Raw genomic sequence first — 71,109 nt, 5'->3', positions numbered from 1 at the left:
AAAGGAGAACCCTACCTTCTAAGACTCGGGTATAGATTGCTCTCTGCCAGTGCTGGACATAGAGACCGGCGAAGGAATATTCGGTTTTACCTGTGTAAAGTTTACATTGATAATAGAGAGCGAAGATAATCACTCTCAAGGCACGTTGTTTGCCAGCCTTGCTAAGAAACCTAGACTCACAGCTTAAACATCAAGAGACAGGTGGAAGTAAACTGTCATGCAATGCTGATGCAGGAGCTTGAGATTCAGATGACGTTGAGCACCTCTGCCATTTCAGGAAGTGAAATTTACTCAGGTAACCTGTGTGTGTTTTGAGGTTCGAGACAGCACCTGTTGTGGAGAAGAGTATGTGTGTTGCTGAGATGCTCAGTGCATTTATTAGTCCAAAAAGACCAATAGTGCTATTCAAATCAGTATTTATTATTTTTTTACCAACTTAAAAAAAATCTAGTACTATCATTTGCTGAGGATTGAGTATGAGCATCAGAAAGGGTGATTTATTTCTTTCTATCTTTAGTTCTGTTCTATTTACTTTTATTTAGAAGGCTGGAGCTGGGTTGGTTCAAAGCCAGGAGCCAGGAGTTTCTTCTAGGTCTCCCTTGTGAACACAGGGGCCCAAGACCTGGACCATTCTCCACTGCTTTCCCAGCACATTAGCAGGGAGCTGGATCCAAAAAAGCATGCAGCAGCCAAGTCTCAAACTTGTGCTCTTATGGGATGCTGGCACCATAGGCAGAGGCTTAACTTGCTATGCCACAGCTCTGGCCTCAATTCTGTACTTTTAAAAAAGATTCATTTACTTGAAGGTAAGCATTATAGAGACAGAAGGAAAAAGAAAGACACACACACACACACACACACACACACACATATATATATATATATAGAGAGAGAGACAGAGAGAGAGATCCAGTCCCCAGATGGCAGTAAAGGCTGGGGCTGGGCCAACCGTAGCCTGGAGCCAGGAGCTTCATCTGGGTCTTCTACATCAGTGCAGGGTTGAATCTTGGGCCAATTTTTGCTGCTTTCCCCGGGCCTTTAGCAAGCAGCAGCATCAGGAGTGGAGGATCCAAGACATGAACAGGTGTCCATATTGGATGCTAGTGTTGCAGAGGTTTTACCTACTAAGCTTCAACCCTGACCCCTAATTCTGTACATTTTTGCTTCCTATATATAAAAATGTATATTAGATACAAAAGTTGCTCATTATTTTATCTCTTCCTGGTAAATAGACTCCTTTATCATTATGACTATTTTCCACCGTTCTCATTGTGAAATGCTACTTTTTTGTCACTGGTGATGCTCTTTAAGATGTATTTTATCTGAATTCGTAGAACTGGTCTGTTGCATGCATGGTTTATCATCCCTGTCCAGTCACCTTCAACTTTGGCAGCCACTCTGAATCAGCACATCTGAATTCCTGTTTATGAAACAGACTTCTGGGAGTTGCATTAGTTTCAGTAAGATCTTGAGAGCCATCTCTGGATGACTCACTGAGAGAACCCTGAATCTAAAAAGTCAAGATCAGGTGCAGCTGGCCCAGCTAATGGAAGTGAGCAGCATCCTTGGCCCACATTTCAATTTCACCGTTTGAGCGCTCCATTTTGCTCCTCTCACCTCATTCAGACCTTCTGACTCTCCTTACACTTTCAATTATCATCTTCTTCTCTTCCTCCCCAGAAACCGAATGCTCATCCATAACCTTGTCACCTCTGCCTACCATCCTTAAGGTTTTCTTCAACTAGACACCTCTGCCTCCCAGCTCTCCAGCCAAAAGGCACAAGCAGAAAATCTCATTGAGTTCTTTCTTTTGCCGCTTTCCACTCAATACTCCTTTTGTTTCCTTTTTAACCCCTTGGCTTGGTAACCTTTCTTGTACGCCTCTTGAAACAGTTCACATTTTTCATGTTCCTCTTTTCTTCTTCAAATCCTTCCATAAAACTCCCTCCTTTCTTTAGGTCTCCCACTGTTTTTCCTCCTTTGCAGTCACATCAACTCAACTAGATGTCTCACTGTTTATTCAGGGTTTTGTTTATGTCTAAATCAGACAGTCAACGCCTCGAGGCTAGGGTTTCATTCTCAGAGTTCCATGCTTTGCAAAATGCCATGTGCACTTACCACATTCTATAAATAATAAATAATCAGACCAAAGAATCAGTAAACTGGGACCAGATCACTCATTAGAAAAAGCACTCAACACATTGAAAGAGTTGCTGCTGCTGTTCCTGCTGACACAAAACCTTTTTCTCCAGGAAAAACAGAGTCATGAAGAGCAACCTTGGAAAAGACACTTGGTCACAATTCCATTTGGATACAAGAGAACACACTGACTATGAAGGCGAAGGCTCCCTGGGCACTGCCTCTACTTCCTGACTTGGAGAGCTGTCTCTGGGTCCTGGAAGAGCGCCACAAATGAAACAGGCATATAATAGATGTATTTCTTGGACCAGTCCCCTGAACATAAAGAATTAGGGGAACATTTAGTCTATGCCAGTGTCTAGCTTTGGATTTATTCTTTGAGACAGATCTTTACTGTTGGCTAACTTAAAAACACATCCAATCACCAGAGGAACTGAATTACTACATTAAATCATATTTGATGGTCAAAAGCCATAATTCAACATTCAAAACAATAGTGAATTTTATGCAACAGGTTCTGGAAAAAAAGGCACACACATATACACGTATGTGTATACATAGATACATATACAGTGTTCAGTAAATCACATTTGATATGTAACACTTTGATATAAAATAGCTTTTGTGTAAGATGATTTTGCTCAACACTAGACAAATGTAACTCTTATGAGCATGTTAAAGATCAGTGGGTCAGGTGGATTAAACATACATTTGATTTAATAGTGTTTTTAAAATTATGATAGGTTTTTGGGAACCAAAGCCCATTGTAACTAAAGGAGTATCTGGATATGAAAAAAATAATAATCTAAAAACAGCTCAAATGAAAGTATTTAATGACTTAGCTACATAGAAAAATCACATTATGGAGATCTTTTCCTGAAGGCTCCAGCAGTAGAATTGAGTTTTCTGGTTTTGTGTGTGTGTGATATGGAGTTGAGATTCTCCTAGTGTATAACGTATCGTTCATATGCTCTGGGAACTGGTCTCAACACTCACATCTAACAACATTGAGAATGAACATTCATCCACATATCCTGTATTTTCTGAGCTACTTCTTCAGCAAGATGAGGTGTCAACCTTTTAGGAAGACTCCAGGAGGACCTGCAAGTCCTGGCATTACTTGAAAGATTCTTAGGAGATAGCTTTACTGTGGGATAAGAGGCATAGTTATGGCTGATAAAGACAGAACATTAATTGTCTGTCTCTTCTTGATTGCAAATACAGGACTCTCCTCATCTGGGACAGACCTGCCAATAACTAGATGGGCAGACGAAGATCCAAGGAGCAGAAATAATGCAGAGGCAAAAGAGTGAGAGGGCTTCAGCGGCAGCTCATCACCCATGGAGACATGTACCAAACAGATGCTGACTCCCACACAGGTAGGAAGAAATCATCTTTCTCTTCTATGTCTCTTTGCCTTTCAAATGAATAAAAAACAACAATAAATTTTCAAAAAGAAGAGTCAACAGGGCCTAGTGCAATGACTTTATCTGTTAATTCTCTCTATTCAAGTGTTAGGATATCATATGGGCACTGGTTCATGTGGTATCCACATGATATCCATTTCCCATCCAGCTCCCTGCTTGCAGTCTGGGAAAGCAGTACAAGATGGCGCAAAGCCTTAGGATTCTACACCTATGTGGGAGAACCAGAAGAAGTTCCTAGCTCCTGGCTTTGGATTGGCTCAGTTCCAGCCATTGAAATCATTTGGGGAGTGAACCAGCAGGTGGAAGATCTTTCTCTTTGTCTCTCTTTCTCTCTATAGATCTGTCTTTCTAACAAAAACAAATAAATCTGTTTTTAAAGAAAACAACATAATTTAGTGGTTTAAAGTCCTCAATTTAGGATTTGCTCATATATATTCATTAAAATGTAAGCTGGGAATTTTAATCCATGAATTTATACATTTTTCCCTTCTGAAGTCCTAAGAAGCAGCCAACTAACTCCATTTCACTCCACGGTTTTATTAAAATGTTCTATGGCAGCAGTTGCTTTGTCATAAGGAAGCCTTGATGTCTATTGGCAATTGGTTACATGTGTTTGTAGGTGTTACGTGATACTGTAAGCTTCACTTCATATGAGGGACTACCAGTTTCTACTGTGACATCTGAAATGGAGTAATTAATGCTTTAAATCCAATTATAATAGAATAGCAATTCCTGAAATCCCAACATCAATTTGAAGAACACATTCTTAAGATTCTAATTATCTGAAACCAGTTCTGGTATAAATTTTCATATTAAGTGGAATTTGATCAAGCAGGGTATAAGGAAAGTTAAAGAATTTTTAACAAGGGCTTGACTTTGGACAGTCATTAAAGCTTATTAAGCAATGTATTCAAGTCTATTGCTCTATGTCTGATGTTGGACCCAAAGTCAATAGGGCCAATGGGCAAGAAAGAAAATAGACAGAAGCCAGGAGAGTGCAAACACTTATTAAGTGCCTCATATTATGTGTGCTCTGCTCTCCTGGGCCTCACAATGATGCCCTTTGACCAGTGGTCACCACTGGCTTTGCTTACTTTCATAGCTGAAGTCAGTAGCTGGTGTAATGCTGACTCAGCTCCGTATCGACTTTATTGGGGATGCTGTTTGGTCTTGCCTCACCTGCAGTTCCCTCCCAAATTGAGCGAAGAAGGTGCAGCCAGGTAAGCTGTCCCTTGCAATGCCAGCATCCACATTAGAGTGCTGGTTCAAGTCCTGCTTGTTCTGCTTCTGATCTACTTTAGTTTAATGTGCGTGGGAAAGGAGCAGAAGATGCTCCAAGCACTGGTCTGTGCTATTCATGTAGGAGTCTTGGATGGAGTTACAGGCCCCTGGCTTCTGCCTGGACCAACCTTACTCACTGAGGCCATTTGGAGAGTAAATCAGTGCGAAGACAATCTTTTTCTGTCTCTGTAACTCTGCCTTTCAAATAAATGAACTTTTTTTTTAGAAAAGAAGAAGAAAAAACATTGAATGAATAACTCATCTGATGCTTGTCTTTGAACAGGTGGTTCACTTGACTGAGAGTCACACCAGGTTGGCAGTACCTGCTTGGCAAGTTCTCCAGAGAGGTTCTCAGCTAAATTTGAGTTCTATACTCTATGGGCAACTGAAAATGGCTTGGGAAAGCTACAATTATGTGTCTTTCGGTGCTTATCTTATTGATCTACTAGGTTTACATTAAAGTAATGCGCTGGAACTGTTGCTGTGGTGCAGTGGGTAAAGTTGCAGCCTGCCCCATTAGCGTCCCATGTGGGAGACCCAGAAAAAGCTCCTGGCTTCTGGTTTCAGACTGGTCTAGTTCTGGCTGTTGCAACCATTTGGGGTGTGAACCAATGGGTGGAAGATTTCTCTCTGTGTCTTGTCCTCTCTTTGTAACTCTGCCTTTCAAATAAATAAATATATGTTTAAAAATTAATGTACTTCATGCTAATTTCACAGAAACATAGGAAACTATCCTTCTAGAGCCCCACCTGAAGGGCCAAAACTAAGATTCCACTCTTCAACATTTGCTTGACTCGCCTGAGTACTCCTAAAATGCTCCTGACATTTTTAGCTCATGATCTATGTATATATGAAGATAAGTTTGTGAAATTTAGTGAAAAAGTGAAACTAAGAGATGAATTCGTTTTGGTGAAAAATATTTTGGAAATACAGGTATAGTTTTCATAATGCACGTTTTCATGTGCTCTCTTAAGATCACCCCTACATGTAGGAGAGAGAGAGGCATGGGGCTGGTGGGGGAACACCCAAGGGAAGCAGCAGCAGGCTGACCACCAAGATCTTTGGAATAAAAGGCCTCGGATGGAGGAGTCTGCTCATCTCCTTATACTAATCAGGACTGATTTCAAGCTACTAATGATATAACAATCTCAGAAGAGATGTGATTGTTTGAAAAGAGACCTGCCAGTGGACAGGAGGAGGTTTGTGTCCCAACCCTGAAGACTTCCAGATCCTCACCAAGGACTATCAGTATGAGCACCGAGGACTACATCCCAACTGTCAAGGAGACCACGGGGAAATGGAGTGCCTTTGGAGGCCAAGAACTCTGAGGTCACCCACCCCCATTTGGATCTACCACATGGGATGGAAGAAGCCCAAATCCTGCCTTGCAGGATCCAAGGTCATCGAAACGACAACCAGAAGCCCTGAGCGGTCCTCAGAAACAGAAGAACAGTAAACTTCCTTCGGGACTAGGGAGAGGAGCTTTCTCTGGTCCTTGCCTGGTTCCGACTTTGGGTCCCCACCGTCCCTCGCAATGACCATTAGGATCGCTCCTGAAACCCCGCAAAACAAACAAACAAACAAACAAACAAACAAACAAAATAGAATAGATAGAGAACAACAATGAAAGCTTAGAAACAGACAGGAAATGGTCAGCGGGGCTGCACTTATAACTCACTGGGTGGGACACAAAGATTAGTTACTCCTAACTGGGGTATTGATGATTTCTCTGCACACCCCTCCTAAAACTGTTCAACTAAACTGTTGACATATGTCTTGTTAGAGTTATAGAGTTAGACAACCCGAAAAACAGCCAGGTTCAGCAAAATCATGCTTCAACGCTATAAACTGCTAAATACTAAAATTAAAATAGACATGAGACAGCTGAATAGTAATCTGTAGCCATTTTAAGGTGTATAGAACCCAGTTGTATACAAACTAACAATTGAAATGTCAATGTAGAAGTCACAGGATGTGGTTAAGAACTTGCATTCTTTTTTTTTCTCTTTTAACATATTGGTTACTCAATACCATGTCAACTAATTCCATAACATTATAAATTGTTACTGATATAATGTCAGGGCTTTTAATTGAACGGGATGATACTCTGCCGGCTCTACCTTCAGACCAGAGATGGTCTCCCCAAGAAACCGTTGAACTTATCTGGACAATAAGATGCTGGACTTTATGCTTGGTAGATGCTTGGAATGCAAGAATCTCAACTGAATTTGAACTGTGATACTGCAGCAAGGTGGAGGAATCCACCATGGAGGGGGTTGGGAAGGGGTGGGGGGAATCCCAGTGCAATGCAATCAATAAAAAAATAAATAAAAATAAAAAATAAAACATAAAAAAAAGAAGCTGAGGAGAACTGAATTTTTTTTTATTAATTATTTTGCATTATGTGACAGTTTCATAGGCTCTGGGAATCCCCCCACCCCTCCCCTCCCCCCTGGTGGATTCCTCCACCTTGATGCAGTATTACAGTTCAAATTCAGTCAAGATTCTTTCCTTGCAAACATATACCAAGCATAGAGTCCAGCTACTTATTGTCCAGATGGATTGAACAGTTTCTTGGGGAGACCATTTCTGGTCCGAAGTTAGAGCTGGTAGAATATCATCACAGTCAATTAAGAGTCCCAATATAACATCAACAGCAATTTGCAATATTATGGAATTGACATGGTTTTGAGTAACCAGTGTGTTAAAAAAAAAAAAAAAAAAGCAAGTCCTAACCACAACCTATGATTAGCTCATTGACATTTCAATTTTAGTTTATATTCAGGACCGGCTGCTATATACCTTAAAATGGCTATAAGGTACCATTCAGCTGTCTCGTGTCTATTTCATTTTAGTATTTAGCCATTTGTTGTGTTGAAGTATAATTTTGCTGATCTTGGCAGATTTTGGGATAATCTAGACTGGCTTGTAACTCTAACAAGATATTTGTCGACATTTAAGGTGCAGAACACTTTTTTTGGGTGGGGTGTGCAGGAAAATCCTCAGCACCATGGTGAGGAGTAACTAATCTTTGTGTCCCACCCAGCGAGGCATGAGCCAATCCACGCCAGCTAGGAGAACTGAATTTTATGAATCTGAAAAAAGAAAGAAAGAAAAGAAAAGAGACCTGTCGGCTCCACCATTTCATTGCCTGGATCCTTCCTTTGTTAGCCTTTGCTTTCCTCTCTTATTTTGCCATTTCCCATATCTTCTTAGCCAGAAAGGGTGCATTTGTTTCCTTGAATCATGCCTCATCCATTATGCAGTGGTGAGCTTCTGGGCTTGGAGGACCAACCAAGGATCCTTCTCTGAGAGTGAAAGGAGCACTCCACCTTACTCCTCAGGGTGACAGGCATAAACTAGAACTTGAAAACTGAAACGTGAGGGACCTCTTCTCACAGTCTTTATGATCAGATACTGTCATCTGCAAAACTAGGTAATGAAATGTGCTCTCCATACCTCCTTCCAGAGAAATTTAGGAAGTCTTCTTTCTCATCCAAACCCTGTTTTTAAAGATGTTTTCTTGCAAAATATTCTCCAAGGTGTGTGTATGGGGGGATGGGCAAGAAAAATATCTCCCTGTTTAATATTTTCATACTTTTATCTGAATATAGTCATGAGCTGTGTAAAATCTCTCAACAACTGATCACATGTACAAAAGTGAGCCCTAAAATTATAGTGGAACCGACAAGTCTCTCTCACCATGACATTGTAGCCATAGCAACATCACAGTACAACACATGGCTTGTGTGTTTGTGGTAATGCTGGAGTAAACAAACTCGCTGCCCGACCAGTCATATAAAAGCGCAGCACATACAATTATGTGCAGTACATAATGACTATGTTACTGGGTTACACACTTACTATACTATACTGCTTTCTATTTATAAAAGCTGAATTTACTGTAAAACGTTAGGCTGTCTTACTCAGGCAGCAGCCTCCAGTATAGTCATCTCATGTTTATTGCATATTAAGTGATTGACCTATGCCATTTAGATTTGTGTAAATATACTCTTTGGTGTTTGTACAATGACAAGACTGCTCAATGACGCATTCTCAGAACTTGTCCCCATGGCCAAGCGACATGTAACTGTACAAATCTCCTTTTGGCATTGTCAGGAAAATATTGTCTTTGAATTTAGACTGGGATATAAATTTAGGTTCTTCCATCAGATAGCATGAAATCTTGAGCAAGATTCTTGACTTATTGGAGTCTTTGTTTTAAGGTTTATTTATTAGAAATGAAAGTTACAGAGAGAGATAAAGATCCTCCAGCCACTCATTCTCTCGCCAAATGACTGTATTGGCTAGGGATGGTCAGGCTGAAGTTAGGAGCAGGGAAATCTATCTGGGTCTCCCTGGTTGTGGGTGGCAGGGGCCCAGGCATATTTTCCACTTCTTTCCCAGGTGTGTTAGCATGAAGTCGGATTAGAAGTGCACCAGCAAGGACTGGAACCAGTGCTGATACAGGATGCTAATGTCACCAGTGATGCTTAATGTGTTATACCACAGCATCAATCCTGAGTCTCAACTTCCTAAGGACTAGGAGGCAGTGGGAACTTAGCTGTAGTGGTGTTCAAAACTATTGCTAGTTAATTCAGGACTACTGTAATTTTAAAATTAGCATTCTGAGTCTTAGGCAAATGGAGACAGTCTGTCACTTGCCCCCTGATTCAGTGGAGTTATTAGGAAGCCCAATCATCTTGCAATAGCTGTCCTTGCCACATGGTTGGGGGAACCAGTCGTCAGAGCCTAAGCAGACAGCATGCATTTTCAGTTTTCCTTTGCTCTGTGTATAGTTCTTCTTCCCGGCTCGGTGGAAGTGGCCATCTGTTTGATATCTGTGGATGATGTGCTGGTCCTTGAAGTCATCTCAGTTACGCAATTATTAGACATGGAGGAAGAATTACAAAAAATTGATGAGATAATTCTTCTTCCCCTAGATTGGTTCCTCTAACAAATGTCTTTGTATTTGTCTGGTCAAGGCAAGTTGCTATGAGGGCAGCCTTGCTATTCCATGGCCCTCCTGTTGGCATGGTCCCTACAATCAGAGAGGTAGAGAGACAGTCAAATCCCTCAGCCTGGGGTCTCCAGCAGTGACTTGTTCTCTCACCAAGGCCTTATTTTTTTTTTAAAGATTTATTCATTTTTTTATTACAGCCAGATATACACAGAGGAGGAGAGACAGAGAGGAAGACCCTCCGTCCGATGATTCACTCCCCAAGTGAGCCGCAACGGGCCGATGTGCGCCAATCCGAAGCCGGGAACCTGGAACCTCCTCCGGGTCTCCCACGCGGGTGCAGTGTCCCAATGCATTGGGTCATCCTCAACTGCTTTCCCAGGCCACAAGCAGGGAGCTGGATGGGAAGTGGAGCTGCCGGGATTAGAACCGGCGCCCATGTGGGATCCCGGGGCTCTCAAGGCGAGGACTTTAGCCACCAGGCCACGCCGCCGGGCCCTCACCAAGGCCTTATATAGTCTGGCTTCATATGAACCTTTTCTCCTAAAATATAATGTGAGTTTAATACTGCTGACAGGAGTTGGCAGAATCACGTCTTTTGTTGCTTGAGAAGGTGCAGCTGGTGCAGCCACAGCACAGGTTTCTCTTTCCAGCATGAGAGGTGCAACTGACAGGTAGGAAATGGCTCTGGAGGGGGACTGTTTGGTCTCAGGAATTCGTTCCAGCTCTGACACCTCTGCCTTGGCTGTCGTAGAGAAGAAAATGACACTCACAGAGTCAAGGCTTAAGATGACATCATCATTTTTCCATCTGGAAGGTATTGAAGTCCCCAGCTCATGTTTTGATAATCTCCCAGGGAGTAAAGGTAGTTGTTTGAGAAATGATGGCTTGTGACTCAATTTAAAACAAATGACACTTTTCCCTAATTAAACCAGACAGTCCATACACAACATCTTCATTATTAGTTCTTTAACCACACAACCTTTTTTCTAAGTTGGTGGGTCCTTAGCAGTGGGAATGAATGTATCCAACTCTTCCTGAACAAAACATATTTAATGTGCTGACTTTGGAAAGAAATGATTAACCAACTTCAATTCTTTTAACTCTACCCTATCTAATATTGGAAATATCAGTAGGGTAGCCAGGATGAGGAAACAACAGAAGTAGCTGACAAGTAGTACCGAAAATGGCAGAGACCATGTTCCTGGCCTGGCTGTGTTACTTAACCAGCTACATATAACTTGGTGTCATTTTACCTTTTTGACTCTATTTCTACAACTCTACCTAACTGGGTTGGCTAGGCCATGTTGAGGGTACTTGATAATAGCTGGTGAATTCTATGCTCCAGCAATCTTTCTACCTTCCCTTTGCTTAAAGTGTGCTCCTCTCTGCCTTTTCTTTCAAATGGATTGGGGTGATGGGATGACCTGGCTTGGGCTTAGATGGAAATGCTAATTGAGGTTGCCTTGGAAGGAAAAGATGTATTTCTTTTCTCCAGACCTGCTTGCAACAGGCACCTCCCTGTGATGCCTGACAGCCATGTCTCTTGGGGAACTTCCTTTCCTTTTTAACACAATTCCTCACGTTCCAACCTTGGTTTTATCTCTGTATGTTGACTGGCAGCAGTATGTTGGCTCTCCGGAATTAGTTTTGATTTGTCACATTTGTCCCTTTTCGTGGTTTAAGCATTCATTGTGTGGCCATTTCATTAAACAACAGTTTAATAGACTGCTCAAGTATTCTTTGAATACTTAACAGTCTGCCCCCTCCCCCAAGCCCATCTAACTGTAATATATATCACTGGCCTGATGCAGATTTTAAGTGGGAAGTACGCCAACTTGTATCATCAGTGAACACAATTTTTGTGCACATGGTAGGGATACAAGTGAGACCCTTGATTAAGTTTCTTCATGCCTTAATTTGTATAATCTTCCTTACTTTCATAAACTTTCCTAAGGAAAGTTAATTGAAATAATTTTCTCTCATGGTCTTTGGCTACCGGCCCTAATGTATTCTATTTATTGTGGTATTATTTTCATATTTCAAGTTAGTCTGGTTTGTTTTTATTTCTGTTTCTTTTCTCTCATGGTATTTTAAAATATTCTTCCAAACTTTGTTCATGCACAAATACACACGTGAAAGCAACCTTTGTACTTCCCTGTTTTGAGTTTAGCCATGAGGGAGTGTGCCCAAAGCTAACCTTGGAGCATCACGAATTCCATTTCACACTGGAGTTTTCTCATGCTAGTCTGTGATTTACTGAGGGATTCCTGCTGGAAATGCAGCCCATGGTGATTTTCGGGAACTGATACGTTAGGGAAAGATTTTTGAGACCAACCTGCTGTTACTAGCCAGACAGATATCCATTCTATGTTTTGTAGGTCTTTTTCAAAGCTTTAATAACCTAAAGAGCTTATGTATGTCCGTTGAGCTCTTTCTCCTTTTAATTCTTATTTAATTTCTGCCCTAACTTTGTTGTGTAAGTCGGCTTTGCGAGCTGTGCCAGTTGTGGCTTTGGGACAAAGTGTTCCTTTTCCAGGCAGAACTGTTTCATCTGGAGCCAGCTCTGACTTTTCTTTCAGCTATAATGTAAGCATGAAAATATGAAAATGAGCAGCACAAATAAGGTTTTATGGCTTTCTCCAGCAACAGAGAGAGAGCCAGGAAAGGCAATTACAGGATTCAATCATCCACCCTCCTTTCCTATTAACTTGATTTTAATTTCTCTTCCAGAATAAATATTTGGCAAATTTCTTTATCCATGTGGCGCTGGAGGAAATGCAATAACTGCTCAGGTGGATTAATACTGCTCTACCTTGGCAGTTCTGGTCTGTGGCGTTTAGTGTGGAGTTTATTATCCCTAGCACACCATATGGCAAAGACTAAATAAAGAAAGCTATGAAACTGCAGAGTGAAGGTATTAGGTTGAGATGGCCAAGAACAGACATCATAGGTCAAGGGTAAGGTGCTGACAAAGATAAGCTCAGTACAAAACAGTGTGTCCACTGGTTATATTCATTCCAGGAGTGTAAGCAAATGGAAAAATACAAGATCCCCAGAAACAGAGGGAGGCCTTCAATAAGCTAAAATGAGTCATTTTGTAAAAAAACTTTGGGAGTCAAAGATGGTTGACTCCAAACTAGATTATGGACTACTCAGATGCACATCCTAAAGCAGCCAACTAAGATTCCTTCCTTGGAGAAGGAAAAGTCAGGGCCAGCTGGGAGCAGAATTACATCATTTTCCTTGACATCTTCTACTTCTGTCATGCTACTACCATGTTTGACAGACTGAAGGCCTGAAAACTACTCGCCCACATCCCCATGTAAGTTCACCTTTTTTTTAAATTGGAAAGACAGATTTACAGAGAGAAGGAGAGACGGAAAGATCTTCCATCCGCTGGTCCACCCCCCAACTGACTGCAATGGCTGGAACTGAGCCCACCCGAAGCCAGAAGACAGGACTTTCTTTTGGGTCTCCCATTCAGATGCAGGGTCCCAAGGCTATGGGCCATCCTCCACTGCTTTCCCAGGCCACAAGCAGGGAGCTGGATGGGAAATGTAGCAGCTGAGAAATGAACCAGTGCTTACAAGGTAAGGATTTAGCTATTGAGTCATTGCGCCAGGGCCCTGAAATTCCATGTTGAAGTCCTAACCCTAATGTGTTAGTATTAGGAGGTGGGGTTTTTTTTTAGAGGTAATTAGATTATGATGGTGTACCATTTATTAATAAGGGCTTTATAAGGGGAGTTACGAGTCTTTATGAGAGGAAACTAGGTAGCTTCCTTTTGTTCGTGTTCTCTCTCCCTTTCTCTCCTTTCCATCATTTGTGAATACAAAGAGAAAATGTCTAACAACCAGTGAGAAAGAGGCAGGCTCTCACCAGACACTGAACCTGCTGGAGCCTTAAGCACCGACATCCTAGCTTTCAGATCTTCGATAAATAAATGGCTGCTCTTAGCCTACCTGTCCGCAATGACTTGTTTTAAAGGCTTGCATTGACTAAGACCTCATCTGACCTCATTTTTCTGAAGTCTTACAACTCGCCACCATTTCCAGGGTCTTTCCAGCTTCATCCTCAACTATGAAAGCCTGCATCCTTTATTTTTTATTCCCTTTTGGGAAGATTTATTTATTTATTTGAAAAGCAGGGCAAGAGAGAGAGAGACAGATCTTTTATCCACCGCTTCACTCCCTACATGGCCACAAAGGCCAGGGCTGGCCAGCAGAAGCCCGGAACCAGGAGCTTCCTCTGGATTCTCCAACATAAATGCAGGGGCCCAAGGGCTTGAGCCATCTTCTGCTGCTTTCCCAGGCACATTAGCAAACAGATCATAGTGGAGCAGCTAAGACTTGAGCTGGTGCCCATATGGAATTCCAGCGTCACAGGTGGCAGCTTAACCCATTGTTGCCACTGTGCCAGCCTCTATGAGTAGTTCTTCATAACGCACATATCCATGAACTTGTTGAAATCTCTTCATATGCATAAGTAATTTTGCACTAAAGACAATGTATTTTTAAAATGTCAAATCACTGACTTTAGTCGTTTCTGTATTGGAGATAAGTAAAACAAATCCTTAAAAAAAATGGGGTGTGTGTGTATGAGAGAAAGAGCAGTAACTCAGCAGGCTAATCCTCCTCCCTGTCGTGCTGGCATTTCGTAGGGGTGCTGGCTCCTATCCCAGTTGCTCCACTTCACATCCAGCTTCCTGTTTATGGTCTAAGAAAGCAGTGGAGGGTTGCCTAAAGCCTTGGACTTCTGCACCCACATGGAAGCCTCTCCAGGATAGAAAATGCATATTGGGGCCTGGCGCAAAATCCTCACCTTGTAATTGCCAGGATCCCACATGAGCACTGTTTCGTGTCCCAGCTGCTCTGCTTTCCATCCAGCTCCCTGTTTGTGGTCTGGGAGCAGTAGAGGACAGTCCAAAGTTTTGAGACCCTGCACCTGCGTGGGGGACCCAGAAGAAACTCCTGGTTCCTGGCTTTGGATTGGCTCAGCTTTGGCCGTTGTAGCCATTTGGAAAGTGAACAAGCAGGTGGAAGATATTTTTCTTTGTCTCTCCTTCTTTCTGTAAATATGATCTGCCTTTTCAATAAAAATAAAAAAATCTTTTTAAAAATGTATCCTGGGGAGGACTGGGCAGGAGAGGGAGGTGCTTGGTGAGCTATTTAGCCAAGAGTTTCTTTGGGCACAGAGCAGGCATTATGGCTTTACTGTCATCATACTCAGCTTTATGTGTATTTGGTTTTATGAAAAAGCCAGAGCCATTTGCCCAGGAGTGTAATGCGTTGATCCAACTCAGTCACAAGTAATATTTGGGCCAGGGATAAGCTGGGTATCATTTGGATAATATTTTCCCCATTGCCTGGCTCACCTGGGGATGCTGTTGTATAAGGGAGGAGGAATACTAGGGACCAGGGTCCTACTGCTCCACTTGCAATCCAGATTCCTGCTAATACACCTGGGAAAAGCAGAGGCAAATGACCTATATCTTTGGGCCCCTGCCACCCACGTGGGAGACTTGAATGAACTTCCTGGCCCCTGCTTTGGCCTGGCCCAGCCCTGGCTGCTGCAGTCACCTGGGGAGTGAATCACAGAATGGAAGATTTTTCTCCCTTTCTGCTTCTCCCTGTCTCTCTGTCACTCTATCAAATAAATAGAAAAGCCATTAAAAAAACAAAAACAAGCAAACAAACAGACAAAATGGGGGGGCCTGGCTTAGTAGCCTGGTGGCTAAATCCTCATGTTACATGTTCCGGGATACCATGTGGGTCCTGGTTTTTATCCTGCTTCTCCATTTCCCATCCAGCACCCTGATTGTGGCCTGAGAAAGCGTTAGAGGATGATCCAAAACTTTGGGACCCTGCTCCCAAGTGGGAGACTCGGAGGAAGCTCCTGGCTCCTGGCTTCAGATCAGCTCAGCTCTGGCTCTTGTGACCACTTGGGGAGTGAACCAGGAGGTAGAAGATCTTTCTCTCTGCAGGTCCGACATTTCAATAAAAATAAATACACCTTAAAATATATATATACAGTTTTATATAAGCTTAACAGGTAGTCTGCCTATTAAGCAAACTTGTTTCTGTGCCTCCCCATGGTTTCCCTTTTCTGACCACACTGAGGGAGCATGACAGAGTAGGGAGAACTGTGGGCTTTGTAGTTAGGAAAACTTGGTCTTTAACCTTGGCCCTGTCCATGTATCTGCTCCTTGCTTTGGTCTCCTGTGTATCTAACAGGAAGGCTGTGAGCCTCTTGGACAGACCTGCAGACCTGCAGAACGCAGGGTAGGGTCAGTGAACAGCACCTCCAGGGTTGCCAGGTGCCAGAGTCCCATTCAGCTGAACTGCATGTTGAGCGGTCATGGTGCAGTGATGCAAAGGCAAGATGGTGCTAGAAAGTTCAGCCTGAGCAGATTTTGCTTTCAAAACAAAACAAAACAAAAAGGTCATGCGGTTTTTCTGTTTGTTTGTTTTTGTTTTCACAGTAACTGGATCTGTGGTGCTCTGCTTTCTAGACCACATGCTCTATATCCTAGGAATTCCTTCCATAGCCAATAGAAAATTCTTTCTCAGGCCTGATGCATTTTCTCACCTCAATCCCCCAGTTGCTGGGGTCCGTGCAGTAGGTGTGGATGACATGAAATGTGTGAAGAGAACAGCTCCCCCGTTTGGCAGGGCCCAGGGGAGCTTCTAGCTGTTTGGCAGGGCCTGGCAGATTTCTCTCTGACAACCTTGATGCGGTTTCACCCCCTTTTTGCATGGATACTCAAGCACCCCACTAAGAATTCTGTAATCTATTGAGACATTGTTGTTTGCCCCTGTGAGACAGTTTTTGCAACCGATATGAGCTTGAGAGTTAATGTCACTGATAATGTCTTGGTGAGTGGGCCTTTGACAATTTACACACGGGAGCACAATTAAGCCCATGCCATTTTTGGACACCTTATTGGGTACTTAACCATTGCCTCAGAACCTGGCCCAGACATACAGCATGCCTTCTGGGAAATGGATTAATAGGAATTTTACAAAGTAATGGAAGTGATGGGAGTATTGCAGAAACTGCTACGGCAAAAAATATAGTTACTGTGACCTTACAGGTTAGCCTGTCCTTGCAACTCTTTCGAGCATAGAAAATGTAGTTGTTGTAGCCGCTCTCATAATTTTTTAACTAGAGGAAATATAGGGTGATTTTATTAGCATCATAGAGATATACATTGGATTATTGTTTGATTGTTTATGAGGTTGTAGAACCTGCAGTTGTAGGGGGATTTAATGTTTGAAACTTTTTGTCTTAGATTCTTATGTTTTTTCTCTTTTGATGTATTTCTCCCATTAAGTGATAGATAAGTTGTGAAAATAAAATGTAGTAGGAATGTTTTACTGATTAGTAGGCAACCATCTGTGCCTTGGCCTTGGAGTTCTGGCTGTCACCTAATGGCTACTTCTGAAGAATGAATAACGGCTTGCTTTAAAGAAACTGATTATAGTAACTTACAGAATTATCTTTAAGAGCACCTGGTTGACCATGAAGTAAAAATTAATTGAACATCTGTGTATGCTGTTTTAGCTCTAAAGCTAAAGATTAAAAAAAATCAAACGTTTGTACAGAGGCTTGTGATGTGTCTAAGTAAATAAAAAGGACAGCTTCTTCTTGAGAAAAAAGCAAGAAGGCGCCAAGTGACAGTGTCTGTGTCTTTCTTTATCGCCGACTCCACGCACCCTTCCCGAATTCCGAACTCGGCTGGAGCTGGACTCCAGCACCCAATGTCCCACTTTTCTCCTGCTTTTTGGGACTGCTAAGGAATATTCAGAAAACCACTTGATTTTACCCTCACTGCGGCTCTGATTGTTTCATTGGCTTCAGTTTCCTGTGCACAAACAAATGCAGTTTTTCTCTGATTTTCTGCAGCCAGAAATGATGCTGTAAGCAGAAGTCAGCTTCCAACATGAGGCAGGGGGTGCAGAATCTAGGGGATATGTTTCATTCACATGTTCATATCTTCTTTCAATCACTCATTGTTTTTGAGCCCATGATACAGGTGTCCCTCAGTATCCAGAGGAGATTGGTTCCAGGACTCCTATGGATATCAAAACTTCACAATACTCAAGTCCCTTGCATAAAAGCCCTGTAAACCTGGGTACATCCTCCCACAGTCTTTATTTTTTTTAAGAATTATTTTTTATTGCAAAGGTAGATTTACAATGAGAAAGAGAGACAGAGAGAAAGCTCTTCTGTCTGCTGTTTGACATCCAAGTGAGCACGATTGCAGGAGCTGAGCTGATCCAAAGCTAGGAGCGTCTTTCATGTCTCCCACACAGGTGTAGAGTCCCCAAGCTTTTCCTGTAATGCTTTCCCAGACCACAAGCAGGGAGCTGGATAGGAAGTGGAGCAGCCAGGACACAAATTGACACCCATATGGGATCCCGACACACGCAAGGTAAGGATTTAGCCACTGAGTCATTGTGCCAGGTCCCTCTCATAGTCTTTAAATCTCTTCTAGATGACTTATAATATCTAAACAATGCAAATTTTTGTTGGACTATCATGGAATAATAATGAGAACAGAATCGGTAGCTGTCAGTCCAGGTACAGTGTTTCACCTGCCATTGGCTGCTTCCCCAGATGTGGAGTCTGCTAACACGAAGAGCCAATGTGCACACTAGCTGTGTTGCCTGGCACTGGGACCTCAAGAATGAATGACAACCTTTGAGAAACTTAACAACTGGTGGGAGAGACAAGTGGATGAACAGAATGTCTTCAAGTGCAACAAGCTGAGTGTTTGCATAAAAATTGTGAAATTAAAAGACGGAGAGTGACTCTCATGAGTTCAAACTCTAGTGGGTGAATTGGAGAAAGGAATATTTAGCTAGGTTTTGAAAACTAAGTAGGAGTTTTCCAGGAAAATATATATCCACCTGGAAGGAATCCTGGAAGTTCACTGATGTTTTGCAATCTACTAAACCATCTCTGGTAAATTCCCCCAAAGAGTGGTCTAGGATCACATGCATGGCCAGCTTCATCACATCCCAGTGGCCTTGGTCCTTGAGCTACTCACTCTCTTCTCAAGCAGAGTGAGAATGTCTACAGGCGGGTTCCTTCATCTCCTCCCTACCTTAGCCGTGCACATCCCCCCTCTGCCTCGGGGAAGACATCCTTATACCTTCCAAAGCATCTCTTCCTCGGGGAACCCAGTCCCATCCACCTCCTGCAACACTTCTCTCACTCCGTTTTCTGTCTCACGGCTTTCAGATGCTTCCACTTTCAGGTTTCTTTCTCTCTTTCAACAAACAAGTTCAAGTTTGAAAACAAACAAAACCTTTTTGAACTCTGCTATCCCCTCCAGCTACTCTGGCACACTTGTTCAAGAAATTGCTGTTTTATCTTGGCCATTTTATCTTGGCCATTATCTTCTCCCTGCTCCTTCATTCCTTTCCTTCTCCTAACCTGGCTTTTAGCCCCTTACTGCATGAGTCTCATCGCTCAAAAATCAAGACTTGGCCTGTTGCCAGCCTTCATTCTCACCAACTAGTGCATCACTCACACACTCACATTCTCACGATGCTTAAATTCTTTCTTTTTTTAATTTTTATTTTAGATGATGCTGACATAGTGGATCAAGTTGGGAAAGATGGAGGGTCAGGGGAAAAATGGGTGTGATCATTGTTTCCAAGTTTTCTTTTCCCTGTGTCTGGAGGGGGGCGGGGCAGACAAGGGGGGAAGCCACACCCAGCTTCCCAATCGCCCCAGTAACCAGGGATGGGGAGCGGCCACCCAATATCAACCAAGGGTCCCGATGTGCCGTACAGTCTGAGGATTCTACCCAGGTGTCTTCGATAGTTCTGACAGTTGTCAATCTCACCAATCCAAGGATGTGGGAACACGTTCAATGTCTAGATGCTTAAATTCTTGAGATGTTTTTCCCTCTGGGATGCCATAGTATTGAATCCCACAGCTTCCCTTTTCCTCCTGCTTGCCTCCCCTACCAGTGTTACCTCTTCTCTGTTTATACATCCTACCCCTTATCCACCCTTGGCCTGAGCTGCGGACACCCAAGCCTTGTTTCTGGGTTCCTCAGCTTCTTTGAAGATCGTCGTTCCCATTTTCATCCATTGAGGCAGCTTGTTGGCATGTCAGAGGCTGATCTTATTGCCTCTCCCCCACACCTTCATGTTCAAGTGAGGGACATCCTGGTCTCATTCCAGGCCTCAGGCTCAGGAGTGGAATGACACTACCCACTCCTCACTCTTCTCTTGCCTTACCCCGTTGTCAATGAAGGGTCCATTGCATTACTATAAAATGCTTTCTTATTATGAAAGTAATGGTGTTGAGGACCCAGCGCAGTAGCCAAGCAGCTAAAGTCCTCACCTTGAATGTGCCGGGATCACATACATGTGCCAGTTCTAATTCTGGCAGCCCCGTTTCCCATCCAGCTCCCTGCTTGTGGCCTGGGAAAGCAGTCGAGGACGGCCCAAAGCCTTCAGATCCTGTGCCCACTTGGGAGACCTGGAAGAAGCTCCTGGCTCCTGACTTCAGATTGGCGTGGTACAGGCTGTTGCAGTCACTTCAAGAGTGAATCATCGGACCGAAGATGTTCCTCTCTGTCTCTCCTCCTCTTTGTATAAAAATAAATAAATCGGGCCCGGCGGCGTGGCCTAGCGGCTAAAGTCCTCGCCTTGAAAGCCCCGGGATCCCACATGGGTGCAGGTTCTAATCCCGGCAGCTCCACTTCCCATCCAGCTCCCTACTTGTGGCCTGGGAAAGCAGCTGAGGACGGCCCAATGCTTTGGGACCCTGCACCCGCGTGGGAGACCCAGAAGAGGTTCCAGGTTCCCGGCTTCGGATTGGCGCACATCGGCCCGCTGTGGCTCACTTGGGGAGTGAATCATCGGACGGAGGGTCTTCCTCTCTGTCTCTCCTCCTCTGTGTATATCTGGTTGTAATAAAATGAATAAATCTTTAAAAAAAAATAAATCTTTTTTTTTTTTTTTAAGTAATGGTGTGATCTTGCCCTGGGGCCGTTGTGGATGCCCTGAGAGTGTATGCCTCCTTATTTCTTCCCCAACCTCACAAATCCATTTTCTTAAAGCGTCACTCACAAGGTGTCATAATCTCTTTCTTTTCTTTAGTCATCCACACTTGTCCCTGAGTATTTATAAGCCTACCTCTAATTTGACTCCGTACTCGATATGTGCAAGTTGCTCTAGGAGGAGCTGCAGAAGCCGCAAAGCAAGGCATGGTCTTTCCCTTCAAGTTGAGGACTTCGACTTTATGAGAAGACTCTTGTGGATAAGATGGAGAACGAGGAAGCTAGAAAATATGAGAAAAAAGAAACTGTTTTTAAAGAGAAGAGTTCAGAAAGTGCATGGGAATGCAGTTGTGTGCATGTGTGTGTTGCATTGTGTGTTTGAGGAATGGAATTTGTGTGTGTTTAGAAATGGAATTTGAGGGGGATTTTGCTCGGGAGCAAGGAGAGTAGCCCTTACAGGACGAGTGGTGGAGAGGCGGTGGGTATACGTTGTGCACATCTGGAAAAGCAGTGAGTAATGCAGATTCGCTGGAGTATGGAAGTCACATATGTATGTGTGCAAGAGACCACGCTCAGGAGTACGGGTGCAAAATCTTTGGTCTTCCAGAACTCACAGGCTCTTGGGAGAAGGAAGGAAGGGTTTCAATAATTGCAGTTTCCTATGGTGAACACTATCAGTGCAGTGTGTATGGTAGCCTAAAAAAAGGAGAGTATTAAATTGTCAAGGATTGCAAAGAAAGTTAGGTGATTTAAAAAAGTTTATGAGAAGGCTGAGTTCATGTCCCTCCACGCCCCTCATGAACCACAACCCTGTCCTTAGCACTGGGTCTTGGATCGGCTCTATGATGAAGAGGTTGATAACTGGCCAGGAGCTGCTGAGGAAACACAGGACCTCCTAGGCCTGTCTGTAACCTGCCAAATCAAGGCGTCTGGTCCAGCAGGGTAATCCGTTGCCTGCATCCCACAAGGGTGCTGATTCAGCTTCTTGCTAACAGGACAACCGTGAACCAGAAATTCTTTTTTTTTTTTTAAAAAAGTATTTATTTATTTTTATTACAAAGTCAGAAGTATAGAGAGGAGGAGAGACAGAGAGGAAGATCGTCCGTCCAATGATTCACTCCCCAAATGAGCACAATGGCCGGTGCTGCGCCGATCCGAAGCCGGGAACCAGGAACTTCTTTCCGGGTGTCCCACAGGGGTGCAGGGTCCCAAGGCTTTGGGCTGTCCTCGACTGCTTTCCCAGGCCACAAGCAGGGAGCTGGATGGGAAGTGGAGCTGCCGGGATTAGAACCTGTGCCCATATGGGATCCCGGCGCGTTCAAGGTGAGGACTTTAGCTGCTAGGCCACGCCGCTGGGCCTGAACCAGAAATTCTATGTGGGTTTTCCATGTAGGTGGCAGGGCCCAAGAACTTGAGACTCTTTTTTCTTGTTTCCCCTGTCATGTTAGCAGCTTTCTCCTTCTCTCTCTATCTCTCAACTCTACCTCCCAAACAAATTAAAAAAAAAATGATGGCATGCTTGAGAAGATGACACGGAAGGCACTGTTGTCATCATGCCACAATAGCATTGGCACACTGGAGTTCAAAGGATATAATCTGTGCATACACCCATCAATCACAGTTTGAAAAGTCAAGCAGTTATCCCCACTTTTGAGCTCAGAAAGTGTAAGCCCCATAGCAGTGTGGCCAAACAGAACAGAATAACTTTGATATCCAGAAATACAGTATTTTTTATATCTTTTCTCAAGCTAAACTCACTTACCTAAGATTCAAATTTTTTAAAATTATTTATTATTTAATTCATTAATTACATTGTATTATGTGACACAGTTACATAGGTACTTGGGTTCTCCCCACCCCTCCCCAAACCCTCCCACCATGGTGGATTCCTCCACCTTGTTGCATAACCACAGCTCAAGTTCAGTTGAGATTCCCCCATTGCAAGCGTATACCAAACATAGAGTCCAGCATCTTATTGTCCAGTCAAGTTCAACGGCTTCTTAGGTATACCCTCTCTGGTCTGAAGACAGAGCCAGCAGAGTATCATCCCAGTCAATTGAAAGCTCCAACATACCATCAGCAAAAATTTACATCATTATGGAATTAATTGACATAGTAATGAGTAACCAATATGTTAAAAGTAAATGCGAGTTCCCAGCCACCTTCTGTGACCACCTCACCTATACTTCAATTTTAGTTTATACACAACATATAACATTCAAAACATAACATGTTATACATAACATCATATCATCTTAAATTAAGGCAAACATGTGGTATTTAACCTTTTGGGATTGGCTCATTTCCCTTAGCATTATGGTTTCCAGTTTGGCCCATTTGGCCACAAAGAACTGCATTTTGTTTTTTTTTTAATAGCTGACTAGTAGTTAAATTTGAATCTATTTTTTTGCCTGCAGAAACAAAAAAATAGATTCAAATTTAACTGAACATCTTTTATTTGCTTAATCCTATTCCAGAGTAGGAGATCCTGGGAATCTTTCGTATTTGCCTCACCTTTACCACAAGGGGGCGCATCTTTCCCTATGGAACCCTTGTTCAGGTGTTAGGCTGAACAAAACACCACTCAGCCCTGGGAGGAGATTATCTGGATTGAATTTACTGATAGTATGTGGTTCTCAAGCATGGAATATTTCTCAAGTCTTGTCTTATTTGGCTGATAATCACTGAACACCTAAAATGTTCTAGGTACTTAGGACAGAAAAACTAAACACGCCTGTTCTCATTGTGCCTACGAACTCATAGGGGACGTTTTTCAATGCTAGTTACATGCTCAATTTTTTATCCTAGAGTTGACCTCAATCAGATGTGACTACAAGCATTTTTTTTTAAGCACACTTTAGTTCCTTTTGGATGCATCTGCGTACTACCCTCGTCATGCTTGGTCTTATACTCCTGATGCAAAACTCTTGTTATGCTAACATCTTTCCTAACTGATTTCATGAGAACAGATTTTAATAAACACTGGGATAAAAGAGAAAGCGTCCAGGAACAATGACCACCCCAACTTAAGAACTTCCAGTTCTCGGCACTCATGCGTGTGTGTATATATGTTTTTATGGGTACCAGGCAATGGGTCTTTTGGAAATGCCGAGTATAAAGACTACCTTGCTTCAGCATTGCCGCTCCCTAAGCCAGCACTTAAACGATGCCAAGGAACCTGAGCAGAAAGACAGCTCTGCCCAGAGCTTGGTTCAGCAGCAGACACTGAAATATGGCTTGGCTCTGTCCCTTGGCATGGCTGCAAGGTGTTATGTTCCATTAGGGGCCCTGGTGGGGGCGGCATGGTATCTCTGGAGAAATCTGCCAGATCAGGCACAGACTTGCTGGCAGCCGAGCCCCAGAGGAGGGATCTTACTGATCTGTGCCCAGCTCTCGGGAGGTAACTGGCAGGAGAGAAGAAAGCAAACACGCTATCAAATCCCTGTATACCTTATAAATTTGCCTTGGAAATGTTGCCTTAAGGCTGTCAAAGACTGGAAAATTTTCATTTTACTCATGTTCAGTTCGTACACACTTAGTCTTTAGTGTAGAGAAAATACACCTAATGTCTGAGTTATCAACTTGCTCTGTGTGTGTGTGTGTGTGTGTGCAGCCAACCCGAGAATCCCAGCTCTGCTGCCTGGCAATCAATGTAGGTTAGGCCACCTTGGTCCAAAGCTATATCTCCAGGTCATGTGAGTTTCCGCTTCAGGAGCTGAGCCTTTAAGCCATGTGCCTCGCCTTTGATTGCGAGGTGCTCCTTTGATCATGTGAATCTCCTCTGCCAGACGCAGATCGATTTGTCTCCACTCTGGCTGAGGTTGTGGGCTGGGAAGCCATGGCAAAAATGGAACGCAGCTGAAGTTCCTGCGCGTGGCTTGGAACGGAAGCTGACACCAGCCGGTGCTCCAGGTACAGCCTCTTACTGCCCCCTAGTGGAAAAGAGGGGTCTTGAATAAGCCATAGCTAGTTTTTACTGTCCAGGCACAGGCTTCCAGTGTAAAAGTGCAGGGGGAATCCCAAAACACCCATCTAAAAGTTGCGCAATAAACAGATAGTAAGCGAATAGAGTTTGAATGCAAGAGGCATGCTAACGGAATGGAATGAAGTTGGTTCTGTGAGGCTAATTCCTCAGCCATGGCACTTTTATTTCTAAAAAAAATTCAAATTCTTTTAAAATTTTGATTTAGAGACAGAGAAAGACAAAGGCAGAGTAAGATCCCACCTAGCGATTCATTCCTCAAATGTCGGCAACCCTGGGTGTTAAACATGCAATCTGGGTCTCCAACATGAATGGCAAAGACCATCCCCAGGCCTGTCCCTGCCAGCCACCTCCCCCCCCCACGTAATCACAAAGCCATGATAGGCAGCCGGGGGGAGACCTGAACTCGGGCCCTCTAAAATGGACCGGTATTTTAACTGCTAGTCCAAACCCCTGCTCTTAGCAGCAGGTGGCCTAATTCCACCCTGTTTTTATGAAAGAAACCCCTTTCTTTTTCTCTCTCCCAAACCTTTCTATTCTTCACTTCATGTATTTTGAGTTGCCTAGAAGATTCTTCCCTTGAAACATTTCTAGAGAGTCAGAATCAATATTTGGTTCAGGAAAACTGAAATTCTTCGGCATGCCAAATCTTTTAACTGGGATTTGCATTTATTCTCCTAGATCAAATTCCAAACCCAAACTCATTCCAGGAATTTAAATAAAACATGTTAGTCTTTTTTTTTTCTAAAGTTTTTTTTTTTTTAAACTGGAAAGGCAGATTTACAAAGAAGGATCTTCTGTCCGCTGGTTCACTTCCTGAATGGCTACAGCAGACGGAGCTGAGCTGCACTGAAGGCTGGAGCCAGGAGCTTCTTCCAGGTCTCCCACACAGGTGCAGGGTCCCAAGGCTTAGAGCCATCATCTACTGCTTCCTCAGGCTACAAACAGGGAGCTGGAGGGGAAGTGGAACATCTGGGACATGAACCAGTGCTGTATGGGATCCGGGTACATGCAAGGTGAGGATTTAGCCACTGAGCTATCATGCTGGTCCCACAGCTGCTTGTGCAATACCTTAGTGAGCAAATTACATTTCAAAAGAAAAAACAGGCTTTAAAAAATCCTTGAAATGACAAAATTTTCAAAAAGTGAATTCCAATAGGATAATGAACTTTTGAAACAAAAGATTTATTCATTTTTACTGGAAAGGCTAATTTAAAGAGAAGAGAAGGAGAGACAGATAGAAAGATCTTCCACCTACTGGTTCACTCCTGAAATGGCTGCAATGGCCAGAGCAGAGCTAATCTGAAGCTGGGAGTCAGGAGCTTCTTCAGGGTCTCCCACGTGGGTGCAGGGTCCCAAGGTGTTGGGCCATCCTCTACTGCAGTGAGCTGGATGGGAAGTGGAGCAACCAGGACACAAACTGGTACCCATATAGGATCCTGGTGTTTGCAAGGCAAAAGATTAACCAATCAAGTCTTTGTACTGGGCCTGATCATGATTTTTTTTTTTTAAGATTTATTTATTTTTGGGTGGGTCTCAGGACGGGGCATCTCATGCCTGGATTCCCACACGCCAGCCACCACGTGCACGTGGTGAGCTGTCCCTGGGCCTGCCTGGGCTCTGGGGGCTGCTCCCTTCGGGGTAAGTACACCAAGGGAGGAAGGCTCTGTGACTGGGTAGGTCCGGGGCCCACCCATTGCCCTCATTGGGCGGTGAATGGGATTGGGGAGGGGCATGACCTTGGGCCTGGGGGTTTAAACTTCCAGCAGCCTCCTGCCTGCTGGTGGGTCTCAGGACAGGGCGTCTCATACGTGGATCCCACATGCCAGCCACCATGTGCACGTGGTGAGCTGTCCCTGGGTGGCTAATGCACCATTTGTCACCAGGCTCCGCCTGCTAGCTGCCCAGCTGGGGAGCTCTGGGGTTTTGGTTCTTTGAATTGCTGCTTAGGTAGCTCCGGGTTGAACCCACTGTGCTTCTGGGATGTAAGTCAATCCTAAAGATTCCGAATGACAGTAACTCTTCTTTTGAGGCACTTGTAATGACTTAACAATGCTGAGCACCGAACACCAGTTCATGCAAAAGCTAAGGTTCAGGGCTTAGCCAAAAGGATATCCTATTACCTGACGTGATGATGGATCAGCAGACGGGTCACATTAGGCAGGACCATGACATTAAGTAGCACTCGAGAACCATATCCGGGGGGTAGATTCTGTGGCGTATGTGTGGGCCACACCCTGTGGAAATTCTAGCCCCCCTGGTTAGCTCAAGAGTTTGGGTGGCGATGGACTAAGCTAGGTGTGACCAAGGAGCTTACCATCAATCACAGGCAAAGGAACCCGCAACAGGCTGGACTGGTCAAGGCAGCAGCACCCGAATGTGCATCCCGAATAGGGTGTGGGGTGGGCTGGGCTGCAATGTTCACCAGCTCATACAAAGCCAAATGGAAGGCCAGACTGCGCCAGGCACTGGCCTAAAACCCATTGACATGTATGAGAACTGGGTCTGGAAGTGGATCAAGTGGAGGAACTTGGGAAACTCCCCTGGCGAGTCATAGCTCCCGCTGGTGAACATGTGGTCCAGACCTGGGGGTCAGACAAGCTAGGCAAAGTAAGCTCCAATGGCTGGCTAATGTGTAAATTTGTAATGGAACAGGATGTATTTGGAAGGACTGAGCAAACCTTAGCCTACAAGCAAAACTAGAAACCAGCATGGAGCACAGGTCATGCCAAGCAAAGCTCCTGCACCTACTGGTCTGCGTGAGTCAAGGATGCTAGCCATAGTGTCTAAGGCAGAGGCTGGGACAGGTGAGGGGCTGAGCTAAGCTGAATCAGAGCAACCACTGGCATGTGCGTGATCTACGGCTGGAAACAAGCCTGGTTGGGGAGCTAAGGGGACACCCTAACTGGGTTGAGGTTCCCACCAAGGGGCGCGTGTGCTGGAATGGCGGCTGAGTTCTGATCAGGAAATGGTTGTAGTCTCCCTTGGCACAAGTGTGGACTGGGGCTGGATGCACCAGGCTGGGCCAGACCCAACACTGCCTGGTGTCCTGGAAGACCAGGGGAGATGTGGGATGGACTAGTCTGGGTCTCAACCCCTACTGAGCCATATGTGAACCGTATGTGGGTATGGACGAGGCGTGGCTGGGCAGAAACATCCAACAAGAACCAGATTGGGTTGAAGGCCAGTCAGGAAAAGCCACTGTTCCCGCTAGGACAGGAGGTGAACTGAGTAGGGCTGGCTCATGGATACCCTGGTATGCGCAAAATCTGGCACTTGGAGGGGTTCTGATGGAGGAGACTGAGCAACTCCTCTGGCAGGACACAGTCCCTGCAGGTAAGCGCAAGAAGCATGATAGGAAACAGCCCAGAACAGGCCATGGAGGGAAGTTTCCCACTGGCATACATTTGGTATGGGTAGGGGGCAGACCAGGCTGAATCAGTTCACATCATCCACTGGCAAATCCGAGCACCAGAACAGAGTGTGGGTCGAGCCAGGTTCGGTCACAACAAAAACCAGAGCACAATATGGAATGCCAAGGTGAGGTTGCCTGTACCGGATGTGACCGCAGCACCCAACCAGCATGCGTGAGAACCAGGAAGGGAGGGGGCAGAGCCAGCAAGGGAATAAGGGGTGGTTCCCTTGCTGGACACCTACTCCCACTGGAGAGCGTGAGCTGGGATGTGGGCAGACCAGACTAAGCAGGGCTACAACACCTGTGCGTCTCATGTGGACTAGATCAGGGAAAAGCCAGGCTGGGCTGATTATTCCTGCTGGTGCAAGCATAAATTAGATTGGGTGAGGGTTGTTTGGGCTTAGCCGCAGCATCAGCTGGCAGAAGCTGGCACTGGGGACTAATTCTGTCAAGTCAAACCACAGAACCACCTGAAGAGTGCATAATCCAGGAGTAAGAGAGACCTGGGAGGGAAATAGTGGGCTCCTCCCTCTTGGGTTACCACTCCCACAGGAGGGCATGAAAACTAGGATGGGGGCTGGGGTGGCTAGACAGAGAGGCACTCAACAACATCCGTGAGGGCTGGATAGTTGAGCTGGTTAGGTGGAACTAAGCTTCAATACCCACTGACATGTACGAGAGCCAAATGGGATGTGGGACAGACTGGACTAGTCTGCTACACATACTGGTAAACCAGGGTAGGGGGCGGGCCTGGTGGGGGTTATTGTGGGTCGCTCAAACTAGGCTGCGGCTCCCACTGGTTGATGTAAGTGCCGAGTATGTGCTGGGCAGAACTAGGTTGGACTGCAACACCCATTGGTTCCAGTGGAAGTAGGGACTGAAAACAAAACCAACCCAGCAATTGCAACCACCAGCTGATCGTGGTGATGGACTGTGCCAGGCCCTGTACTTACTAGAACACACAAGAATCTGGTCTGGGAATACCTCAAAGTTTCTTTGGGGATCTCCCCAATTGAAATGCTGGACTCATAACCCTAACCAAGAAAAGACAGAAGACAGAACACGTCAATCAACCACCTCAGCTATATGTTGGCAGCGAAATACTGGGCAAATGGAGACTCTATGATGGACTATGTCAATCAGTGGATTCTTCAATGACCTCATCGTACTCAGAGTGGCGAGATTGGCAGCGATTCATAACTGGAGAACTATCAAAACCACTTGAGCAAGTATTTCAGAGCATGCCCCACATCCGGGACTTGGGGTGGGTGGGAGACTGGGTAATGCTTCTCCCTCAATATCCCCCTTTACCTCAGATACATGAAAGAAACAATATAGAAATAATAGTCTTACCCACTTCCCTATAGCCCTTGAACCTTTTTACCCTAACTAACTATGAAAAGATTGTCAAAAATATAATAAAAAAAGAAAAAAAAGATTTATTTATTGTTTATTGCAAAGTTAGATATACAGAGAGGAGGAGAGACTGAGAGGAGGATCTTCGGTCTGATGATTCACTCCCCAAGTGGCCACAGCAGTCAGAGCTGCACCGATCCGAAGTCAGGAGCCAGGAACTTCCTCCAGGTCTCCCAAGTGGGCACAGGATCCCAAGGCATTAGGCCGTCCTTGACTGGTTTCCCAGGCTACAAGCAGGAAGCTGGATGGGAAGCAGGGTTGCTGGGATTTAGAACTGGCACCTGTATGGGATCCCAGCACGTGTAAGGTGAAGGCTTTAACTGCTAGGTTACCATGCCGGGCCCAGATAATGAATTTTTAATTGAAACATACTACAGCACAATGTTTAGCATCAGACAAAAGTTGTCTCTACCTGCTCTGCCTGCTGTAGCCACTTGGGAAGTGAACCAGCGGACACTTTAAGAGACTACTGTACGGGGTAATATCCCACTATACATCATGCATGACTGAATTTTCAGATGTGTGCCCGTGATCTGCAGAACTATGTTTCTGAATGTAGAAATGCTGAATACGTTCCCTGTTGGAGAAAAGAGGGTTGAGGACTGGTGATTCTCTGAGGTTCAGGAGCAAGTGTGTAAGGAGGAAGAAAGCTGGATTATCAGAAAGGGAGGTGTCTGGATTAACAATGGCAGACATGCGCTCCTGCTTATTGACGGCGAGAATCGGGATATGAGCTAAGAGTACATGAGTCGAGAGAAGTGTGTGTGAGGGGGATTGGAGGAGGATGACTAGGCTCCTGGAGCGACACGGGTGCGGTGGGGAGGCCCCAGCCTCTGTGGTGGAGGGGCCAGTGCCGAGGACCATGTCTCTTTTTCTGCCCTGGGAGCCTGGATTCTTTCCACGTCCTGAAGCCGTGCCCACCACTCCTGAGTTCTCATGTGATCACGGCTGATGGGAGGCCCTGCCCCCTGTTTGCAGCCCAGCTTTCCCTGCCTTCCTGGCCCCCAGTCTGCCTGAGGCACCCAGCGGGGTCAGCTCGTACTCCCCCTTCCCCCGTGCAGGGAGCACTCCCCCCTGTGGCTGGGGGCCGGAGGAAGGCAGGACTCCTCTCTGCTGTGTCCTCCTTATCCCACTCACTTCGTCTGAAGATGTATTTATTTGAAAGGCACAAAGGCAGTCTGAGAGCGAGAGTAAGAGTGATCTTCTATTTCCTGGTTCATTCTCCAAGAGCCTCAAACAGCCAGGGCTGGGCCAGACTGAAGCCAGAAGCTGGGAATTCAGTCTGGGGTTCTCATGCAGGTGGCAAGGGTGAACTATTCAAGCCATTGCTTGTCCGTCTCAGGGTGTGCACGGGAAGTTGGAATTGAAGCAGAGCTAAGACCTGAACTCCAGTATGAGGTGGGCATCCCAAGACAGCCTTCTATTTTTAAAAAAGAGATTTATTCATCTATTTGCAAGTCAGAGTTACGGGTCAGAGGGCACAGAGAGTGCATGCGATCTTCCATCTGTTGGCTCACCCCTCAAATGGCCGCAATGGGGCGGGCTGGGGGATGGTTACCAGATCCTGACCTACGTCTCCTTAGATGCAAGAAGTCAGGTTGTTCCACGATTCCCAGCTTCTCCTGAGCCCATGGAGCTGATCCCTAATTCAAGACTTGAAGTCCTTTCAGCCAGTCAGCACTCATTCACTAAGATACCTGTGAGTCTATAAAGTTACAACTCACCTCGTAGTTAAGCTGAAGTTGGGTCAAGGTCAGTCCCGAAGCTCTCAATGGTTTTGTGGGGATTACTGGAAACACTGTCTCATTCTCTCTGACTTAAGAGCCAAAGTCCTGAGTTTGTCATTTCCTTAGCCTCCCCCGTGTGCCCCAAGGCACCGCTGCCACTATTACGGTGTCTGTCCTCTTACAACCAACCTTGGGCAACTAAGCACATACCGAGGGCTTCTTACATCCCACATTCCCTTGCGAAAGAGACTGTTATTGTGTTCAAAGCCAGGAGAAGGCTGCAAAGGGCTGATTCTCGGGGCCACTTCTGGTGGGATAGTGTAAGTTCAGCCGTAAACAAGAATACATCCAGTTCACCAAAGAAGAGTTAAGGAATATAAAGAATTGCTGAAAAAAGTAAAACACTGAGATAAACACAGAAATACCTCCTGCGAGAAGTTGTAACTTTTGGAGCCGGAGAAGCAAGGCAAAAGATTTAGACTTACCAGAATTAAGACTTCCATGAGAAAAGATCTGGAGAATGGCAATCTGTAAGGCTCTCTAGGAAGACAGCACCACTTGGGGCCACTGAGGCCTCTGAGGGCAGTCCTGGGAAGGGGCCTCAGGAGCCTCTGGAACCCACCGCATCACCAGGGGTGAAGAGCTATTCCAGGTGACCTTGCAGGAATCAGCGAGAAGGCACTGGCTCTCGTCCTCCTGCCTCCTACTGCCCTCTGGTGGCCCATCTCGGTATAACCACTACTGGCTGGCAAAGCGAATGCAGTTTGCTCAATTTCAGTTTCAGTATCACAGAGCAAATACAAAAGCATGGGTTTGGAGAGGAAGGCCATACATGGGCAAAAAGGCCGGGAAGTATATGTCTCAATATACCGGGTCATGTGCACACTCACATCCCTCTTCAGAGTTGGGACACAGAATTTGAGCATTAAAATCAATTTCCCTCTCTAGTACAGTAGCCATATTTTTTTTCTCCTTTCTTTCTTCTTTGAATAGAAAAAATATAACCAAGTTCACAGAAGAGAAAGGTAACTACTTTAATGTTGGAAAGATGATCACTGTCAACACTCTGCTTTTTGTTTTCCCTCACTGGGTGCATGTGGATTGGTTTTCCCATAAATTACATTGTACTATAGCTTTAAAATCACATGACTGTATTATCAAAATTTTTGACATTAATAGTGGCACATATTTATTTGAAGAAGTATGAAATGTTTCTAGGAAGTGGTTGGGAGGCACCTTTAGTGACCTGGCAGCACACCTTCACAAGAAGACTCCACACTCCCCATTCACCTGCAACCGCCGAAATGCCACTTATACATATATGTGTTTATTTATTTTCTGAGTAAGACTGTGCATGTAGGGGAAAGAGTTCTACTCCCATGTTAGAAAATAACTTCATTGTAAGCTTGTAATAGAATTTCTGATTTGCATGACAACAAGAACTCAGACTGGCTTCCTACCTAAATTTCACGTATGTTATAGTTCAGTAGTTTGGGCCTCTGCTTGGGAGACCTGCATCCCATATACAGTGCCTGGAAGTCCAAATCTGCTTCTGCTAATGATCCAGCACCCCACAGATTCCCCGGGGAAAAAGTAGATGATAACGGTTCCAGCCACTCATGCAAGGGGCCCAAGTAGAGTTCCTGGTCCCTGACTTCAGCCCAGCTTAGCCATGGCTGGTGTAAGCATATGCGGGGGAGTGACTCAGTCTTTCAAATAAATAAAAATAATTCATAAGCTTAGTTAAAATGCTTTTGTGCAACGCCCCATGCTGTTTTGAAAGAAATCATTCTCATTTCATTTGAGAATCAGAGAAAGACAGACTCAGATGGAAAGAGATCTTCCTTCTACTGGTTTCCTCCCCAAATGGCAGCTACAGCCAGGGCTGGATCAGGCTGCATCCAGGAGTCTGGAACTGTCAGGGCCTCCCACATGGGTGGCAGGGATCTGAGCACTTGGGCCATCACTGCTGGCTCCCGAGGGGTGTGGCAGTGGGAAGATGGGTTGGAAGCACAGCAGGTGGAAGATGGGTCTGCAGCACAGCAGGAGGAACTTGAACCCAGGGCTTTGACAAGGGATGGAGGCAGCCCAAGGAGTAATTTCCCACTGCCCTATAGGCCTGTCTTTGGACATGCTTTTACCTCTTTGTCTGTTTGAGAATGTTATCAAAAGTGCTTTAGCATAATGAGCCATACCAAGTTTTGCATACTTCAAGATCATTTGTGTTTGCACAATCTTTTCCTTTTTGGGAGCAGGGCCCCAAAGCACACACAGCCCTTGCTTCTTCTTTAACTCCCTGCTCATCTGGAGCAGCAGGTCTCTGCCTGCCTCTCCTGGTGAGTCCCAGCCTCCTCCACTCGGAATCTAGACTCTCCCCTTAGCTTCCCTCGCCTACCACATTAGACATTTTTCAGTACATCTACAGCTTTCTTCATTTTCCCTCCTGGCTCAGAAAACAAAGGCGTTTTAGAAACTATAAAACCCCCCAATTCCCTAAGTGCTGGTTGCATTTTTGTTTGCCTTCTGTGGTGCTTTGATGCTGCTGGGTGAACAGCTGATCCTCAAAAAAAGTGTTGAATGAGTAATTGATCTAACTCTCTTCATTCTCTCCCATTTGGTAGGTCCACTTCCACTCTTTTGGCTTCTTTCCCTTAAGCCTACATGTGTGATAAAGTCATTTCCCATATGTGATGGAAAGTTATGTCTCAACCTGGCTTGGCGAGGCTATAGCTCCCAACTGCTCATTCGACACCACTGACGCGATGAACAACCACCATGAGCTGACTCTATGTAAGGCAGATGATGCTGAGTAACACGGTGAGCCTGATGCACTAGGCTGGCAGGCCGGAGGAACAGAACTTAGAAAAGAGAGGGCATTCCTCACTAGACTGCAATTTCAGCCTTTGCCGGGACCCCCAGGCTTCTCCGTGGATTTTGGACATTCCTATCCAATCCCTACAATTGCATAAGCTATTTTTCTCCAATCAATCCCTTCATATGTCCAATTGTTTCTCTTTCACTACTGGGATCCTGATTGTGACACCATTCCTAAAATTACAGCAAAACCAAAAACACCCTTCTTAATTCTGCATCTGTCACCACACACATTCTCTTTCTCATTTAAAACTTAAAATGTTAGCTCTCATTCCCCATTTCTAATTCCTGCTTTGCCATCATCTGGGAGCCACGGTCCCATGTATACAGCTGGTCACATGGACATTTTCTTGCAGGCAGTCGCTGAGCAATATCAAATGTGGTGTTACTCATTCCCGCTGCCTCCTACCCACACCGCTTCTTCGGAATGTCATTTCTTAAACTCAAGGCAAAGGCCTGGAAGCTATCCTAGACACGTAAGTCTTCAAGCACCAGCCACCCAAGCCAGCCTCCACTCTACAGCACCAGTATTTGAAGGGTCAGCCTTTCATTTCAGGCCTCAGCTTTTGTCATAAATGCCCATTGCATCCCCTTGCCTCCAGCCTCCCCCCAGCCCCTTCTCCAATGCCCTTCCTCGGCCGGAAGGTGACTAACACGGCCCTGCTTCAGGCTCCAGGAAGGAGTCCTCTCTCACCCACAGCAAGGGCAGCTCAACCGGGACTTGTCATCATAAGGACCTTTAAAAGCCCTGGAGTAAAGCCCAACAAGGACCTCAAGGTAAGACATTCTCAAGGCGAGATCAGCACTCTGATTTTCGAAAGCTTCTTGGCAGGTTTTGGCCAGCAGGCAGGCGTGGGAAGCACTAGTTTTCAGGGTCAAATTCAAACTCTGCCCCTTACCACCCTTAAGCCCTGCCAGCTTCACGTGTCCGCATACAAACTGCTACAGCAACCCGAGCACAGCCTGCCTCACACCACGTCGCTCACGGCCTCTCCGTCAGAGAGCCGCCTCCTCCTCCTTTTTTATTTTCCTTTCAAAGATTCATTTATTTTGTGGACAAGGCAGATTTACAGAGAGAAGGAGAGACAGAGAAAGAAGATCTTCCATCTGCTGGTTTTACTCCCCAAGCGGCCACATCAGCCTAGCTGAGCTGACCTGAAGCCAGGAGCCAGGAGCTTCTTCTGGGTGTCGACCTATGTGGGTACAGTGGCCCAAGGTCTCAGGCCATTTTTCTCTGTTTTCCCAGGCCACAAAGCAAGGAGCTGGACAGGAAGTGGAGCAGCTGGGACACAACCTTGAGCCCATATGGGATGTTGGTGCTTGGAGATGGAAGATTAGCCAGTTGAGCCATTGTGTTGGGCCCACAAGCAGGAGGGTCATGGAGAGGAAGGAGGGGGGAGACTGGAAGATGCTTTATCATTGACTTTGAAGGCACAGGCCTGGGACACAAGCTGGGAATGAAGGCAAGTTCTAGAAGCTGGGAGAGGCAGGCAGGCAGCCCGTACCTAGGCCCTCCAAGAGCCTGCCCTGCTAATAGTAGCACATGCAGACTGATTTTACTTCTCACCCCCAGAAACTGGAGAGAGCTTTGTGCTCTTTCCAGCCACCTGGGAACCTACCTGCAGACCACCATGGGGCACTGCGGGAGGGCCTACAGGGGTCTCTGTGGAAGGTCGTGGGTGGGTGGGGGGTGAAGATGGAGTGTTCAGGAAGAATCACAAAAGGTGCTGTGGGAGGGGGAATGTATTTCCATGGCCCGGGCAGGGTACACAGGGCATTTAAAGGGTTCCAGGAGGGAATATTTTACATAGCAGTTGTAGCATCAACAGTATGAGGACATGTGACTGCTTTGATGCCAGGTACTGCAGAGCAGCTTAGGCCCAGATGAGGTCAATGTCATCACTTTATCCACAGGCAACACTGAGGCCTGGAAAGTAGCTTTCCTGAGACCACAGAGCCAGTCCATGCAAAGCAAGACTCAGAAGCTATGCAGGCTGTGCCTCAGCCCGCCTGCTGCCCCTCCAATACCAAGACACCAGGCACTTAACCCTGCCTTAGTGTGGCTGAGTAGAAATGACACCCAGGAGCCATTACACACCCTCTGCCTCGCAGACAAAATAAGGGTATCAGAAAGAGCCAGTAGAGCTTGGATTACCACCTCTTGGCCGCTGGCGAAGGACAGAGGTGATGAGCAGCTTGAGAGTAAATCACACCTTCCTTACAGATCCCACACGTGTGCATGCCCCTACCTTTTCCACTAGTGGTTGACGCTGAGTTGGGGGTATATCTCTGTTTCCATGCGTGTAAAGCACACAGCTGCCACCTTGGTTGTGGTCCGAGCACTCCATTCCCTGACATTTTGATTAAATACAGGTGGGGTGATCTTCCCCAGCCCCTGAGATTTTGATATGCAGCCACAAGATGATGTCTGGATCCCTCACAGCCTCTGTGCTGCTCATCCCAGCCTCACGCTGCTTCCTGGCCCTGCTGAGCCCCGCAAAACTACTCGGGGCAACTGAAGCCCCGCCCCGGCCCTTGCAGGACTGGGTCTCAGCACCACCACCTGTAAACTGGGGACCGTCCCCTCTGCACTGCGCCCCGCTCAGCTCCAGGCCCCGCCCAGCTCCAGGCCCCCCATGCCCTTCCAGGACTCGGTGTCAGCACCGCCCCCTGTACCCTGGGTCCCGCCCAACTTCAGGTCCCGCCCCCGCCTGCGCTCAGCTTCAGCACCGCCCCCTCTGCACTGGGCCCCGCCCAGCCCCAGGCTCCGCCCCCGCCCGCGCCCAACTCCAGGCCCGTTTCCCTGCCTCCAGGCCCCGCCCCCTGCCTCCAGGCTCCGCCTGACCTCGCGCTGCTCCGCCCTTGTCAGGCCCTTCTCCCACCCTCAAGATGGCTGAGGTGCTGCTGGGCCAGGAGCCGTGGAACCGCGTGAGGATCCCCAGGGCGGGGAGCTGCAGCACGGTGACCGTGCGGGACTCCGGCGCGGGCCTCGGTGAGTGAGGCACCCGGCGAGCGGGGCCAGCGTTTCCGGAGGAGGCTGCGGGGTCCGGCGGGCGCATGTGGGGCGGGGCGGGACTTGGCGCGGGGCCCGGGGCTGAGGGGAGCGGGGTTTGGGTGCGCAGCCTGGGTGCGCCTGCTCTCCCGGGCCCCTCCAGCAGTCGCGGGCGGGACCCCAGCACTTCTGTCTTAACTGCAGTGTAAACGCTCCCAACCTGTCAGAGCGCCTCCTCAGCTGCCCGTGCGACGCAGGTTGCAGGTTACTCTTGCCTTAAGGGTTAAGAGCATTCCTGTGAGGCGTGGGGAATTTGCCACCCATTTCCGAGGTAGCCAGTTTTCCATATAGTTGGGGCAGTAAGAGATGTTTCATCTACCGATTCGCTTTCCACGTGTTCCCACACAGGCAGGGCTGGGCTGTTGCTGAAGTGGGAGGCTGGGAATCCATCCCGGTCGCCCACGTGGGTGCAGGGCCAAGCCCCTGAGTCGCTGTGCTGCCCAGGAGTAGAAGGCTGGATGGCCATCCACAGACCTGGGACTCGAACCAGGCTTATCTGGGGTTCGGGCCTCCCAAGGGGTGATCCAACCACTGAACCTGGGCCCTGCCTGCCCTTCCTCCTTGGTTTTGTTAACTTGAGATGACTACTTAATGCTGCAAAGCTGCTTAATGCTTTGTAAATAGTTGTTACTACTATAGTGGTTTGGGGAATAATGACTAGAAAAAGTGTACATCTGTTTATTACAGGTGACAAGTTTGTTTCGCTGATTTGTGATCCATGGTTAATTGAATCCATAGATGCAAAAACCTATGGATGCCTAAGGCCAATTATGTATTTTAAAAATGCATGTTTATAAATACGGTTTAATAATTGAATATACAAATTTCCAGAGAGCATGAAACTTCTGTGAGCCATTATTATCTGTTAACAACAGGTGGAAGAGGATGGCACCATTAATAACTCCCATCTGGCCTGCGACTTTGCCTGATAAGCTAGTGTTTCGCAGACTGGGCATCTGAAACTTGGTTCAGGGCTATACCTGCTCTTTGAAGAACGTTGTGTTCCATTTTTAAATCTACTCCTTGTTAGCAGCCCCCTTCCTGTTGTCAGGAAGCCTTCTTGCCATTCTCATCCCTGTTATTCACCAAAGTCCTCCATGTAGCTTAGGATTGGCACAACAATGATATCACCTGCTTTTAGCTGCTGCTTTTCTTTGTCTTTATGTTAAAGAATTTGTTATTCTCCGGCCCGGCGGCGTGGCCTAGCGGCTAAAGTCCTCGCCTTGAAAGCCCCGGGATCCCATATGGGCGCTGGTTCTAATCCCGGCAGCTCCACTTCCCATCCAGCTCCCTGCTTGTGGCCTGGGAAAGCAGTTGAGGACGGCCCAATGCATTGGGACACTGCACCTGTGTGGGAGACCCGGAAGAGGTTCCAGGTTCCCGGCATCGGATCGGCGCGCATCGGCCCGTTGCGGCTCACTTGGGGAGTGAAACATCGGATGGAAGATCTTCCTCTCTGTCTCTCCTCCTCTCTGTATATCTGGCTGTAATAAAATGAATAAATCTTTAAAAAAAAAAAAAAAAGAATTTGTTATTCTCTTTAATGCTGTAAGACATTGCCAGTGCATTGGCATAACAGGTTAATCTTCAGCCTGAAGGTGTTGACATTGTGTATTGGTGCCGGTTTGTGTTTTGGCTGCTCTACCTCCTAATCCGGTTTACTGCCTGTGGCCTGGGAAAGCAGCGGAGGATGGCCCAGGTCCTGGGCTCCTGCATCCTTGTTGCAGACCAGCTCTGGTCCGTGTGGTCACTTGGGGAGTGAAGCGGTAGATCGAGGACCTCTCTGTCTCTCTGTGTCTCTCCCTCTTTCACTGCAACTCTTGACTTTTCAAGTAAAATAAATACATCTCTCTCTCTTTTTTTATTTACGGATCTTGATTAATTTTAGCTTGCTATGTTTCTCAAATTGAAACCAATTTGATTTCCACAAATAGAAAACGTCCAAAACCTCAAACTTTTAGGCTTTCAATTATGATTGCATTGAATCTGTGAATTTCGTTTGTGAAGAATTGAGAAGTTTTTATTGATTTTTCTAATCCATATGTATGTTGTATCCCTCCATTTCCCTATTGAGATCTAATTTAACTTATCTCAGTAATACTCTGCAATGTGAATGTAGTTGTGTTCATTTAAAAAGATGTTTGATAGTTAAGATTTTATGGTGTTATTATAAACAGCATCATTTTCAAAAAAATGCATGTTTATTTTATATATTTGAAAGGTGGTTATGGAGCGAGGGAGAGAGGTTTTTTCATCCTCTGAAGCCAGGAGCTTGGAACTTGAGCACTGTCTCCCCTGGGGGAGCGGAGCACCTGGGACTCCAGCCAGTACGCACAGGGGTGCCAGTCAGATGAAATGGGGCAGGTTCAGGGTGGTATGGCTGTAGACAGGGGGTGCCAGTCGCAATCCTAGGTAAGGCTTAACCTGTTGTGCCACAGTGTCGGCCCCCAGCTGTGTGTTCTTCACCTGGTATCTAATGCAGGTCCTTTCACTTTGAACTTGACTCCATCTTGCTCGTGCTCATTGCAAACTGGGGAATTAAGAGAAGCATTTGTGTGCCCCCCTTCAAGCAACTTGGGGAGGTGCACCAAATGAGTGCGGTGTACTGTGGGAGATTAAAATCCTGATGAAATGTGATATAGGCATTCCTTTGTAACACATGTTGTCTTGTGATTTCCTGGGCTTCATATCACCCATCACCATTTTCCACCTTCTCATGTACTTGGAATCCTTGATTGGGTTCTTATAGTTGAGGCTGATTGCATTAATGTGATTCCATGAAAGTGGAGAAGGAGAGATGCTGCTTTCAATGTAACTTCTGTGTTACCCTTAGCGTGGAGATGCGGACTGAGTGTTGTTAAATGTGTTTGTCTTAGATGTTTGCGTTGCGGCTGTCATCAAAGAATGCAACCTCGTTGCTTTATCTCTGAAGAGCCAGGTCTTGGATGCTGAAGCGGATGTGTTGTGCGCAGTCCTTTACAGCCATCACAACCGAATGGGCCGCCACAAGCCGCACCTCGCTCTCAAGCAGGTGAGGGGAGACCTAGGGGGGAGGCACAGCCAGTTTCTTGTGATGTAGGTCACGCACCTCAGTATTTTGTTATGTGTGGGAATGTCAGGAAATGATTTGTGACTTACAGGTGCACGCCCCACAGTGGGCTTTTTTCCTGAAAGCATTACAGAAATGATTTTTGTGAAAAGAAAATCATGTTTCGATGAATTCTTTGCAGGTCTTGTTTCTAGTGGATAAGTAAAAATATTCTTCATTATATGCAAGCTGTAGCAACAGTGACTTTGCCCAGTTCAAAGATGCAGTGATCTGCTGATTTGATCAAGACAAAGTGTTGGACATTATGAAACAGTTTCAAAAAGAAAAGAAAAAACCCAAAAGGCCAAAAAAATACAAAAGCAAAGGCTCAGGTGGCAGCAGCATCTAGTCAGTAGTGTGTTGGAGTGGATGGGCAGAGGTGCGGAGAGCTGCGGTCTGCAGTGGTTTCACATCATTTTTTGAGCTTCAGATGAACTTGGTCCCTCCAGCTCAGGGTGGCTTCCTTGTCTGGACATTCACCTGTCCCTTGTTAATTGTGCAGGTTAGAACTGCAGCCACCTGGTGAATGTTTTTTAAATATCCTTTGTGTCAAGTGCTTTGCTCGGTGCTGGTGCTTGTACGGTTGGGTTGTGTGCACAGCCCTGGTCTCTAATCTTTTTTTTTTTTTTTGAAGATTTATCTATTTTTTTTTTTATTACAAAGTCAGATATACAGAGAGGAGGAGAGACAGAGGAAGATCTTCCATCCGATGGTTAACTCCCCAAGTGACCGCAACAGCCGTGCTGTGTCGATCCGAAGCTGGGAACCAGGAACCTCTTCTGGGTCTCCCACGTGGCTGCAGGGTCCCAAAGCTTTGGGCCATCCTTGACTGCTTTCCCAGGCCACAAGCAGGGAGCTGGATGGGAAGTGGAGCTGCCGGGATTAGAACCTGCGCTCATATGGGATCCCGGGGCATTCAAGGCGAGGACTTTAGTTGCTCTGCCGCTGGGCCCAACCCGGGTCTCTAATCTTACAGACTGGTCTCTTCTGGGGGATGGACTTCAGGTTGTGAATAATCACCCATTGTTAACAATTTGATACTGTGTGCTTCTTCCTTTCCTGTAGCTCTCCCATGGAGTTCATTGACAGGTCAGAACTTTCTCTGCCTTTGTTCCTTCCTTAGTTCTGGCTGCTGGTTTTTTTTTTTTTTTTTTTAGGGCCTCAGGAGCTTGTAGTTTTCTCGCTATCCTGACAGCTGTGTCCTCTTTCAGTCTTTCCTACACTTGGCATACACCAAAGCCAAAGTGAATCATCCTGAAGCACAACTTTGATTTTTCATGGTTCTCTGCTGTGTCCTGTATAAAGACAAGATCTGCTTTGATCTGGCTTCTGAGTCTTTTAGCTTGGACTTCCCTCTCACCTTCAAATCTCTGCCCTTCCTGCCAGCCTGAACTTGTGCATCCAAGGGTTGACCGTGTTGACGTCCCTGTGACGCCTGGCTGGCCTGGTCCTGTGCATTTAGGTTACCCGGCTCTCTCCAGGTCCGCCTGGGGAGAGCTGCGCTCTCACTCCCATTGGGCACTGTCTGACAGCAATACTCTTCTTCCCACGGTGCATATTGTGGTATTCTCATTTGAAGTTAATGTTTTTCTGATCATTAGTAAAATTGAAGTCCTCATTTTTTATACCTCTTGTTTCTATTTCTCATTCCCTTCACAGAGCACAGGAAATAGTTTCTTCTTGATTGGTCTTCCCTGAGTCTGAGGAGAGACAGCTCTCTTCCTTGCTAAAGTTCTTAAGTGTTTTGGTTTGTTTCTCTTTTTCTTTTTCTTTTTTTTTTTTTTTAACCATAGTTCACTTACAAAGGTAAGCAATGACTATAGGGAGTTTCAGGACTGTTGTCTCTGCTATTCTGAAGGTTGTATTGTTAAATTAGAATTCAGAACTTTTATTTTATTTTAATATTTTTTTTTTTAAGATTTTATTGTTATTGGAAAGCCAGATATACAGAGAGGAGGAGAGACAGAGAGGAAGATCTTCCATCCGATGTTTCACTCCCCAAGTGAGCCGCAACGGGCCGGTATGCGCCAATCTGATGCCGGGAACCAGGAACCTCTTCCGGGTCTCCCACGCGGGTGCAGGGTCCCAAAGCTTTGGGCCGTCCTCGACTGCTTTCCCAGGCCACAAGCAGGGAGCTGGATGGGAAGTGGAGCTGCCGGGATTAGAACCTGCGCCCATATGGAATCCCGGGGCTTTCAAGGTGAGGACTTTAGCCGCTAGGCCACGCCGCCGGGCCCTTAATAATTTTTTTAAAAAGACTTATTTTTATTGGAAAGTCAGATTTACAGAGAGAAGGAGAAACACAGAGAGGGCTTTCATCAGCCGGTTCACTCCCCAGATGGCCACAGTGGCTGGAGCTGCGCTCTTCTGAGACCAGAAGCCAGGATCCTGCTCTCCCACATGGATGCAGGTCCCAAGGCCTTAGGCCATTCACCTCTTTCCCAGGCCATAAGCAGGGAGCTGGATGGGAAGTGGAGGAGCCGGGGCATGAACCTGTGCCCACATGGGATTTTAGTACTTGCAGGTAGAGATGAGCCACTGTGTCATCCCCTGATTTTCAAATTATTGTATTACATATGTGGCTCCAGCAGGATATGTTCCTGTTGAGATCTTCCTGTTTTTCAGTCTGATGCAGTGACATACCTGGCCCTTGTAGCCTGTGAACTCCAGGGTTCTTGCTGTGTTTTATACAAATGTGTGGCTCTTATATTAAAAAAATACATATTGAATATTAAGGATGTTATAGAGTACCTATTTAATGCTGTCTAAAGAACTGGGTTACAGTGTTCAACAAAATTGACAACATGTATTTTCCTTGAGAGGCATGTTGTTGGGAGAACCACAGGTAATCAGGCATCAGATGGCGAGTGCTATGAAGAAAAACAGGTCGTGCTGGTGTGATTTGATAAATTTGTTTGGCTGAATGAATGACAGATTTATAACCAGAGGCAGTACTTTGGCTTGAAATTTCTTTACCTGTACAGAAAGTTGCTCTGTGATATTCAGCATATTCCCGTTTTTGAGTCTTGATCTTTTTACTGTCTTGATCACACTAGATACGGACTGCATGCATAAGTGTACAACTTGGAGCTATTTTTTTTTTTTTTTTTTGTCTTTCAGGTGGAACAATGTTTAAAACGCTTGAAAAAGATGAACTTGGAGGGTGCTATTCAAGATCTGTCAGTGCTGTTTTCTTCCGAGTATGTGGTTCAAATGCACTGTGATGTAGTGGGCTGGGCATTATGAAGTTCTACGGTCTCCCTTTGGACCTTCTTCTACATGTTGTAGGAGTAGAACCAATGATACCTAAGCACCTAGTGGGTGTGGGAATAAATCTCGTGTTGGTCTGTGCGAGGACCTGGAATGCAATTGCAATCTTGGTCATGGTAGGTTACATTGAGATCTCAGTGGATTTTCACTTAGCGTATCAATCTGGAATGAACGTAAACACAAGTCAGCCCTTGAGAACTGCTCAAGAAGTAAAGTAATGTGCTTTTCTGTTTGTGTCCAGTGAGAATCGGCCTGCCCCTCCCGACATGCGTGTCCTCCCCAGCCAGCCACTGCTGGAGCTGGTGCTGCTGAAGGTGCTGGGAGCCTGCAAGCTGTTGCTCCGCCTGCTGGACCGCTGCTGCAAGGCCTTCCTGTATCCTTGGACCCAGTGACAAAGCTTCTTTTCAGGCTCCCCTGCAGCTGCCTGATGGGGCCATGGCCAGGAATGCCTGCCTCTGTGTCTCTGACTTGGTGTGTTTATCCAAAGTGTACTGGCAGCTGAACTTCTTAATCTTAGAAACTAAACCTCAGAAAATAAGTAGTTTCCATGACCTAAATAAGACATTTTTAAGGCTTTAATATTTTCCAAATGATACTTTGTATTTGAAATACATCTATTCTTTTATGTTATTAAGAAAAAAAAACCCATAAAACCGAAATGATTTTGGCTTTGTTTTCTCACCTTAACTGATTGTCCAGCTTGACTGTGAAGCATCTAGGTTTGCAGGAGTTCATTATTTTAAACCTTGTGATGGTTGGGCTAGTGAGCAGGTTATGGTATGTATCAGCCCTGGAAGTCCTTTGTTGGTTTTGTAACCTCTTTGAAGAGAAACCAGAGTATTTTTGGGGTCGTTTGAAAGCTGTGTGCTAAGAGTAATATCAGAGAGGTAAACTTTATATTTGTAATCATGAGATCAACCGCAGAACAACTAAACAGGTGAGTTTCTAGGATGAGTATCAAATCGTTGGCTTGGTCACAGTACAGTTAGGCTGCTTAAAACAATGGGCTGACTGTCACCTTGGTTATTTCTAACTTTTGCTTTCTAATTTTTAATGACAAGGAGAAATACCTTTCTTAGACCTCACATTTATTTCTTCTGGAAGAACCTTTGCTTTCTGAGGCATATTTGGCCGCTCTAAAGAACTCTGACAACACTTGGAGATTACACAGACATCCTATTGCATGTCTCAGTATATACTGTGAAACTGACCTGGTAGCCAAAGGCAGTGTGGGTGTTTGTAAGATATGATTTGGCCTTTTGAAATAATTAAGATCTCTAATTTGAATATGATAAAACATAAAAAAAGTAAGCAAGTGCAACATTCTTTGCCTTCTGAGATTGAAACTTTACCTTGATGGTCTTTCTCTGGATATTTTAAGTGCTGAGTGCTCTTCTCTTCATTTTTAAAATCTTGTTGATTTTGAATTGGACATAACAGTGTTTGAATAACTATTTTAAAAACATCAGACTTTTGTTATTTTGTAATGAAAACAACTTTAATTGTTGGCTGGAACTTCTGTTTGATTAATTTAGGATATTGAAAATGGAGGGTGTAAAGAAAGTTGCCTATAATTTCACCATACAGATAAAACCATACTAGAATTTTGACGGGCATCTCTGTCACATCTCTTCATGTTGTACTGTGTATATATATATATATATATATTTTTTTTTTTCTTTTTTTGGAGTAATGTTTTGTAGTTGGAGTTTCTATTTGGATTGGGCTTATCTAGCTATTTGCAAATGTGTATTGTAAATTAAAAGAATTATTTTGCTAGAGGTTGATAGTTGTTTATTTGTCTTTTTATCATACAGTTTATCATATTGTATATTATAATGTAGCTGACTCACAAGCTGCTGTTTCTTTCTCTAGGGTTCTCTATAAAGGTATCTTGAGAAGGTTGGTTTCCTTATATGAGCCATTATTTGGATTGCTTCAAGTGGTTTCTAGGATTCAACCAATGCCTTACTTCAAAGATTTTACCTTTCCTTCCAATATTGCTGAGTTTCTAGGGCAGCCCTATTTTGACATTTTTCAGCAAAAATTACCTACGACGCTTGCAGCTAAAGGAGTAACTAAATTGCTCAATAGACTGTTTTTAACAAAAGAACAGTCACCAAGGTCTGGTGAAGAAACCTTACGTAAAATTTCCGAAAAGGCCAAACAGATGAAGATAGACCTGCAGAATGTTCCGGACCTGGGACAGCCAGTGACGAGTAGCCAGGTCTGCAAAGGTAAGCTGCTTCGTAGAGCACACATTCTAACTAGGAGGAAAGAAGTATGCAGGGTGTAGCTCAACCTCTCCATTCTTAGTTTCAACTCTTGCTGGTTGTCTTCAACCCACTTACCCCCAATTAAAAAAAAAAAATTATTTGTTTGAAGGGCAGAGGATAAAGCAAAAGAGAGAGTCAGATCTTAACATTCCTTGGCTCGCTCCAAGTGGCTGCAGTAGCCAGGTTGGCCCAGTCTGAAGCCAGGAGCCCAGAGCTCCTTGCGGTTCTCCCCTGTGGGTCGTGGGACCTAGAGTACTAGAACCATCATCTGCTACCTTCCCGGGCACACTGTCAGGGAGCTGGATCCAAGTAGAGCAGCCAGGGCTCCAACTGGCACTCCAGTCTGCGATGCCAGCATCTCAGGTGGTAGCTTAACCTGCGCACCACCATACAGGCCCCACCTGTGGATTATCTTTGGCGAAGTGTAGCATGTTGGTTTTTTTTTTTTTTTTTCCTAAGCTTGAACACTTAAGGTTACTTGTTTTTGCTATTTTGTGATAGTTCTTTGCTTACATTATGTAACTTTCTTTTGTAATTTGGCAAGAAATGTCACACACTTATCAATTTGTTGTAAATTTGAAAATAATATGACTAAGGTTTTGTGTCTAATTTTTTTTCCATCTCCACAGAAAAGTCCTCAGATTTTGATGTGAGAGTTTTCTGCAAACAGCTGAAACACAGAGCTACCCAGGTCTGTTCAGCTTGATTTGATACTCTTGTTGAGTTCTGCTAACTTGTAGAGGATGCTGCTCCTCAGGGGTGGGACCCTGCCCATTGTTTCTCCCCGGCTCTAAGCCTGGTGTCTTCTTGATTTTCAGCAGAGACTTCCAGACAGTCTGCAGTCAGTTCAGTTAGTGGGATGTCATCACGAACGTTTGCAGAATGACTAAAACTCATCCCAAGTGTGAATTGTACTGCTGCTCAGAGTATGGGCTGTGCTGATAGGGGATCTGAGTCCTGGCTTTGGTTGTAGCTGCTGCTTTCTGGAAGTTTCCTGACTTATTCAATCCCCTTGTCATGGTATTAGTATGTACCTCAGAGGCTTGTGCTGGTTTTTAGTGCACGCTCAGCATTCAGCAGTCTGAAGTGTGACAAAGCATTTCATTGGCGTTATTAGCTGTGGTCATCGTTTTGTTGTCTTCCTCATAATTTATTTTGGAGTTTCTGTTCCCTTTCTTCTTGTGAGGGTGAGGCCTTGGCACTGTTCCGCTGATCAGGCAGGATCTGTAAATTTTGCTGTTCTGGCCCTAAAAACAGGTCAAGTATATCAGAGTCACCTATTTCCCTCAGTCACTTCTCAGTGTTTATTACTCACTGCCTTTGGAAAAGAGCTTTTCTCTGCCTTCTTTCCTGAGTTATTTCTTCCCCTTAAGAATTCTTCAGCTGTTTAAGTAAAGTTGAATACTTTCCAAGCACTATAGTTTGCATTTATGTTCTGTGCAGTTCATGAGTATAGAGTAGGGGTGGCGTACGTCCAGCTCACAGCTCACTAAGGCCTCAAAATAATTTGGTCTGGCCCTGCCAAGGCGACCACACGAGGGACTTGAAATTCAGCAGGTCTGTAGCAGGTTTAACATTGGTAGTTTTGAATTCCGTGTGAGTGATGCTAGAAATATCCAAATGGTTCTAGGAGGGAGAAAGGTTTCCCTGCCCTGGCTTTGGGGGAGGGATGATTTGTTCTTAGTGCTGTCTGTGTCAGCTCAAGTAATCTTGTAAGAGCCGTATAGGAAAGGTGCTGTTCCTGCTGTTTTTCGTATTCCGGGTGGAAACAGGGAGACAAAGGCCAGGAAACATGTCTCAGCTGCACCACGAGGAAGGGGCAGGAATGCATTTTGGATGCAGGCAGTTCACCTGGGTAGTTTCTGTTCGTTATTGTCACAGCAGTTCCCACAATAGTTTTTTTTTCCATTCTGTGTCTCAAGGATAACCGTGGTACTTGGTGACTTGGATACAAGCTGTCCACCCGTTTGTAGATTAGCTAGGTTTGAAGCTGATCAGCAGTACCTCTTACTCAAGGCTATTCATGACTATCTCTTTAGCAATTAGCACTACTATGTTCAAATTTTATTTTTGAAAGGTTTCAGTATTTATTTGCAGTCAAATGTTCTACCGCTGAGCTATACCCCTATAAAGGTTTTATTTATTTATTTGAAAGGTAGGGTCACAGGGACGGACAGAGAGATTATCTTCCTGCTTCATGTCCTAATGGGCACTACGGCCAGGGCTGGGCCAGGTTGAAGCCAGGAGCCAGGAATCTGGGTCTACCATGTCAGAGACAGGGACTCAGAACCCCTCGTCTGCTACCTCCCAGGGCGTGTGGTATGGGGAACTGCGTGACAAGTAGAGCATCCAGGACTCAGCCTGGATCCCTAAAATGGGGGGAGGGTATGCCAAGGTTGGCTTCATCTGCTGGCCACAGCACCAGCTCTTCAGCTTGCATTTAGAACAGACTTTCTTTTTTTCCTACTAAGCTAATTTCTGAAGAAAGTTTTAAAATGTATTTGTATTTTGAAGGGTGAGAGGAAGAGAGACAAAGTCAGATATCTTCCACCCACACTTTATTTCCTCCATGCCTGTCAAGCTGAGACTAAGCCAGACTCGAGTCAGGAGCCCAGGATTCAATGTGGGTCTCCCACATGGTTGTCAGGGACCCAAGTACTTGAGCCATCATGTGCTGCCTCACAGGGTGCTCATTGGCAGGGATCTGGAATCAGAAGTGGGGCCGGTACACAAGACCATGCTCTCCAGTTTGGCACATGGGCATCCCAAGCAGCATCTGACTGCTGTGCCAAACACCAGTCCCAGAGCAGACTTTTCATATGCATGCCAGACATAGATTGCCAATAGGCTTCTTTATTAATGTTTCCTACTTTTCTGCAGGTTCCTCTTTTTAAGTGTGAGAAATTCGGAACTAGGGAGTAGAATGAGTGAAGGGTAGGAGTAGACGTAGGAGGTGGCATATTTTTCTAAAGAAATAGTGAAAGCTAGCAGAATCTGGACTTTACTTGATAAAGGAAGGAGTTAGAGAAACAAAGGTTCCTGTTAGAAGTTGGTTGAAGAGGAATAGGAGATGCTTGCTTCAGTTTGCTTTCCTTTCCTGCTGTGGTCAGTATGTGTTTGTGAGCTGACTGATGGGAGTAGCATGCCGGGTGCTTTGCAAGGCCTCTCTGTCCTCCGTGTCCTCCAGTGTTGGCAGTAAGGACCCGTCACTTAGGAGAGTTGCCCATGGAGTGGAGCTTCCGTGGAAACAGGCTGTGGTAGTGCAGTGATGGAGACAGGAAGCTCTCTCAGCAAACTTTCTCCCTCTCTTGGGCTTCTCCCAGTATTCTGTCATGTGGAGTTTTATTCTTGTATGTATGATAAATATTTACATAGCATTCCCTGCTTCAGCTGAACTCAGCTGCAGATGAATTTGGTGCAGAAGTGGGGAAAAACCATGTGTGTTAGGAGCAGTGTATAAAATGTTAAGTTTTTTAAGAGAAAAGGAAAACTCAGTGAGCAAAAACTAAATCCCTTCTTTTAAAAAGGCTTAAAGTTTGTTTGTGGTTTGTCCTCTTGTCATAGATTTGCAAGTCAGTGACATTCAGTGCTTTTCCCACCCTTAACATTTCAGGAGAAGAGCTCTGCGTTTCAGTGTTCTCGGCCCAACGCGAGGACAGCCAGACCTTCTCCCAGAGCGAGACGAGCTCCTGGTGCGAAAAGGCTGGTGCAAAGACTCCGAGAAGCTGAGACTTTCACACAACTCTCAGAAGAAATCCAAGTGGCTGTTACATGGTGCAGGAGCAAAAAACTCAAAGCTCAGGCCACCTTTCTGAGTAACAAACTTCTGAAAAGTAACCGGCTTAAACATGTGGAAGCTCAAGGTTACAGGTGAGCATATCACACAGATTCCTTTTTCTGTTGTCAGCTAGTGCAGAAGTATATTCATCCAAACCAGAGAATTTAGAGAATTTAGAGAATTTAGTAAAATTGTAATTTCTCTTGTTGCTTCTGTTATCTGGGCCATATGTTTCATTAAGAAAGTAAGCCGAGGCAAGCATTAAGAACAGTCTGTTGGGCCTGTGGCTACAGCTGCATGGAACAGACAGTGGCTTTAGGGAGCTTGTGGTCCAGTGGGCAGTGGTCCGGCTGTGCACTGCTGAAGAGGTGTGGAGTCAGAGCCGGGCAGAAGGTGCTCGCCTCCCGCAAGGCCTGTGCCGGACTACCGGGCCAGGGTCAGAAGTGACGTTCATGGGAGCTAAACTGTCCCGGTTCTGAATTCATGAAGCCTACATGAGGTTAGGTACTTCAGGGCTTTGTATGTTTATTGAAAAAAGTAACAGATGCCATGGTAACAATTTCAGTCACAAAGGGCTATGTAATTCATAGATGGAATTATTGTAAGTCCTTCAAGAAATATTCTCTACATGCATTACAACATAATATCTTATTTACATTTATAGACATATTATTCAGGGCTTTATAGTGGAACCTGTGCATGAAACCACTTTAGCTCTCTACAATTTGTTATGCTTTATTTTTAAAATTATGGAAAATATTTCTGTTTCAGAAAAGATTGGTATATAACAAATTTCAATTAAAAACCAAAGAGAAATTGTTGACTTTGAGAATACCAAAAAAGTTTGCAGAAAAATGGGATTAAAAGATGTTTATTTTGGTACCCCAAATTTTTGAAGTCCATGCATAGATTTTACATAATATGAATTTTCCATTAACGTTTTGAAGACCCTGTGTATCTGTGCACTTCAAGGGTTTATTTATTTATTTATTTATTTATTTATTTGCAGTAGAAGAAAACATCTTTTAGTTCCATTTACCAGAAACTTCTTGAATTCTAAAGGGATGAAATTGCTGGAGAGGTTATCACATTAGGTGCCTCAAAACGGATCTGTTCTAAGACGGAGAGAAGTGTTTTGATCAACACTGGGTTTTAATTCAAATGTGACATTGGTCACAAATTTGTGTGTGTTGATGAAACTATTGGTATGTACTCCCTAATGTAGTGCTGCTTTGCTGTTTCATTAATACTTTACATTTTTGGTCTGTTTTACCACTTACCTAACACCCACCATAACTCTCTGAGGTAGGCAATATTATTCCTATTATATATAATATATAAAGCCTTCTCTCTCTATATATATATAAAATGAAGAATTAGAACTAGAGATTTATACCTCAATTCAGGTTCTCTGATTCTTTTTATATGTTTATATGTGTGTGTGTGTGATATTTATAATCAAAGATCAGGATTTGCTTCTTTCTAATGGGCTTCTTCCAAGTTCTGTATGTGTCAAAGGGAAGAGCGGAGGCTTGTGGGTTGGTGAGCACAGACCTGTGCTGACCCTCTCATATCCACCTGTCATGACCAGTGAGGAGGCTCAGTGAGGCGTGGAGGAATCCTGTGGTAGTGGGCTTGGTTCAGAAGCAAAAGCCCTAAAGCTTCTAGCTGTCAGGAGTTCTGTCTCCAGACTTGTGGATTGCACAATAGGAAGTGCGGTTAGGGTAGGTCAAGACTTTTAGTTTGTGCCAGAAGCCCATTTTCTCATTCTTCTATATAAAACTCCCTCTTCACCTGTATTCAGATTCATGTTCATTTCCTACTCCAAAGTGAAACTGCTTATTTGGACATGGAGTAATATAAACTGGCAGGGTTTTTTTTCACTTGAGATGTTTTCCTGTATCCCCTCCTGTTACATTGTGAACAGATTAGCAGGAGTAGGGAAAGGCTCTAGCTGGCACTAAAGTATGGAGGTATTTTAGCGATAAGCTACCTTGCCAAGCAGTTGTAGTTTACTTTGAAAGCAAAATTGACACATTTACCTACCACCTGACTTACTGGAAAGTTGTGGTATGAAAACAGATTTGAATTAAACTTCCGCTTCCTTTTCATTGATTCTGGGATTGTATACTTTTCTCTTCGAAGCTGGTAGAAAGAATATGTATCAAACATGATTGAGGGTGTTTTTCTGCGTTTGAACAAATGCTCATTTTTCCTTTCTGTCCCCTGCAGTTTGCCAAAGAAACTAGAATGCATGAAAACATCCATTTGCAACTGCCTTCTTCATGGCTCAGGTGCCAGAACTTCAAAGCATCACCTGAGACAAAGAAGATCACAGAATGCATTTCTACCAAGACAAAGAAAACCACAGAGGAAGGTTCAGTCAGTTCTATTAAAGGAAATTCAGCAGTTCTCTCAAGGGACTCAGGAGATTGCTACAGATCCTAGCACCAAGAGGAGGCTGGCTGACCATGCAGTTCGCAGCCCTGAGCTGTCCCGGAACTCCAAGAGTAAGCAACTTTTGAGTAGTGGAAGTGTAAATCCGGACTTACAGACCACAGAGAAACAGACTCGAGAAAACCGCACAGGAAGCAATGAACATGAAACTGATTCATGGAGAATGATGCAGATGAACAAATGTAATACATCAGGATTCACTAAAGAGAAGGATGACATTGATGATATTTTTGCTTTAATGGGAGTTTAGGTGTTCTTACATGAGACTTCTAAGCAATTAAGCTGGCTTAATGTTCTGCTGTTTTAAGTGGAACTGCTAAAATCTTGAAGTACTGTTTGGATGGGATTCAGGGAGAAATTGCATTAGGGCAGTATTGCTCAGAGGTTTACTTTAATAAAATGTTGTAGCTATGTGTCACTTAAATATTTATTTGGCCTTGAGCAAGTACCAGGTATCAAGAAGAAACATCTGCGACAGGTGGCCTTTAAGCAGATGTACTTCCTTGGCTGTGGATGATAGGTCACTGGAAAAGTCAATAGTTTTATGATTTCTCAGGGAATTATTTAAATAATTAAGGTTATAAAAACTTTGTGCTAGGCCAAGTGTGCTGGCCTAGTGGCTAAAGTCCTTGCCTTGCACATGCCGAGATCCTGTGTGGGAGTCGGTTCGTATCCTGGTTGTTCCATTTCCCATCCAGCTCCCTGCTTGTGGCCTGGAAGAGCAGTCAAGGACAGCCCAAAGCACTGGGACCCTGCACCCAAGTGGTGGATCTGCATCTCCAATAAAAATAAATACTTAAAAATTAAAGAAAACAAAACACAAAAAATCACTTTGAGCCCTAAGGAAAATGGGGCATGGTAAGAAAGCACCTATAAGGCTACTTCGGCCTTACAAACTTCATTATGGATAAATCTACTTCTAAAATACCAAAATTTGCAGGTTCTGAAGGTTATGCTGTCTTGTTTAGAATGAGTCATCAAAGGTACTCAAGTTGTCTACCAGGGACTGGTCATAACCATTATTTCTTATTGATCACTTATCTCATAGGAGGGTATATGAAATGCTTTTGGAGTTGCCCCAAAAGGTTATTTTCTCGTTGTGTTTTGATGCCAGTGAATGATTCCAAGAAAAACCTTTCCTTAAAAGTATGCAAGGTGCCTTATGCTTCTATATTAAATACAGTGAGATAATTAACAAGTAGATGAGAAGGTAGAATGAAAAAGTACAGAGAAGATACAAAACAGACCATTGAATGGGGCTGGAACAAATTTATGATTTATTTTATTGCCATATGTGTACGTTGTTCAAAAAGTTGGCTCTGAGGGTATTTAAACAATGATGTCAAGTTTGGTATCATTCAAAAAATTATTCTAAACTATTTGAAAGGCAGAGTTAGAAACAGTAATCTTTCATCCATTGGTTCACCCCCCAAATACATGTAAAGGATAAGGCTGAGCCATGCTGAAATCAGGAGCCTGGAACACCATGCAGGTCTCCCACATTGGTAGCAGTTGCCCAAGCACTTGAGCTGTCTTTATGCCACTGCTTTCCCAGGCACATTAGCAGGGGCATTCTTTTGGGATGTGGGTATTGCACGTGGTGGCACAGCACACTGTGCTACATCGCTGGCCCCTATGTGTATTAACAGTAGTTAGGAGAGTTAAAGTTTAGTCTTGTGCTTCTATATCACGTGATTCCACTGAAGGTAGTCTCCAGCTACTTGGGCCATCTTCAGCTGCTTTCCTAGGCACATCTGTGTGGAGCGGGATCTGATCAAGACTCACAGGTGCCCGTTGTGAGATGCTGGCACTGCAGGTGACCCCCATGTCACAGTGTCAGCCCCCACAAAGGCTGTCGAAGCAAGAAAACAGTGGCAAGCAGAAGGATGACTACTAAGAGAATTATTTTATCATAGTATATTTGAAAACACTGATTAGAGGTGACCAGTTCTATCAATCATAAAACTGAAAATATATTCAGAATTGAGTTTTCTGAAAAGCCCACACAGCTGTTAAGCCTTACTTTTAAAAGACTAGGTAATGTCATCTTCATAAGTCTTTTCCATTAATGTAATTCAAAGTGAGGCTTTTATCTTTCCTTCTTGACTCTTACAAGGTACCAATTCTGAGCTTGTCCCATCAGCCTTCTTTTCTTGTCCTCTGCAAACTAATTTTTTCACCTGATACTACTTTTTTTGGGCTTTTTTTTACTAGACAAAATGTTACTTCCTTGACAAATGTCTTTTTGTAATAAATAAGTGCATTTTGCTGTATTCTCTAGTTTATCTTTACAGGCATGTGACTGTCTTCTGATACATTGCTTCATAACATCATTTTAATCATTGGCTTATGAGGCCACAGATACAAATAAAAACCAGAGATTGAGTGATTTGCCCAAAGTCCAACATGTAGTATATATTAGACATAGAACTTGCATTTTCTTTTTTTAAAATTATTTTATGACAAGTTTAATAGGCACTGGGGTTCCCCTCCCTGTCCTCCTCACCTCCCCCCCATTGTTCTCTCCAGTCTGCATTTTCTTTCATTTTGAATCCTGTGTCCTGCCTTGAAATGACTGGAGGTTCCAATGTGGACCGGCGAATCTGATCCAAGAATAATTTTTTAATATTCAAGACTCAATTAGAAAGATTACTAGTAGGCTTACATGGAGGCATCTTTCCTATAAACAGTTAACAGAAAAGCAGCCCCTTTCAAATTTGAAAAACTTGATAGACATTTTCTTTAAAAGGCAAAGCCCAATAAATGACATGGCAAACCTTTATTTACACAGTGGTGATATGTTTCCATCATATGAGCTTCTTGTATACTTTGGTTTTGGATTTGTAAAGGAAAGTAAGTGATAACTATTTTAATGAACTGCTTAATTCAATTACTTATAAACCTGTTTCATCCCAGATGCAAATTCATTTGTTAAAAAATACTTTTGTTTTACTTGAAAGCCAGGGTTACAGAGAGAGAGGGACAGGGAGAAACAAAAAGGAACAGATCTTTCATCTGCAGGTGCACTCCCAAATGGAGGCCACAGCCAGAGCTGGGCTGGTCCAAAGCTGGGAGCCAGGAGCTTCTTCCAAGTCTCGAGGGTGCAGTTGTCTAAGCCATCTGCTGCCTTCCCAGGCCACTGGCAGGGAGCTGGATGGAAAGTGGAGCAGCTGGACTTGAGCTGACGCCCATGTTTTATGCCAGCTCCACAGCTGGAAGAATAGCCTAATATGCCACTGTGCCAGCCCTTGATGCAAATTCATTCTTGCTGTGGGAAGATGCACATTTTTTTGATAAAGATTTATTTATACTGAAAAGGTAGATATACAGAGAGGAGAGACAGAGAGGAAGATCTTCCATCCGATGATTCATTCCCCAAGTGAGCGCAATGGCCGGTGCTGCGCCTCCTAAGCCAGGAGCCAGGAGCTTCCTCCAGGTCTCCCACATGGGTGCAGGGTCCCAAGGCTTTGGGCTGTCCTCGACTGCTTTCCCAGGCCACAAACAGGGAGCTGGATGGGAAGCAGGGCTGCTGGGATTAGAATCAGCGACCATATGGGATTCCGGTGCGTTCAAGGCGAGGACTTTAGCCTCTAGGCCACCACGCCGAGCCCGGAAGATGCACATTTTAAAGCACAAGTGATCCTTCCCTACATTAGAAATAATATGCTTAAAACAATGTCGATTCTTCTAGTGTGCAAGTCCAGTAGGTATAAAGAATTTTGAATCTTCAGCTAACGTAGGAGCTGTTAGGTCAAGACTTCCTGTTATATTTGCTATAAAGCATCTCAACAGGTGAATTCCAGAATGGGTCATAGCACTGCGAAAACAGAAAAAACAGTCAGAGGTGGTAGCAGATCTGGATTTACCTAGCATCTTATTTCCTTTGCGAGTCTAAACATTTTGCCATATCCTCTATTTTGCTATTTTTCAAAAGTTAAGTCTCGATTGCTTTAGTTTTGTTGATGACAAAAATTCAATCATTGTAACTTAGGCCTTTTCCCCAGGTTTTGACTTTTTAAACAAAATGATGACCATCCCTGCGTGTATTGTTTGTCTGTCTTCCGCTATGCATCCCTCCCTCCGCGTGCCCATCAGGAGTTAGCCATGGTCTCTCGGGTACATGTGCTGATTTTCCATGTAGGTGAAACAACTGCTGTATTGCTATCTCCCTTCTTCATAATGTACAGCTTTTTGGACTTTTTGCCTAAAACAAACTCCTTGAAAACAGCCCACAGTGATTCTTTTTTTTTTTTAATTTATTTTTTTTTATTATTCATTAATTACATTGTATTAGTTTCATAGGTACTGGGATTTCCCCCACCCCTCCCCACACCCTCCCCCCATGGTGGATTGCTCCACTCTGTTACATGACCACAGGTTAAGTTCAGTTGAGATTCCCTCACTGCAAGCATATACCAAACATAGAGTCCAGCATCTTACTGTCCAGCCTAGTTCAAAGGCTTCTTAGGGAGACCCTTCCAATATACCATCAGCAAAAATTTACATCGTTATGGAATTAATTGACATAGCAATGAGTAACCAATATGTTAAAAATAAATGCGGGTTCTCAACCACATTCTGTGACCACCTCATTGACATTTCAATTTCAGTTTATGTATAACATATAACATAATATTCATAAAATAACATGTTTTACATAACATCATATCCTGTTAAATTAAGGCAAACATGTGGTATCTAACCTTTTGGGACTGGCTCATTTCCCTTAGCATTATGGTTTCCAGTTTGGCCCATTTGGCCACAAAGAACTGCATTTTGTTTTTTTTAATAGCTGAGTAGTATTCCATGGAGTAGATGAACCATAGCTTTCTTATCCAATCCTCCACTGATAGCCCACAGTGATTCTTACACCGAAGGGACACTGAAGCAGTTCAAAGAAGAGGTACTAGTTGGATGATTCACACCCTAATTGTGGCACCATGAACTTCTTTGCAGCAGTTCTCTCAGTTTCCAGAATTTTCTGTCCTTACAGATATGCTCATCTGCTTGGACTCAATATAGGCGAAAGTCAGACAAGAAATTATATAACAACATCTATAAAACACACTAATTCTAACATCAGTCCTTAAAGGCCTTTCATCATTTCTACTTTTTTTCCCTGCTGGGAACATGAAGAGGAGCACTTTCGCCTTATAGGCTCACAGGCCAAGTCGACTGGACTAAATGTTTTTGCCACACTTTACCCTTCACCCGCCACAAGGATACAGCAGAAGGAAACAATGGGACATTTTATAATAATCATTTCTGGACTGGACAAATTCCCTTCTTGGGGGATGGCCTGGCATTTGGCCATGCCTGTTAAAGCAAGGTGTACATATGTAACATAACCTAATTTTTTTTTTTTTCAGTCACTGGCGTTGGGAATGGTGATGTTCTTAGAGGTGTCAATTTATAGATTCTGAGTGCCGGGTGGCCTTCTGCAGTGAAGAAGTGGGATTCCAGTAGGCATTTTGCTAATTAGAGTTTAACTCTGATCCAGATTAATAGTAAAATGAGGGCTTCTGGGAATAATTTCTATCAGAGACTAATTTCAGAATTACAAAAACAATGCAGTGCTTACCTTACAGGAAACAACTGAGGAAAACATCCTTGGGTTTGCACGTTGACAAATCGTTGGATCTGAAGTACTTGTTTTAAAAGATGTCCCCTGGAGGATTTGTCAATTTTTGTTAATACCATCTACAAGGAAATAAAATTTAATATATTAAAATATTTTTGATATGCAATTTTGCCTATATAGGTCTAACCATATGAGCCTCTACCGACTTCTCACAGAATCTGTGTTGATGTGCTCATCTATAAGACACAATTACTCAGAAAGGAGGTACTCTGAAGATTAAACGAGTTAATAAGAGAATCATAAAATATACACTATATTCTGCTGTGTAATGCTGCTGTAACAATACAGGGCCACAATATCTTGGTAAGATCAAGGAGAAGGACCCTGTAGCTACTCTAACAATTGGCACAAACTGCGTTTATGATCACAATAGATGTTTCAGAAATGAGTATCAGCTTGTTCCACACAGATTTGCAAACTTGTGATCATTTTTGATTTACACACTGATTCATCATAAATAATTCCTTAAAGGTATCTGTCGGCTGTTCTCATCTACTGTAGTAATCTTTCAAGTAAGCACAGGACTTTATTTGTCCAAATATAACTACATTTTGGAAGAAGGTGACGGCATGGTGGCTACAGAATTAATGAAGGACTAAAACCTTAAATTTTCCTGGAGGATTTCTTTGTTCACACTTTTTAGTTAGAAAAATGCTAATGAGAAGGAATGAGAAGCAGAACCTGTGTGGTTTTCTTGACTAATGAATCTGCCGTAAACGGTAGTGTTTTCCCAAAATGGCAAATGTGTCATTTTACTTTTCAAAGAAGGAAGCTAACATTTCTGAGTAGTTAAAATATGTAAAATACATGAATTCACAAACTGGTACCAACATCATTAAAGCAGGATGGCTATTATTTAACAAAACTGGTTTGACAGTATGTAAGCATTTTTACTATGTAAACTGGCGATGCTTTTGACTTCATAACTAAGTTATCCCTAGTGTTTCATAGGTCTTTGCAAACCTCAAGAACCATATAATCCAAGTGGCTAATAATATGGTTTGATTTACATTAAACTGTTAAATTTTACTGATTTTACGCCATTTTTTGGAAACTACAGTCATTGTAGTTTTCACTTTTCTTTAGAAAGCAACTTTATGTGTTTTAAGATTTATTTATTTGAATGTCAGGGTTACAGAAAGAGAGGCAGAGAGAGTGAGGCAAGCTTCTATTCCCTGGTTCACTCCCCAAAAGGCTGAGTGGCTAGGCTGGGCCCAGTTGAAACCAGGCACCTAGAACTCCACCCAGGTCTCCCACGTGGCTCTTAGGCCATCATCTGCTGCTTTCCAGGGTGCATGAGAACGAAGCTGGATGGGAAGTGGAACAGTTGGGACTTGGGATGCTGTACTGCAGGCAGCAGTTTAACCTCCACAATGCCAGCTCAGAAAGTAACAGTACTGTTTTATTTAGAAGTCTCACAAAGCACTATTCATATCGATGCCAACCTATTGATCTGTATTCTATTTTTGGTCAAATAACAAAAAAATCACTGGCAGGATGCTCCCAATTTTGTTTTCTTTATGAATATAAAAGTACAGTATGTGTGTGCTTGAGTTTGGGATATGCTCTTAGAATATTTCTTGGAACAATTTTCCAATTCTAAATTAGGTCAGCAATTTTTTAACTTATTTTTATTTATATTCTGGTAAGTTATTATCTGTAAAGCTGCTGTTTACATTTCCATAAAAAATACACATGTATATTAAAAACAAAAATATTTGGGAACATTAAATGAACAGCTTAAAAACTTTTACACTGAGTATAATTTTAGAAACTTAAAACTGACAACAAAAGTACCAGAGAAGTGATTTTAATATTAATGGCTGATAATTAAAAGATTATTAAAAAGGCATTCTTCTTTATCATTTGAAGAGATAAGATCACCACACTCATTAAAAGGGCATATGCCCTGGGCTGGCACAGTGGCTTAGCAGGCTAATCGTGCGCAGTGCCAGAATCCCATGTGGGTGCTGATTCCTGTCCTGGCTGCTCCACTTCCAATCCAGCTCCATGCGTATGGCCTGGGAGGGCAGTAGCAGGAGGTCCAAGTCCTTGGACAGCTGTGCCCATGTGGGAGCCCTTAGAAGCAGTTCCTGGCTTTGGCTTTGGACTGGCTCAGTGCTGATCATTGTGGCCGTTTGAAGAGTAAGCCCCTGGATGGAAGATCTTTCTATCTCCCCCTCTCTCTGTAATACTGACTTTCAAGTAAAAATAAAATCTTTGAAAAAAAAAAAAGAGGGGCATACAGACAAAACTCGTATTTCTAACTGCAACCATGATTCCAAAGAACACTTACCACATAAGGTAATGCAAATTCTTCACACATTTCTATGGCAATATTGTCTAATTTTGTAATTCCAACAGCACTGTCCACTAATAAAAATGTTCTCTTCAAACTGTAAAAATGCAGAAAAGACTAGCAGTAATATAATACATACTCATTCATTTTGTCCCCTCCCTGAACCTTTACTATGCTATGAAATAACATAATTTTCAATTCGAAATTTAAACATTTCTTTGGGATTCACCAGGCAGTTCATCTCATAGTCCAACAGGTCTCAATATCATTTACTTCCAGTAACTAAACCCACTGAATATTAATTTGTTGCAATAAGCATGTATTGATATTAGTCTGCTTGGGGCTTTATATAAGAACTGTGTACCACTCTAGTGGTAGAAAGACAGAAGCTCAATTAACCGTAAGTTGCTATAGAAATGTTTAAGAGTAGCAGACAACAAACCATTTTCTTACATGAATAGTTTCTATGTAAATCCACAAGCAAGATACTGATAAACATGTTTTACACTTCAGATGTTTGGCATTACTTTTCTATAGGCTGCACAATTCTTGAAATAAAGAACTTACTTGACTATGGAGGACAGACATTTCCAGAGAGTATGATGTCTGAGGCATTTTAAGAATGATCAGAATCTATTGATGTTTATGGAAAGCATGTCAAATACCACAATAACCAACAATTTTTCATTTTCAAAGTTAGCCAGCTAAGAGTACGTTTTTTTAAAATTTACTCAACTCTGCTGATGTTCTCTTTATAATTTCAATTTAGAGAAACACCTGAAGTTAGCATTAAGCTAATCAACAGGCAGAAATCAAACAAGCAATATATACCTTTATTCTGAATACAGTATTTCAGAACACTGTAGGAATAAAAATGGGCCTTTTACATTAAGTTATTTGACAAATCCAAAATGTTCCTTATGTATACAGTATGCTTGATGAAAATGTGCTTTGGATTTTAATGTATAACCATTATAGGAAATTTTTGTTTTCTTACTTCCTTCGTTCTTTTAGGTAGGCCTCTACCATCTCAACAAAATCTTCTGGTGCTCTATAGCCATAACCTGGCATGTCGACCATGGTAAAGTACTTCCCAACTTTGAAAAAATTCATTTTCTTTGTGTGCCCCTGACAAAGTAAATGGAAAAATAAAAGCTGTCTTAAAATATATCCTTTATATATCACAAAATGTTTTCTATTCAATCAACAAATTGATTTTAAAAGCCTAGGTATTTAATTCTAGCTATGCTGATGATGACACAGTAAAAGATGACAGAGTGAAACAGCTGGAGCTAGGTGAGCCCGAATCAGAAAACTTTCCTCCAATTCATTTTGAAAACAGCATCTTAAGACTTTAGGCGAACTTTTATTCTGGATGAGGAATATGCAGGCAAAATATTTTGCAATCTTTCCTATTTCATTAAGTTCAGATGAAAAATGCCCCTTGTTACATAAACTGCATGACTGTATTAGTCGATACTCTGCTGTGTCTCCACTTTAAAGAGAAATTAATTATGGCACTGATAGGTTAAAATGATTACCATCACTTATAAAGGTTTTCCTAAATCTAGATCCAAAGCCTGACAACTCTTTATATTTATACTGATGCCCTAAATTCAAGATGTTTTGTACGTTTTATTAGGTGGATTTTAGTGTTTTCAGTAAATAATTTCTTTAAAAAGCATACACAGCATTAAATTACAGTTGTCTAAAAAAAGATATTAAAATGTGGCTTAATCATGCTTTTGGGTCTATGGAACATTTAAAAATTTTATGAAAATTTTTTCTCACTTGAAAGGCAGGAGGTGGAGAAGACTGATCTGATCCATCTTGCATTTGCTGGTTCACTCCTCAAATGGCTGCAACATCCAGGCCTGAGGCAGGCCAAGTAAGGAGCTTAAAACTACATGCACTAGGGCCCGGCAGCGTGGCCTAGCGGCTAAAGTCCTCGCCTTGAAAGCCCCAGGATCCCATACGAGCGCAGGTTCTAATCCCGGCAGCTCCACTTCCCATCCAGCTCCCTGCTTGTGGCCTGGGAAAGCAGTCGAGGATGGCCCAATGCATTGGGACACTGTACCCGCGTGGGAGACCTGGAAGAGGTTCCTGGTTCCAGCTTCGGATCGGCCCGTTGCGGCTCACTTGGGGAGTGAATCATCAGATGGAAGATCTGTCTCTCCTTCTCTGTGTATATCTGGTTGTAATAAAATGAATAAATCTTTATTAAAAAAAAAAAAACTACATGCACTACTGCTCCTCACATGTAGATTAGCAGGAAGGTAGACCCAAAGTGGAAGAACTGGGACTTGAACCAGCTATTTCAGTTTGGGACACAAGCATCCAACGTAGTGACTCAATTGTCCAACGTAGTGACTCAATTGATGAGCTAAATACCCACAACATGTATTCACCAGAAAAGGAAAGACTTTTTAAAAATTCAGTTGTTTGGATTTTAGAATAAGCTTTCTTAAGAAAGATTTTTATAAGCACTGATTAAGCTCCCAGTATTTGTCTATATGTAGTAAAATAAGTTTGGAATTACAGATTGGGAATATCAAGAATAAATTCCCTCTTACAATAGGAAGGGGTTTACCTTACCTAGAAGTTGTAATTCTTTGTTTGTTTGTTTTTTATGAGACAGGGCAGGAAGTTGAAAGGGTTAAAGGATGGAAAGAATCATGAGTTTCGAGGAAAGGGCAGTCTGTATTGTTGAGAAGGAAGTACAGGTAACTACAAAATGAAAGCTACTAGAGCAAGCTGGCTGGGTCAAATACAGAATCAGCTCTGGGAAAGCATAATGCGCCTGACAGTGTGTGTGTATGAGTCAGTAAGGAGGGGAAAATAAAGCAATTATCTTTTAAAGCTATTCCTCCTAAAATCAACATAGAACTAGATGATCTCTAAGAAGGAAATGCAGAACGACACTAAAACACTTTATCCTGCAACTCTTTGTAAAAATTTGGACAGAAGAATTCTGCAAGGTGTCAGTCTACTTAAACCATCCTAGCCACACTTTCTTTGCTTCAGAGAAATACATAGGCCATTAATGAAATTTTGTATTTATTATTTGCTTGAAAGAAATCACTTCTCTAGCAACTTAGCAATTATGGTTTCTTGTACTTTCCAATTTTATTTCTTTTAATTAATTCAAGAGCTAGTCCAGGTAACAAAAAAAAAAAATTCAATATACCGGTTTTTTTGAGATTCTGACTTCAACCTCAGGGGCCAATGAAAATAATGCCTTTATTAGGGAGGATTTTCCAACATTGCTTCTGCCTATAAAACACACCTATGCAAGAAAAAAGGAAATAATTGAGTACAGTTAATATAGTTGCATATACATTATATCATGTTGTTATATTAAATGCGTTCACTGCAAAGCTGCTGGAACTATTCATATATACCAAGCATATATCTATGAAACAGACTTCAATTTAGTCAAACCTCAAATTTTAGCCTGTAGCCAACGTTTACTGAATGATTTCAATGTGTTAGGTACTGTTCCAAGCACTCCACATAAGCAAACAGACTGCAAAAAATTCAAGAAAAAGATGAAAAAATTAAAAACATTATTTCTCAACTTATGCTCTATCAAGTTCAAGACACTAAGGTTCTCAGTGATATCCCCTATCTAATCTATTGCTAGAGAACTGAGGGTCCTGAGATGGCATGTGGTTTTAATATTACCCTGGGGAAAAATTTCCTTTAAAGATTATGTTTTTACAGATTAGGATATAAAAAGAGATTGGAAGGTGCCAAATCAGGGCTGTAAGGCAGAAGCCTAATAATTTCCCATTGACATTCCCCCTCACTCTCGGTTTTTCTTATGCAGGCTTTGGCTAACTCTGCTAAATCTGCTCTGTTCTTTAGCAGAGCAGACATTTAGCAAGTAAAACACCACCAGGAAGCCAGAGAACGCTTGCCACAATCTTGCTCTGGACCAGCATTCTCCTGTTTGACTAAACCACTTCCAACAGTTGGCAGCCACTGCTTTGTTGTGCTTTATCTTCAGGATAATGGTAGAAAAGCCATGTTACTCGTTCTATTTCAGGAAATGCTGCAAGATCTTGTTTTACATGCTTAAAACTTTTTTGGTGAAGCTCTATCACTGCTTTGCAGATGATGTGGGCACAACAGTTTTGGCATCCATCAAAAAAGTTTATTCCACAGGAGCTGTGTATAGTGTGGTCTGTTGTTTTTGCTGTTCTTCTTTGGTTAGGGCATGAAGAAAATAAATTTTTTCTTGCAAATTTATATGAACTGCCTGCCACTGTGGGTTTCATCTTCAACATCATCATACCCCTTTCAAAACAAGCTGTTTATTTACAAACTGGTGGCCTCTTTCGGAGCCTTGTTTTCAAACAGGAGCTCCTTTCAAACTGATGTCTTACCCTTCTTAGTGGCTCCAACTAAATCCTGTTTAGACATGGTATGTTTGCTATGCTGCAAAACAAAATCAAAACCCATGTATTTTTTTCATAATACAAATTTCCATATACTTTTTGAAAACACCTAAGATATATTTTGTACAAGATCCCTATGAGGTAGGTGATGTAATTAGTTCCAAATTACTGAGCTATAAAGTGAAAGGATTGAAATCTATATCCAGAATCCATGTTTTTAATTATACTGTGCTACAGAATATCTGCCACTTTTGTTATGCACTCCAAATTTAAGAAGCTTTTTGAAAACAAAATGATATATATCATCAAAAATGGCTCAAAAGTACCACATATTTGGAACTCTCATCCAGGGAAAAACTACTTTTACTCCAGACTCCTGTAGGATGTTGTACCAGCACTCAAATTTAAAGAGTTGTTCTTTCCCCTTCACCTCTCTTGGCCTAACTGAGCTTTTCTCCTTGTGTGGAAAAAAATAGTCTAGATAATCATCTTTAACATACTTGGCTCTGTTTCTTAATACAGTATTGAAGGAGAAGCACCACCAACGTGTTATTGTAAATTACATAAGTACTATCTCTTAGGGGATACTTTGGAAATTTTTAAGGACACTTTTGGTTATCCACAGGATTGGGGGGCAATTAATGAGCATGAAGGGGCCAGGCATGCTACATACTCAGCAAAAATCAGGTTAATCCTTTAAAATTAATCTGAATCCTGTTTAAATTTCAAATACTCTTATCAGAGTAAATCCAAAGTGCATATATATATGTATATGGAATACATATATATGTATATGAATACATGTATATGGAATACATATATATGTATATGAATACATATATATGGAAACAGATACACATAAATGGAAGCATATATGTATATATACGTATCTTTCCCTCTGTCCTGCCTTTAAATTTATTTATTTTCATTGGAAAGGCAGATTTGCAGAGAGGAGAGACAGAGATCTTCCATACACTGGTTCACTCCACAAATGGCCACTATAGCTGGAGTGGAACTGATTTGAAGCCAGGAGTCAGGAGTTTCTTCGGGTTCTCCCACATGGGTCTCCCAAGGCTTTGGGTCATCCTCTACTGCTTTCCCAGGCCACAAGCAGGGAGCCGCATGGGAGTGAAAGATTAGCCAACTGAGTCATTGTGCCAGGCGCTAAAGCTGAATTTTTAAAAATAAAATACAGGATGCAAAAAAATTCTTCAAAGTTACAGTCAAAAAGTGATAGCATCTCTAAAGTGTTAAGCAGTTAATGAACTTTCTGAATAATGACTACCTAACTTATTATAGTTTTAGACAAAAAACTTATGGCAAGGTGCAGTTTTAGGTAAAGACAGAGATCTGAGGCTTCCTTCAGGGAGTCCTGGAACAAAATACTGTATTAAATTGTAGGATACCCATAGAATACACTTTGGAGTCTCACTAACAAAATATTGTTTTAAAAAATCTTTCACGTTATTGCTACATATACAATCATTTTTACTGGTTATGTGGGATTTAGGTGGGTCGAAAACAACATTGATCAAGGTGATTTAACAAACTATTACAAACTATTACAGGTTCCATTTCACTAAGTTCTCTCAGCATGTTTTTTTTCTAGCTCAGTTAAAACCTTTAAACATTTCTCGTTGGACGGCGAACAAGCGACCGCAGCGAGCGCCTGGGGCTGGCGCTCCGACCCGGCGCGGGGACCGGGTGGCCGCCGCGCTCACCTCGGGCCGCCGCAGGTCCGGGGCGTGGTCCAGCCGCACCGCCGAGCTGACGTACTCGATGCGGTTCCCGGCGCCGGCCGCGAAGAAGCTCTCGGCCTTCGAGATGTCCTCCGGGCTCGGGTCGAAGATCCTCAGCCGCAAGTCCGCCCTCGCGTCCGGGGCAAGGTACTGCTCGAGTTCCTGCAGGGGGAACACTAGCTTCGTCAGCTGTCTCCTCGGCAGCCGAAGCACCTCAGCAAAGGCCTGAGACGAGCTGGAGGCTCGGCCTACGCCTCTCAGCGCCGCCGGCACCTCAGACAGCCTCCCCACTCCTAGCCGCAGCCCCCGCGCTGCCATTTTGTCTCCCAAAAAACTCCACTAAGGGACCTTGTCGCGCAGTCTGGGCTGCGCGTGCGTGGACCTACTTTCGCGACGTCTGCTGGGAATTGTAGTCTTTTTTAATCCCCCCACCTTTTTTTTTTTTTTTTTTTTTTTTTTTAAAAATCTGCGTTCTTTGCTTCCAGTGCGTAGGGGACAGCAAGAGGGCAGTGATTTTCAGGGAAAGCCCACTGGGTTCTTTTACACACTGAACTAACCAACTGTGACATTGAAATACACCGTTTTTGGGAGGGTGTTAAAAGATTTTTAAAGGTGGAGTGTACGTGTGAAACCCTGGTAGATTCCGTGCGTGTTTTTATTGTTGCAGTTTCTTGCTGTCTTACTCATTGGCGTTTGTCATTCGTCCACATCACTAGGGAAAATGCTTTTTGCAAAAAAGAAAGCAACTAGTGAAAAATGCAGTTGGAGGGACGCTTTTATTTTTTCCTATCAAGAAGATCTATGTGTGTAATAGTTATAGGAGACTCACTGTATCTGGGAATTTCTTGCAAACTTAAAGCAAAACGATTTTTACACAACTATTGCAGAACTGCTTCCTGGGCTTTCCATTATGACATCCTAGTTAAAGAGCTGCTTCTCACAGCAATTCATATGACCAGTGCTGGGATTTTATAAATTAGTGAAATGAATAATTCAGAGTACTGTGTGAAAAACAATGTCTTATAAAACAGCAACAAACATCAGAGGAATGGTGACTCATTGCTCGTTGAGTGGTTTTCCAGGTTCTTCAATAGCTAAAATAGGATAATTATTGAATAAATCTAATAATGAAAGCTAATGATCAGAACTAATGAGAGGTCCCGATACAGCAGCCTCGTTTGCTGCTGGCCAACTGGTTTTGCTTAAGAGGAGGGAACACTAGAACTGAGAGGAATTAGCTAAAGAGAATTAACCTACTGTAGAGCTGCAGTAGACTTTGTAGTTGATAGGGAGCTATTGAAGTCCACAAAATTGGCTCTTGGAGGCCCTGAGCCTGCTAGGGGGATGTCGCCCCAGGTCTGTGGTTTCAGCAGTCCTCTCAGTGTTGTCAGGGGCAATGTCCTGCCTTCCCATGGTCTGTATGGATGAGTGTTGCTGAGCAGTTGAGTTTGCATTGTTTGCTCCTCGAAGATCAAATACCCAGAGTCACTTTTTTTTAAAGAGAAGCTTTATTTACAAAGCAGCCAAGTAAATAAATCAGTGGATCTCCTCATTCAAAAAGGGTTGGGGTCTGTTAAAGCATAACTGGGTGAGACTAAGTGATGGGACATTGTAGGGAGGACAGTAAAGGCTGTGGAACGTCCTTTGGAAGTGCACATGGACAGATTATGCTTCTGCATGTGCTGCATGCCCAGTGTTGGCTGTGAGACATCATCAGGGGTGTGGTGGTTAGCATTCCAGCGGATTGCAGTTAACTCACAGGTCAGCCATGTGCTTGCTGCATGCTCAGTGTTGGCTATGAGGCATCATCAGGGGTGTGGTGTTTCATATTCCAGTGGACTGTACAGTTAACTTGCAGGTCAGCCTGAGTCTGTCTTTGAGCAAATCAAGTAGATCACTTTCATTACTGTTGATTTGGACTGGCTTTGTCAGGGAACTTCCTAAAAGACAGCTTGGCAGAAATCTAGCAGTTATGGGGCAGGAGGTTATTTTGCAGCACACTGGTGAATGACTGTTATTTATCAGTATGTTTGGTGGGTAAGGTAAGCTAGGTGTTGGGCAATGGGAGGGGCATCCTGTGCTGTCCACAGTTGCAGAGTTTCAGTAGGACTCTAGCAAATAGATGACTGAAAAGAACTCAGAATCTGGTACCCTACATCAGGCCTAGGTCAGAATTAAGAGTCAGAACAGTTTTAGTCCTAGAGGGGAAAATGAAGACCGTCGACTAGAAAACCATGCAAATAGAGTTCTCATTTTTACTATATTTGAAACAGGATTCTTGACATTTTTTGATTGTTTACTGTTATGTCTTTTTTCAACTTTTCCCATCTTAATAATTATTAATTTCATATTATCAATTAACAATTATTTTATATTAATAATTATCCATTTATTCAGTCCAAACTCCTGTGAGCAGTTGATTCCTTTCTCTTCAATCAACATTCAGTTCTTTTTTTTTTTTAATTTATTTTATTGTATTGTTGTTGACAATGGTTACATAGTTAATTGCGGTTAAAAAAAAAAGGTTCAGGGGGTATAGGGAAGTGGGTAATACTATTATGTCCATATTGTTTCCATCATGTATCTGAGGTAAAGGGGAATATTGAGGGAGAAGCTTCACCCGGTTTCCTGCCCACCCCAAGTCCCGGATGTGGGGCATGCTCTGAGATATTTGCTCAAGTGGTTTTAATAGTTCTCCAGTTATGAATCGCTGCCAGTTTCGCTCGATGAGGTCGTCCACTGATTGATATGATCCATCATAAAGTCTTTATATTTCGCTGCCAACAACATACAGCTGAGATGAATGATTGACGTGTTCTGTCTTCTGTCTTTTCTTGGTTAGAGTTCTGAGTCCAGCAGTTCGATTGGGGAGATCTCCAAAGAAACTTTGAGGTATTCCCAGACCAGATTCTTGTATGTTCTATAAAGCACAGGGCCCGGCACAGTCCATCACCCCGATCAGCTGGTGGTTTCAATTGCTGGGTTGGTTCTGTTTTCAGTCCCGACTTCCACTGGAACCAATGGGTGTTGCAGTCCAACCTAGTTCTGCCCAGCACATACTCGGCCCTTACATCAACCAGTGGGAGCTGCAGCCTAGTCAGAGTGACCCACAATAACCCCCACCAGGCCCGCCCCCTACCCTGGTTTGCCAGTAGGTGTAGCAGAAGACCAGTCTGTCCCCCATCCCATTTGGCTCTTGTACTTGTCACTGGGTATTAAAGCTTAGTTCCATCTAACCAACTCAACCATCCAGCCCTCACGGATGTTGTTGAGTGCCTCTCTGTCTAGCCACCCCAGCCCCCATCCTAGTTTTCATGCCCTCCTGTGGGAGTAGTGACCCAAGAAGGGGGAACCCACTATTTCCCTCCCAGGTCTCTCTCACTCCCGGATTATGCACTCTTTAGGTGGTTCTGTGGTTTGACTTGACAGAATTAGTCCCCAGTGCCAGCTGATGCTGTGGCTAAGCCCAAACATCCCTCACCCACTCTAATTTATGCTTGCACCAGCAGGAATAATCAGCCCAGCCTGGCGTTTCCCTGATCTAGTCCACATGCAGCGCACAGGTGTTGCAGCCTTGCTTAGTCTGGTCTGTCCCCATCCCAGCCCACGCTCTCCAGTGGGAGTAGCTGTCTGGCGAGGGGACCAGCCCCTTAATCCCCCTGCCAGCTCTGCCCCTCCCTTCCTGGATCTCACGTGTGCTGGTTGGGTGCTGCAGTCAAATCCAGTACAGGCAACCATGCCCTGGCATTCCATAATGTGTACTGGTTTTGTTGCGACCAAACCCGGCTCAACCCACACTCTGTTCTGGTGATCGGATTTGCCAGTGGATGACGTGAACTGATTCAGCCTGATCTGCCCCTGACCCATGCCGAATGTGTGCCAGTGGGAAACTTTCCATGGCCTGTTCTGGGCTGTTTCCTATCATGCTTCTTGCGCTAACCTGCAGGGACTGTGTCCTGCCAGAGGAGTTGCCCAGGCTCCTCCATCAGAACCCCTCCAAATGTCAGATTTTGCGCATACCAGGGGGTCCTTGAGCCAACCCTACTCAGTTCACCTCCTGTCCTAGCAGGAACAGTGGCTTTTCCTGGCTGGCTTTCACCCCATTCTGGTTCTTGTTGTTGGATGTTTCTGCCCAGCCATGGCTCGTCTATACCCACATACAGCTCACACATGACTTAGTAGGGGGTTGAGACCCAGCCTAGTCAGTCCCACGTCTACCCTGGTTCTCCATGACACCAGATGGTGTTGGGGTCTGAACTGGCCTGGTGCATCCAATCCCAGCTCACACTAGTGCCTTGGGTGACTACGACTGTTTCCTAGATAGAACTCAGCCGCCATTCCAGCACATGCACCCCTTGGTGGGAACCTCAACCCAGTTAGGGTGTCCCCTTACCTCCCCATTTGGGCCTGTTCCTAGCCATAAATCGCGCACCTGCCCGTGGTTGCTCTGAGGACCAGTGGGTGCAAGAGCCTAGCTCGGTAAGACCTGTGCTCCATGCTGGTTTTTAGTTTTGCTTGTAGGCTAAGGTTTGTTTAGTCCTGCCCAGTACATTCCGTTCCATACCCAATTTCACAGCTCAGCATTGTTAAGTGATTAGAAGTTCTTCAAAGGAAGAGCTACTGGCATTGGGAATCTTTAGAATTGACTCAGATCCCAGAAACAGTGCAGTCAGCCTGGAGCTACCTAAGCAACGATTCAGACAACCAATACCCCAGAGCTCGCCGGGCAGGGCGGCCAGCAGGCACAGCCTGGCGCCAAATGGCACACTGGCCGCCCAGGCCCAGCTCACCATGAGCACATGGTGGCTGGGATCGGGATCCGAGCTAGATGCTCCCTCCTGCAGCCCACAGAAGCCTCCCAG

General features: G+C 43.9%; 2 protein-coding genes across 4 annotated transcripts; one reads left to right on the top strand and one right to left on the bottom strand.

The window, feature by feature from the left end:
- The first annotated feature begins 36,176 nt into the window (after positions 1 to 36,176).
- Positions 36,177 to 52,878, top strand: NEPRO (nucleolus and neural progenitor protein). 3 transcript variants are annotated; one of them, XM_058661890.1, is made up of 10 exons: positions 36,177 to 36,449; positions 37,117 to 37,239; positions 40,176 to 40,330; positions 43,508 to 43,587; positions 43,899 to 44,030; positions 44,357 to 44,434; positions 45,533 to 45,894; positions 46,563 to 46,624; positions 49,547 to 49,803; positions 51,944 to 52,878. In XM_058661890.1, exons 1-10 carry the CDS (start codon positions 36,212 to 36,214, stop codon positions 52,416 to 52,418), a joined length of 1,962 nt encoding a protein of 653 aa, XP_058517873.1. In that variant the 5' UTR covers positions 36,177 to 36,211; the 3' UTR covers positions 52,419 to 52,878. The 3 variants fall into 3 exon arrangements, with proteins under 3 accessions (XP_058517873.1, XP_012784596.3, XP_058517874.1); XM_058661891.1 differs by having other exon boundaries at positions 36,362 to 36,449; positions 37,081 to 37,239; XM_012929142.3 differs by lacking the exon at positions 37,117 to 37,239.
- Positions 52,879 to 55,848: 2,970 nt separating this feature from the next.
- GTPBP8 (GTP binding protein 8 (putative)) lies at positions 55,849 to 66,659 on the bottom strand. Its single transcript, XM_004577899.2, has 6 exons — positions 66,230 to 66,659; positions 63,296 to 63,394; positions 61,106 to 61,236; positions 60,106 to 60,205; positions 57,750 to 57,868; positions 55,849 to 55,985 (listed from the first exon to the last, which is right to left on the bottom strand). Exons 1-6 carry the CDS (start codon positions 66,563 to 66,565, stop codon positions 55,856 to 55,858), a joined length of 915 nt encoding a protein of 304 aa, XP_004577956.2. The 5' UTR covers positions 66,566 to 66,659; the 3' UTR covers positions 55,849 to 55,855.
- Positions 66,660 to 71,109: the final 4,450 nt, after the last annotated feature.

Source organism: Ochotona princeps, chromosome 3 (assembly GCF_030435755.1).
Source record: "Ochotona princeps isolate mOchPri1 chromosome 3, mOchPri1.hap1, whole genome shotgun sequence".
NCBI lineage: Eukaryota > Metazoa > Chordata > Mammalia > Lagomorpha > Ochotonidae > Ochotona > Ochotona princeps.
The sequence above is the reverse complement of the archived record's forward strand: the minus strand, read 5'-3'. Positions and strand labels throughout refer to the sequence as shown.

Excerpts from the sequence above, each read along its gene's own strand:
- GTPBP8 (XM_004577899.2), bottom strand. The coding sequence starts at position 66,565 with ATGGCAGCGCGGGGGCTGCGGCTAGGAGTGGGGAGGCTGTCTGAGGTG. Across the intron at positions 63,395-66,229 it reads CGGACCTGCGGCGGCCCGAG|GTGTGTTTTATAGGCAGAAG; the intron begins GTGAGCGCGGCG and ends TTTCTTGCATAG. Across the intron at positions 55,986-57,749 it reads CCTCAGTTGTTTCCTGTAAG|TGCTATGACCCATTCTGGAA; the intron begins GTAAGCACTGCA and ends CTGTTTTCGCAG.
- NEPRO (XM_058661890.1), top strand. The coding sequence starts at position 36,212 with ATGCAAAGCAAGACTCAGAAGCTATGCAGGCTGTGCCTCAGCCCGCCT. Across the intron at positions 44,031-44,356 it reads CGCTGCTGCAAGGCCTTCCT|CTTGACTGTGAAGCATCTAG; the intron begins GTATCCTTGGAC and ends CTGATTGTCCAG. Across the intron at positions 49,804-51,943 it reads GTGGAAGCTCAAGGTTACAG|TTTGCCAAAGAAACTAGAAT; the intron begins GTGAGCATATCA and ends TGTCCCCTGCAG.